The following is a 61,325-nucleotide window of genomic DNA, read 5'->3' as shown; positions in this document are numbered from 1 at the left end:
TCACTTGGCCCAAATCCAATTCGTCATCATTCTCAACATTAATTTAAATCAATGATCTACATAAATTGTACATGATACCTAATATGTAGCTTCTATCCCTCTATTGGTTTTTTAGCCTTTTTTGGTAAAGAGTTTTTTGTTGTCTTTTTTTTTTTTTTTTTTTTTTTTTTTTTTTTTTTTTTTTTATATAATTTTTTTTATAATTATAATTTTTATTTATTTTAGTGCTTGGCTTTTACTATTTCATTTGGTCAAACAATCAAAAAGTTTGTTTGGAAAATCTCCTCGTCAACCAGCTAAAAAAACCTATTTAGTGTACCTTTGGTTTTTGACTTCTGGGTAGGGATGTCAATGGGGCGGGGCGGGGCGGATGTTGGCATTCCCATCCCCATCCCCACCTAATATTTTCATCCCCATCCCCATCCCCATCCCCGCGGAGGGTCCAATTTTCATCCCCATCCCCGCCCCACCGGGTACAACTCCAAATCCATCCCCGCCCCACCCCCCACTTGGATATCCATCCCCGCCTAATCCCCACCCAAGACCCGTCTAATATCCACCCAAGATCCACCTAATCTTCGTATCTCAAATACACAATCCTACATAATTAATACAAATTATGAAATAAAACATTCTACACACATTTTTGTATTATAATATAAGTGTCGTACAAAGTATCATAATTAATATTGCATTTCACGTAATTATTTTATAAATAGTATAAAAGTATGTAATTTTGCTTTAAAAGATATATAGATGTGGGTATGAGATGAGGATGGAGCAGGTACGAAGTGGGGCAAGTGGGGCGGGGCGGGGATGGGGCGGGTACAACTTAAAATCCACCCCCGCCCCATCACCCATGGCAGGTATGGTTTTTATCCCCATCCCCGCCCCACCACCCGCCAAACCGAGACCCATCCCGGGGATGGGGCGAGTCTCCTACTTGACCCGCCCCACTGACATCCCTACTTATGGGTAATATGTTACTAATAACATTCAGTGGTAATTTTCACTTTACCAAACAAGTTTATACCTAAATAAATAAAAGGTCAAACAACCAATACAAATAGTGAACCAGTCTTTTAATCAAGCCAATGAAAAGTCAACAACCAACGATTAATTGCCAAACAATACATTACTTAGTTTATGCGGGAAAAATAATTTTGAAATATTACTTCGCCAATACACTTATTTATGATCAAATTCCATCTACTACTTCCGGTTCAATTTACTCGCAACAAAAGGGTATTATTTGTAAGACATAAAATATTCATTTGTTGTGAGTAAATTGAACCGGAGGTAGTATATCACGATTCACGACTTCAAGTCTTCAACCCCCCAGAATGTTAAACGCCAAAAGATAGCTTAAAAAATAAATTGAGCGCCATAATATCCTCATTCTTTCATCTTCAAAAACAATGAAAATTCCAGTAATAATTCACCTCCCAACAACAACATTAGCAGCAGCAACAATTCATAAACCCTCATTTTCTCTCTCTTCTTCCCGCCATTTTTTCTCTCTCCAATTTCTCAACAACACCATTTTCATGGCACCTTCATCTTCCTCCTCCAAAACCCTAATTGATTTCTTCCCCCAATCCAACCCTAAACGCCGTAAAACCACCGATAATCTCAGCTTGCAGTCATCAGTTACTTCCCTTCCTGTTTCCTCTTCTTCGCTTTCGGTCACCGATAATGGCGGTTCCTGTGACGGAAACCCTAGCGATGATTCTGGGGTGCTGAGTGCTGAGCAGAAATTCAGAATGGAGTTTAATAAATCCCTAGCTTTGTCTAAGAGGAATCTTCGAATTTGTTCTGAAAAAGTTCTGAATTCTAAAGGTTTGTCTTTCGATTTTCTTTTTGTTCTTAATTAGTAGATCAATTTAATTTTTGTAATTATAAAGACACTATTTTTGGTTAAAATTTTGTATGATCATTGTCATGTTGTTAAATTAATTGCTGAAGCTGATGAAATTTGACACAAATGTGAAACGTGATTTATTGTTTTATATGATCTTTATGAAGCAAGATAATTAAAGAATTGAATGCGTTGTTGATGTAGCTTGTGATTAATGTAGTGCTTAAAAGTAAAGTACTTTAAGTTTTTTAGCTCTTTTTGTTGAAGAAGAATTATTCCGAGTAGGATTTATGTGCCTGTTTACTTGGAAAGTTGAGAATGTCAAAATTGCAAAGTTGGCTTGTAGTAGAAAGATATTGTTTGTTTTGTTGTGATTTTGATGTATAGAAGTTTGTCAAAAAAAAAAAAAAAAGTTTGTAATTTTATTTCTAGGTTTTCCTGTGATGAGATTAAAAGGTAAGAAACTGTAAAGTTGTATACTTTGCATCAAATGTTGCAATTTTGAGGAAATAATGTATGTAGTAGTATAGACGTATAGTACACTTTAGTCATTGGATACATGCATAGGTTCAAACATATATGGTATATGTATGTCTATGTCTGCCAATGTAATTGGTTAAAGTGTAGAGTTATTACCTAAGATTTTAGATTGAATCCCATCTACTCTATTGCTCTCTGTGTCCGAGTAATACCATTTTTTGAGCATTGTCTGATTGTTTGAAATTGTATACATAAACATATCAGCTGAAGGGGGTAATGGCTATGTGAAGCTAAAGGAGCTCCTTGTGGAGGATTCATGGTTGGTGGCTCTCTCCGAGGAGTTTGAAAAGCCTTATGCTAAGAGTCTATGCAAATTTGTTGAGACAGAAATTTGTGGTGGCAAAGTTCCCATTTATCCTCCTCCAAACTTGATTTTCAATGCTCTCAACTCAACACCGCTTGATAAAGTTAAAGCTGTCATCCTTGGGCAGGTACTCTTTGATTGTTGCTTGCTTCTCTCACTTTATTGCTTAATTGGAGTTTATTCCTTTCAAGATTTTGTATTAGCCCCTGCATAATAATTGATAAGACTATTTAAGTTGTCAACTCTCCATCTTCTGACTTATGATGGATTTCTGCTTAGCATGTCTTGGTTTAAAGAGTTGACCTGAATCAGTTTGAGTGCTATCCATTTATTGTTGTATTCCTCTCAGCTTCTAACAAAGAGGTTAATGCTGTAAATTAATATGTGCTTAGATACAAATGAGATATAGTGGCCAGAATGTTAAGTCTACCATCTTTGAACTTTTTGAAACCCTAATTCTTCAAGGTTTGAGCTTCTTCTGTCCCAGGAAGTTTTTCTCTCCTGGATGAATCTATCTCTCCAATTATATTTCTTCTTTGAACCATTTGACTTTATGATCTGGGTAACTTTCTTGTAAAATGACATTAAAAGAATAAAAGATGAGCCTCTGAGATTTTTAAATTTTTGTCAGGATCCATATCATGGACCCGGACAGGCAATGGGTCTATCTTTCTCAGTACCTGAGGGTATCAAAATTCCTTCAAGTCTTGGAAACATATTCAAGGAGCTCAAACAGGATCTTGGATGCTCTATTCCATCTCATGGGAATTTGGAGAAATGGACTGTTCAGGTGCTAGTTCTGGCAGTGTAATGGTTTATGTTCTTCCTTGCATTTCATCTTTATATTTCCCTTTTTTCTTCTAACTCATGTAAACTCCATGCATTCTCCTGCTTTTTAGAATTGAATTTATTAGCCTTTGCTTACTCTCTCTATACACAAGAGTACTTCTCATACCAGTTATTATTTCTCTTTAAAATTGATTTTCATCTGCAACTGATCTGTCTCAAATTTCATGTTTATTCTTTTGTACTGCTAAGACTGATAACTTGTTAATCAGTCGTTCATAATTTTGTTTATTAAGTTGCAAATTCTTGAATATAGTTGTAAGATGTTCAGCTCTTTTGAAAAACATGGTTTTGAAGAAAGTAATTTTGAATCCTGCAGGGTATTTTGCTGCTCAACACGGTCCTCACGGGTAAGTTGCCTAGTTTCTTTAAAATACTGTCATTTGGTTTTTGTACTAGCTTCTCCACTTATTTAAAGTATCAGATTTGCATCTTGCTTTAGCCCTTTGTGATAAAAACTTCTCCTAGTAGTCTTGATCAATTTTTGTAAGGATTTATTTCAGATTGTCTATAGTATTGATTACATTTGAATCAAATAGTTCTAAATTTCTACTTCTACTTGCTCATATTCTCATCCTCAACATGTAGAATAGGGACACTTCATCACTTCATCACAAAAGGAAAAAAAAAGGCAGAAATTGTTAATCTTGCAGATATTTGGCAAGATGCTGATTATTGAGATTTTGATGAATAGCTACATAGTAGATGTAGAATGATACATAGGAATAGACACAGTAAAACTCTCCCACACTGTTGCTGGCTATTAAACATCATGTGCCGCCGTGCCAGGCACAATACCACCATTCAAGTTGATGGTAGAGCAGTAAATCAAATTGACTAGTTGACAAACACATGATAATTTTGTATCTCCTGCACTTTTTTAGTTCCTAAAATGATACAACTGAGAAACATGACAAGAAGAGAGCAAAGTACATAGGTTCTATAATTCCATCAGTTTTAGGATTCCATGATCCTTATTTTAAACATTCTGATAGAAATTAATTAGAACTTTAGAAGAGATATTCAACAATGTATAAATATGGACTTATGGTTGAACCTGATATCTGCAAATAAATCGATGGGATTTATGTTTGGGTCTCAGCAGTTGATGCTCAAAGCCTTCACACCCAGTTGTTGCTTGTACTTGTACTTGAGCCAGTGACAATTGAACCTTTCTGTTAGGCTCTTATGCTAAGTAAATGTTTTTTTTTTTTTTTTTCATTATCTGCTGTCTTGATGCATTCAATTAAATGTTTTTTCTAAAAACCCGCTTGTGACTCTAATAAAAAATTTTGATAGAAATGAATCCAGAATAATGTAGTTACAAATCACTAATTGATGATACCAAGTGGCAAGTGATAACGTGGTAGATTTCTGTAGCAACTTTGGAAAACCTCCTACGATGGGGTAATCTTCCCTGTATTATATTTATTTTATTCTAAATATTCTACGAAGCTTTAATGTCGGGCTCTTTTCATTATAATTGAACCTACTTGCATACCAGACATTTTAAAAACATCACTGTTCTGAGCATATCCAAATTTTGGTCACCGGGCCATTCATGTATTTCTGACTTGTTTCTTACGTACTTTCCACTCTATTTAGTTAGGAATCATCAAGCTAACTCTCATGCTAAGAAAGGTTGGGAGCAGTTGACTGATGCAGTAATACGAACAATCTCTGAAAAGAGGAGAGGTGTTGTATTTATCCTTTGGGGAAATTGTGCTCAGGAGAAAGTCAGGTTTGTTTCCTAGCTCTACACTATCTGGAATAAATCTTTGTGCAAGTCATATGTTACTAAGTCTACATGATTTCAAATTTTAAGTGCAGTTGTGTTGACCTTGATAGTCAACTGTGATTTTTATTTGGTGTATTACTCCATTAAATTTTGATTTGATTCTTCTCTGTACTATATTTGTAGTTATCTGAGCTTCTTCTGTGAATAGTTTCGTGATGATGTCTGTCTTCATTGGCAATCTCTGCTTTTGTCTGTTGCCTCATCATCTTTTTTTCTCATTATAAGTTTGCCTACCTCAAATTTTCTTATAGCAGATAATTAGTTCTTTATGATTATGTTAGAGAAACCTGAAAAATTAAATGTAATGGGTATTGAGCTGTTTTTCGGTTTGATACAACATTGATGATGGTATTGTACAGGTTGATTGATGAGTCTAAGCACCATATTCTCAAATCAGCTCATCCTTCTGGTCTTTCTGCTCATAGGGGTTTCTTTGGATGCAGGTATATATTTCTGTTTATAATGATAGGAGCATCTAATATTAATATTTTGTTTAATCACTACTGTTTACATGAACTTCTTATGGCTTACAGTTGCCAAGGAAGCTAGATGTATCTATGTTAATTACTATTGATTCCACAGTCCAAAAAAAAAAAAAAAAAAAACTATTGATTCCACAGTTTCCAGATCTCTTTGCTAGCTGCTTGCTACTAAGTTGCATTATTATAAGTTTTCCTACGCTCTTTAACCAGATGAAGCAAATGTTAGTGTGCTGGATTGTGGCGAGTAAGAGAAGAAAAGTATGGACTAATGACTTGCTATATTCCAATACTTGTGCAGGCACTTTTCGCGTACAAACCAGATTCTGGAGAAGAATCGGGAATTGCCTATCGACTGGCAGTTGTGAGCAGATTATAAATCACATTTTGAGTAGGCTTGCCCCTTGCCTTAATTATGGTCCCAAGGTCTAGATTTTTGTTGCCTTAGCCGGTTAGCCCCCCTCGTGTAGCAAAATGTCTTTCGGCTTTCAGGGCAGACCTGGGTTTTTTTATGCTGTAGATGGCAATCTGGTATGTTCACGGAACAGTGACTAATGTATGTGAGGTGTCTTTTGGAGCAAACCAGGGAAGTTTTGTATGATATAGATGGCAATGTGGTATGTAAATGGAACAATGATTTATGTATGCCTGAAGCTGAAGGAATGCAAACCCTCGATGTCATTGCAGACTGTGAGCAAATACTAGGCAGTGATGCATGTTAGTTTTGAAATCAAAATGGATGACATAACTGTAGTAACACTCTGGCGAAGGCTCTCACCAAATTTGTAGTCTGCAACCCAAGGAAGACTATAGAAAACTAGTACTAGCATGAACGAAAAGGGAAGGGAACAAATATTTAGACAGTTTTCTGAAGTTGATCTTAGCATTATTGGCTTATAAGTTTTATGGATTTTCATGCTGAGCTTGTTACAAACATGTGCTGTGTTAAAATGATTAACATAGAAATCCCAAATCTCTTGTCATCATACTATCATAAATCTGGACAAATTCAATTTATTACAATTTTACGCGGTGATTTTTGCATAAGAAATATACTTGTATAGTTGTATCACCTATAAGATGTATTGCAGTATTGTTAGTTTGATATTAATCCTTAGACAAGTAGTAGCCTCAAGATTTCTTTTATAAATAAAAAAAACACGTTTTTTTTGTATCTAACAACACCTTGAAAATACGACAACTTCAAATTTTCATGTTAATCATAGAAAAAAAAAAGAAAAAGCTTTATAAGATCATTTCAAAGTCTTAAAATTTTTTTTTTTAAAAAATCAATAAAAATACTTTCAAAAAAATAGTGAAATATGTTGGTTTGATAGAGTCCACATAAGCAAGTTATGCAATTGTCCCACGGACCAAAATTTCTCTCACACCCTCCTCTCCAAAATCATAATCAACGGTCGAAAACTGTCTTACTGAAAATTCTTTTATTCAGAAAATTAAAAAAGAAAATAAAAAAAAAAAGCTAAAAAATATGAGGTTCTCTCTCTTTCTCCCTTTCTTCTTCTTTTCTCTCTTCCTCAAACTCTTTGTTAACTTCCTCTAGTAAGGTACGCAGCTTTAATCTTTTTCTTGCAATTAATTTTATTCCTTATTAAGTAATGTTATTACTCTATAATTTGCAGTTATTTGTAATCTATTTATTTTTTTATTTTATGATTTTTTTTTTTTTATGATTTTGTATATGTTATGAGGAATTTGTTTGGTAGGTAAGCTTGATTATTAAGTATTTAAGTTTATAAGTAGTGTAATAATTATGGTTTGTGATAAAAGTTATAATCTTTAAGAATGGTTTTAGTGAGAGTGTTACATAGTAATACACTAATACCTTGTTAATTTATACATGTTTTGATTGTTATTTGTCTACTTTTTTGCTTTGAATGGAAGCTGTTATTAATTACGCTACACATAGATGCCATTTTGAATTTCGAGACATCATCGTCTCAAGACTTTTACCAACTAAGCTTGCTGTCGCACTTATAATTGGCACAATTTTAATCAGTAAAATAAGTTTCCATTAGTAAAAGTCGTTTTTAATCAGGAAAAATTAATGACTTGATTGAACACTGAATAAGTTTTAATTAGTAAAAATCAATTTGATAAGCGAATATCGATTGAAGAGAAAAGGCCTTTTAAGGGCAACATGTCTTTTATGCTTTGATTTTGTCATCAAGTGTAGTGTAGTGGCTGTGAATTATGTGAAATGTGAAGTTTTGTATGTTTAGGAGCCAATTTAATGTGGTGGTAGAACCCTAGAAAGCTAAGATTATAGAAATTACCAGCTTTCACATGTTTGTTTTTAATGTGGAAGGTATTGAAAGGAATTAGATTTACATGGATATTATAGTTTGATTTGCATAAAGATTAAAATTAAGGGGAGAACACAAGGTATGTTGTTGTCCTTATGAACTTTGCTTTTAACATGCTATATCTTTCATCTTTTATATGAGCTATGGCTTGTGCATAAGTACCTTTGCATACTTTATGTATCACATATGTTAGTATGTACCTATGTTCCTGGGACTCGGGTGCGTGTTCAAGTGGCTAACATTAGGATCATTTCTCCTAAAACTGTTATCTTTTGAAGCTACCCTGAAATCCTGGACCTAGCCAAATATAGGATATTGCTTATACACAATAAAGAGTTAGGCATGCTTATTGTTGGAGTGTTAGAATGAATTCTCAATTGTGATATTTAGGAGGCATTTTTTGACAAGTGTAAGATTTTGCTTGTAGAGGCATGACGAGCATTGCAACAACCCATTCCAGTATATTGTCATCTGGGACTCAACAATGTTTTACTGGAAGGTTCAGTGAAGGAAGAGGACAGAGATATAAAGGGTCATTTCTTCCTTATAAATCAAGCTTTTGTCAAAGCCGTGATCTTGTCTACAATAATCACTGTCATAAATCTGGAAAACATCATGCTGTTTGCTCCAGCTCAGTAAATATGAATGATCCAGTTGAGCCAGAAGATGAAAACTCAGAGAAGGAATCATCAAAGCCTGAAGGCCAACCGGTATATCTTTACATCCTATGATGGGGCAAAAGGATAACTAATGATGGTTTTGGAACAAAAGATGTGATTATATGGGGTTAAAAAGATCACTTAATCATTTTTTCTCTACAAAATAATACGTCACCTTCATAGCCAGGCTGCTTTACTCTATGATTTCAAACCCAAATAGTTGATCATGTCTAAATATACTTAGTGGCCTTTCTTGATCTGTACTGTTAAGATGGCTAGATTATATGTCCTTGTTTACTTCACTTTTCAGGCAAGTAGTGAGAGTTATAGGGACAATCTGGAAAGAATTATCGGAGTAGATGACTCTACATTCAGTGGGGCGGACCTTGCAGCTATTATAAGAAACAAATATGGAAGGTCCTATGATGTACAACTCATAAAGAAGGTATCTTTTTCCTTTTACTAATTTGACTTATTCTTTTGCAATTTTATAAAAATCCATTTCAATTATATGTATTGAAATACTTTGCTTTCCTAAGCAGATCCCTTTTTGTTCATTTTCATATAAGGGTCTGTTCATTTCTCGTAAATTTATCTTGTCTAATTTAAACTACTTGTTATGCCCTCTCCAAAGTTGATCATGTATTTTTAAGTGTCCTGTCTCAAATTGGTCACTAGAATCTTGTTTTCAGATTATATATGATTAGCACAATAATTTTCCATATCACCATTCTTTCGTTTATTGAATTATTTAATTGTCCACTGATCAGTATCAATATTTCCTAGGTGTTAAAATAAATGAGCTGATGAGCACCTTTTGTATCACATTCACCCATATATTTTAGTTTATAGTTTCCCCAATTCTTCGCCTTTTAAGCTGAGTGATCAGCTTATCTCTACTTGTTGAACTAATCACCCTGGGTTGACTCATTGCATTCTCCTCTTGAGTTTATATAAACTGTTTGTTTTAGATTCTATTGTTGTATTTCTCACTGTGCAGGAGTTCATGGGGAGAAACCTTCTTGCAATGAATGTCATGTGGAAGTACAGGGAGCAGGTATGTGGAAATTTCTTTACTTGCAGCAGTTTTTCGTTTATCTATCATAATGTAAATTCTTACAAATATAAAGTCATAGCTTGCTGAGTGATGTGATCCTATAGTTGCATATATGGTTGAGTTCATCCCTTTAAATTATATCGTGATGCAGATTGTAGTGTATGCTGTATTAATTCTCTCTTGCCTGTAATTTTAGTTCAATCTACTTACTTTGTATATTGTTATTCATACTATCATAAGTTTAGTTTCTTGATGGTTGACATTGAATTAGATGAGTTCTGACAACGCGTAAATGTTAAGTTGGAGCTTTGGAGGGTATGTTACTGTCAAATGCCATAGCTACCGCTGCAGTAAGAAGAGATGAGGAGCGTAACTCATGGTTTCAAAGAGTTTTCCATTGATAGGGCATAGAATAAAGTAGGCCTTTAGGGTGTATATATGGAGAACATGAAAAGAAGATGGAAGTGATGATAATTTAGAATGGGAAGCAAAAAAATTTCCACAGGAATTTTTGACAAGAAGGTTATAGTTTAAATAGTTTTATTGACCAGAATATCTTAAATGTTTATGAGTTTATCAAAGTTAGATGGAAGGAAAGGTTGAAGCTCATTAGGGGTTCTCACCATTTTCATAAGATAAAAGTTGCAGAAATGAGATTTTCATGTATGCATAGTTGTATTGTGAGACAGTTTATGCATTGGAATTGAGGTTTTGTTGGAGAAGTGCAAGATAGGTTTGAGTAATTGGATCGGTTTTTATGGAAGATTATCTACTGTGCCCTGGCAAGTGATTAAGGATGCGAAATGCTGTTTTTGAGGTGAAATGTCTATTCTGACAATATAACTGCTGATAGATATATAAAAATGACGTGATTTTCATGGAGTTAGAGTGACATCTCTAAAGGCTCTGTTGGCCCCCTATCCCCTTCCCTCCCAGTGAGGGGCATGAAGGTTAGGAGGATATACATTATTAGATAGATGACTAGAAGTCAGAGAGAATGCGGATGGAAATATCGAAGATTTACATCTTTTTATCAAGTCCTTTCAGGCGTCATAATTAACAGGAAACAGTAAAACTTGTACAGAAAATTATATGTATTCAATTCATTCCACGGCATTATTATGATCATTTCAATCATGCTATGTTTTTCAGTCATTTCTACATACTAGAGCTTTTCTTTTTCTATGCCCGAGTGAGAACACTGGAATCATGTTGCAGGAAATATCCGACGTTTTACCTTTGACTTAAGAGTTGGTTGGCATGACACTAGTTTGCATGAAGCTTGGAGTATCATTTTATTAATTCATAGTCTTACATTGTTGCCTTTTCTTGTTTATAAACTTTTAATGTCATCTAAATGCTGTATAATTATTGTTATCTGCGTAACTACTATATCAGAGATCATTCCCGTTAACTGAAGAAGAGTACATATTGAGGCTTGATGATGTGGCAAACAATTTGAGATGTTGGGGTGCTGTCTCACATATCCGAAGCAGCCTTGCAAAGTCAAAGGAGCGGCCACGAATTGGAAAGGTAACAACATAAACTCAAGGACAATCTCTATGAATGCATCAATGTATGAATATACGAACATTAATGCTGTAAAATTTAAGGTTGTGGACAGAAAGTGCTTGGTTTCATGTTCAAAGAATTAGCTGACAAGAGCATGGTTTTGTTATCTTATGAATTTTTGCTTGTTTTGATGCAGGCTGTAAGCATATTCATAGACATGGATGAATCTGGCGCTCGTTCAAATGAATGGATCTACAAATGAGTTTTTGTCAGAATTGTAACTTACAGGTCAGGCATTGGAGTGACCCTTTTTTGTTGAAAGAAGTAGCCTTCAGATGAAACGAGGTCGAGATGATGAAGTTACATGTTCATGACCTTGTTTAGCTGCAAAATCTTTGATCTAATAGTGTGTTCTACTATATTGCATATACATGTATATAGGATTTGTAATGCCAATTGAACTATGTTCAAAAACTGTTGGATTACAGCATTCCATGTTAATCATTATGGCACTCAATTTTCACCCTCATTTGGGAACCAAATCTTGAACCTTTATACAATCAATCTTTTGGAAAGATGGTAATCAATTAATCATAGTATGAAAAGAAGGTTTAAATTGAAAATTGAATATCATGGTGCTCAAGTTATTACTTGTATTTTTCATTCGGACTTAATAATCTTGTGTTCACGAATACTATTTTTGGTTGCACCAAAATAATGTATACTATTTTGAGATGTGTGGAATACATTGTACATTTTCTAAAAGTATAAATACCTTTAATATTGAGGGGTTGAAATTAAAAATATGAATATAAAAGTATACATTGATCCGCTTGTCTTAGAATATAATATATTGAATTATCTTTCTTTATTTTTCTCAAAAAGTTTTGTTTAGTTCTCAACCCCCTAATTTCATACCATTATTACCATCCACTTTCATAATAAGGGGATATCAAGGTTTGCTTTTTACACTTATGAATAATGTGAGGACAATTATATTCGGCCTTAAAAATGTTTGTTATCCTATATCCCCTTATTAATATGATGTTAGTTGCCTTTACACCTTTTTCTATTTAATAATTAAACTCTTATGAATAGTGTCTAGAAAATTATACCCTCTTAAATATTATTTACGTATTTGTCCTCATTAAAGTTTTTTTTTTTTCCATTAAAAAAAATCATAAAAACAGTGTTTGGACATTTATACCTCTAAAATATTTGTTTATATATATTGCCAACAACTAAAAGAGTTTCCCAAAAATTACTAGCTACAATTAGGGCCTAGGGGTGTGCAAAAAGGACCAAAACCGAAACAGGACCGACCATTAGATTTTAGGTTGGTCTTCGGTCATCACAAATTGGTGATCCCGGGTTTCCGGTCCGGTCCGTAAAAAACCAGAATGGTGCCAAATAAGCCCTAAAAGTTCTGTTTTCAAACTACTTAAAAGCAATTTCTGAAAGAAGTTATTGAGGGCTTGTAATTTGATCTCAACAAGGCATTTTACAACATTATGAGGAGCAAATCCGCCATTTTTGCTGGAGCTTTTCTTCGTCTTCACGGATGTAACCTTCTCCATCTCTCTCCTCTTCTTCCCAATTTCCATTCTCAGTTTCCATTTTTCCGCAATTACGCTACTAATTATAATTATGTTGATAATTATTACGATGATCCCAAATTGTTTCTAAAATTTGTTAGACAACAATCCAAATTAGGGTTTACTAATGTTGAAATCCCCCTTTCCCTCTTTGATCATATGAAATTGATTCACCCTCTTCCTTGTATCATTGATTTCTGTATATTATTTAGTGCTATGTTGAAGATTAAACCACACCCACCTTTCTCCATTGTCATTTCTCTCTCTAAGCAGCTCCATTTGTTGGGTGTTCGTCAAGATGATTATTCCCTTTCGATACTCGCTAATTGTTACTGTCGTTTGAATTTTGCTGATTTGGGGTTTTCTATTCTTGCCAACATTATTAAACTTGGTTATCAACTTAATATTGTCACCTTTACTACTCTGATTGATGGTTTTATCCATTCTAATCAACTGGATAAAGCTGTTCGATTGTTGTATAAGGTTGTCAATCTTGGGTACCAACCCACATTAGTCACGTATGGTTCTATGTTCAAAGGTCTGTGTAGGTCCGGTGATAATGCTGGTGCTCTCGAATTCCTTCGAAATATGGAGTCTTATGGACATTGTATGCCAGATGTTGTCATTTATAACACCATCATTGATAGCCTATGTAAAGACCGGTTATTACCTCAGGCTCTCCGCCTTTTCAAGGAGATGAATGTCAAGGGAATTTCCCCTAATGTTGTCACTTATACTACCATAGTTCGAGGTTTGTGCACTTTGGGGCGACAGAGAGAAGCTCAAGAAATGCTGACTGAGATGTTGGGGAACAACATAACTCCTGACATTGAGACCTACAGCATGTTGATTGACATGTATTGTAAAGATGGCCAGGTTGGTGAAGCGCAGGACATTTTTGTTCACATGATTGAGAGAGGATTGGTTCCCGATATCATCACTTACAGCGCTCTGTTAGATGGATTTTGTTTACGTGGGGAGATGGATGAGGCAGAAAATCTTATGGATTTGATGGTTAACAATGGTTGCGTACCTAATGTTGTTACTTACAGCAGCTTAATTAATGGATATTGCAAGTCTAAAATGATTGACAGAGCTCTTGGTCTTTTCCAGGAGATGATATATAATGGATTAACCCCTAATGTTATCACGTACAACACTCTTATAGATGCCTTGTGCAAAGTCAATCAGCTCAAGCTTGCACACCAATTTTTCAAGGAAATGGAAGCTCACGGACTTAAGCCAAATGTAATCACTTGGAATTCATTGCTTGATGGCATGTGTAAGAATGGACTAATAGATGAGGCAATCGTAACAATGAAGCAAATGAAGATTACTGGAGTCGTCCCTGATATTGTTACATACTGTATCCTGATGGATGGTTTGTGTGACGCTGAGCGCCTTAGAGAAGCAGTGGACATCTTCTCCTTTCTCACAACTAAAGGGCTGCATAATGTGCATGCTTATACCATAATGATAAAAGGGTTTTGTAAAGAAGGGTTCCTAGCTAAAGCTGATGAATTATTGAAGAATATGGAGGACAATAAATGCTTTCCAGATGAATGCACCTTTAATATAATTGTTAGAGGATTTATAGATGGAAAGGATTATAGGAGAGCATTAGAGCTTGTCAGGTTGATGAGAATCAAAGAGTTTGCTGCTGATAATGTCACTGTATCATCATTTGTGGGCTTACTCTCTGATCCAAATATTGGTGATGCAGACAAGGATTTGCTGAAAACGTTTTTGAGAACTGAGTAAGCGATGACTAAATCGTATGTGATCAGCTGTGAGCCTGTGACAGAGCTGAGAAAACAAACATCGTGAGTGAATGTTGTGAATTGGCTATTTATAAGTCTATATATAATGTGTTTTAATTGATTGTAGGCAAAATAACCTTATTGCCTGGGATTTGGAACATATGAAACAAAGTAGATTAACTGTACGTTTTGTATGCAATTGTTGTGCTTGCTTGCTGTCTGCCTGTCTGTGAGTTTCATTTGTTTTTTTTTTGAACTGCCTTTGAATATTAACTGAACTAGAGCTCAAGTTTAGCTAAATCTAAGCCACAGTACAGGTACAACAGGACAGGATATTTAAGATCGATAACACCAGTCTTGTTTACTTTGCTAAGGGGTCTATGTTACCATTTTAGGTAATTACACATGGATCTACTGAGTTTTGATCCATTCACTGGAGATGCATTAATTGAATTTACTGAGGCATATTTTAGCTTTCGTGTAGAAGTTTTAGGGGAATCTAGCTGTTCCAGATTAGCCGAGAAGTTACCATGTAAGTTGATTATCCAAACTCAAAGCTCTTTCTCCTAAACCCTCAAAGCTCTTCTGCATTTTTTATTTTATTTTATTTTATTTTTGGAAAAGGAGCACCTAAATTAGATTATCATAAGGAAGTAGTAAATCATACAGACCAAGTATAAGACAAAAGAGAAGTGAAGCATCACCATAGATGGTTCCTCATTGGGCATACATACTCCCAGATTTTAGCAAGCATGTTAATAGCTGTGCTCTATCCCTCTCCTAGCTGATTACTGAACACAAAATTTGCATTTGCATTGCCATGTAGAATTTGGAAGGAATGATGGTGATTTTTTTGGGTGAATTTTGTTGGGCCAGCAAAGAGTATTGGGGATGAAGGGATAGCCATCAGGACTATAAAGTGTGTGCACTAAGGCAGCGTTTGTTTTGTCTCTACAAAATAAATGTTACCTATGTAGGCTGCTCTGTTCTCTATGATCTCAACCATATAGACGATCATGTCTAAATATACTTTTAGTGGCCTTTCTTGATCCATACTGTAAAAATGGCTAAATTATATGTCCTTTTGTGCTTCACTTTTCAGGCAAGTAGTGACAGTTATAGGGACAATCCGGAAAGAATTGTTCGAGTGGATGATTCTACGTTCAGAGGGGCAGACCTTGCAGCTATTATAAGAAACAAATATGGAAGGTCTTATGATGTACAACTCATAAAGAAGGTATCTTTTTCCTTTTGCTAATTTGACTGTTTCTTTTTAAATTTTTTAACAATCCATTTCATTTTTATGTATGGAAACCTTGCTTTCATTAGCAGATCCCTTTTTGTTCATTTTCATAAGAAGGCTTTGTTCTTGTGTCTTGTATTTATCTTGTCTACTTTGAACTACATATTATGCTCTTCCCAAAGGTGTTCATGTATCTTTAAGTATCCTGCCTCAAATCAGTCATTAGAATCTTGCTTTTAGTATACATATGATTAGCACAATAAATTTTATATCACCATTCTTTCATTCATCAAATTATTCAATTGTCCACTGATGAAAATACTATTTCCTAGGTGTAACATTAATCAAGCTGATGAACTCCTTTTGTATCACATTCATCTGTACATGGTTTAGTTTACAGTTTCCCCAGCTCCTCGCCATTTAGACTGAGTGATCAGCTTGTCTCTACTTGTTGAACTAGGTACCCTGGGTTGACCCATTGCATTCTTCTCTCGAGTTTATATAAACTGGTTTGTTTTAGATTCTATTGTTATATTTCTGTATCACTGTGCGGGAGTTCACGGGGAGAGACCTGCTTGCAATGAATGTCATGTGGAAGTACAGGGAGCAGGTATGTGGAGAATATCTTCAACTTTTAAATGCAGCAGCTTTTTTTGTTAATCTTTCATAATGTAGCTTTTTACCATTATAGAGTCATAGTTTGCGGGGTGATGTCTTGTAGCAGCATATATGGTTGAGTTCATCACTTGAAATTATATTGTGATGCAAACTGTATAGTGTATATTGTATTAATTCTCTCTTGCCTCTAATTTTAGTTTTATCCACCTGCTCTGTATATAGTTATATAGACTTATTTAAGTTTATTTTCTTAATGGTTGACATTGCGTTAGATGAGTTCTGACAAGGTGTACATATTAAGCTGGAGCTTTGGAGAATATATATGCTACTGTCAAGTGTTAAATGCATATAGAATAAGTAGGCCTTGAGGGTTAGAAAACATGAAAAGAAGATGAAGGTGATGTCGATTTAGAATAAGACCAAGGTGAAATATCGAAGCTTAACATCTTTTTATCAGGTCCATTCAGTTGAGGGGTTAAATTGAGGTTCAAGACTCAAGATTAACTACAAATCATGTACAGAAAAAACTATAGATTTAACACACTCCTACATTGTGATCATTCCCAATTAATCATTATGCTATGTTCTGAAGTCTTTTCTACAGGTATAGGCGTAAAGCCATATCTTGCCTATAGGGGTTGAATTAGTTTTATTATAATGCTTGAATTGGATAAACATACTAAAGCTTCTCTCTTTCTACGCCCAAGTAAGAACACTGGAACCAAGTTACAGGAAATATCCAGCGGTTTCACCTTTGATTTAAGTGCTGGTTGGCATGGCACTAGTTTGTGTAAAGCTTAGAGTATCTTTTTATAAATCTATAGTCATATATAATTGAGAGTCATCTAAATGCTTTCTAATTTTTTTTATCTGTGCACTACCGTTTCAGAGATCATTCCCATTAACCGAAGAAGAGTACATATTGAGGCTTGACGATGTGGCAAAAAAATTGAGATGTTGGGGTGCTGTCTCACATATCCGAAGCAGCCTTGCAAAGTCAAAGGAGCGACAACGGATTGGAAAGGTAACGACATAAACTCAAGGACAATCTCTATGAATGATTGAATGCATCAATGTATGAATATACATTTGAACATTAATGCTGTAGGTTGTGGACAGAAAGAGCTTAGCTTTATGTTCAACAAATTAGCTGACATGAGCATGGTTTAGTCATCTTAAGAATGAATCTGCGAAGCTCACTTGATATACGGAGTAGTATTCAAAGAAAACTAAGGCAGAATCTGTTGCTTGTTATGATGCAGGCTGTAAGCATATTCATAGACATGGATGAATCTGGCGCTCGTTCAAATGAATGGATCTACAAATGAGTTTTTGTAAGAATTGTAACTTACAGGTCAGGCATTGGAGTGACCCTTTTTTGTGGAAAGAATCAGCCTTCAGAGGAAACGAGGTCGAGATGATGAAGTTACATGTTCTCCTTGTTTAGCTGCAAAATCTTTGATCTAATAGTGTGTTTGATATAGCATATACATGTATATAGGATTTGTAATGTCAATTGAACTATGTTTAAAAACTGTTGGATTACAGCATTCCATGCTGATCATTATTGCACTCAATTTTCACCCTCATTTGGGAACCAAATCTTGAACCTTTATACAATCAATCTTTTAGACAGATTATAATCATAGTACGAAAATAAGCGTTAACTTAAAATTTAGTACGGAGTAATGATGAATATTCACTAACAAAGACATTATAAAAGTTGGGTGGTATGATATTAGGGTGTTGAGAACTAAACAAAACTTTTTGAGAAAAAAATAAAGTAAAATGATTTACATAGCTTTAAGCTAATAAGAACTAAATAGTGAAAAATTGAAAATGCCAAAATATTAAGAACATTGATCATTACAAGATTTTGTCATAAATTTCTACCCTAATACAAAGAGTTACAAAACAATTTTAGGGTATATATCTAACACTTATCATCTCTTAAGATTGGATACATCAAAAATAAAATTGAACTATTTATAGTATAATATAGGCCAAAGAATATCAAATCTTTTAAATTATCTCCTAATTGATGCATATTCTTTACTCATGGTGCTCGCCTTTTAAAGAATTCATATAGATAAAAATGTTATTTTTCTTTAGGAAATAAAAATGTAATCTTGAACATTTGATTTGCTATGTAACATGGTTTATCTCAATTCTAAGCCATCTATACATGTTAACTTTGGTTTTGCAACTTTTAACCACAACTCTTCAAAATACTAAATCCTCAAACACGGTAAACATTTTGTATAAAGATTTTGACTATGAATTTAATGTACAGTGAATCTTTATAGAAAATGTTTACAATTTCAAAATTATGAGATTTTGACTATTATTAACAAAGCAACACAAAGTCACAAACACTTGAATCTTGAAAACAACTTTATGATGCTTTAAACATTCAGACTTTCTGACAAATAAAACCAAAAAAATTGCTCCTATTTTCCACACTTTCTTTCTCTCTCCTCTTGTATTCTACACCAGTTCCTTGCTTCCTCGTATATTGAGCAACAACAAACCATTCTTTCTTAATTTGTCAAAAACCCTCTTAAATTACTGAAATCCCCTTTAAATTTTGAACAATTTCCTGCTTCAAAGTAGCTAATTTAAATCAAAATTAAATACCTTTTTTACAAAACAATCCCACAAAATTGCAAAATTTGATTATTCAATGGTTCAATTTTGAACCCCATTTGTAATTTCCCCCATTTTGTTTATGTACGGAATCATTGCTGTAAAACCCTAAAATAATGAGAGTGAACTGTAAATGTTGTTCACAGATTATTCGTTTCGTTGTTGTTGTTGCTGTTGTTGTTAATGGTGATGATGATGATGTCTCAGTCACTCTCTCAAAACAATAACAACAACAATAATAGTACAAACAACAACAGCAACAACAACAACAACCCACAAATTCATCATCATCATCACCATAGTCAGCAACCTCCTCCGCCGCTGACTCTATCGCCTCGTACCTCGTTACCTCCACCCCCTCCTTCTTCCTCCCACCGGGCTGACCATGCGGTTCCCATTGCTTCCTTCCAACCGGATGTTTTTCTGGCGAGGGTTCGGGTTTCGGATATTGCCCCCTATGATGGGGCGCCTTGTGGGAGTTATTTGAAGGCTGTGGAGGCCCTTTCTGGGTCTCTAATGAGGTACAATGCCGCGGTTCTTGAGCTTGGAAGCAACGATGCCGCGATCATGAGGTGTGGGTTGGAGTCAGCAAGGTTGTATTTCAGGAATAGGGCTGGAACTGTTGGGAAAGGAAGTAGAGGTGTTTACATGTATAGGGCTGGAAGGTATTCTTGCTTTTGCTCTTAAAAAATATTTTCTTTATTTTTGTTTTCTCTAATTTAGTTTGAATTAATACTTCATTTTATTTATTGGATTATTAGATTGATGTATGTATGTGTTTTTATTCTATTTATGTTGGTGCTGTTATTCGATTTATAGTGGACTTAGGTGGGAAAATTTGAGCTTAATTGAGAAAAGGGCAGGATGAATGGATGATTCTAAGAACTAGGAGCTTTTTGGACTATTAAGAAATTAGAGGTGAAACAGTGTACATCTGGACGTCAATTGAATTGTTGTGGTTGATGGGATTTAATACGTCTTCTCGACGGTGTTGTTGAAGATTAGGGTAGAACAGAATGGTTTGAGACCTCAAATGAACTTCCTACCTTTTATGCATACTTTGCGTGTTAGATTGTATTTTTAGTGCTTGTTTGGCTTACATGGGAAGTAAACTCCTCTGGGATGTTGTATTTCATGGAAAATTAATTCCCTCGTGCAACTAGGAAATTTTTCTTGTTTGGTTGGCATCAAATGAAATTGAAATTCTTATGAATTTTGATTGACCTAAGGGCAAATTGTTGATTTATTTCCCATTTTTTTTTGGGAATTTTTAATTCCCATGAAAAATATCTACTTTCCCCGATTTCACTTTTTGTTGTCAATCAAACAACCACCCCATTTGCAAATGCCCTTCAATTTTTATTTTCCACCCTTTAATAATGTTGTGGGTTTTGCTTAGGGTAAGTTGGTCTCTTCATTCCGACACAATGTTCATAGTCCAGTTTGTGAGGATGAGAATGCAATATGACCTTTTGATGCATGAATTAGACTCAAATGACACTGTCATATCTACATTCTTCAGCTGTCATTTTCCCAATCTAGTATAGATTATAGGTTTAGTAGGAGTAATTTTCAAGCTGCTGGAAATGATATATTGCAGCAGTTTTCCATCATATGTATGGAAATTTGGAGAGCCACTATGCTAATTTGGTGCAACAGAGCTGCTTTTGGGTGCAACATACAACTGTAAGCTGGCAACAGGAAGTTACAATAGCTGTGTTGTGAAAAGTTACAAATGTTTGGCAACTTGGCATCCTAAGTTCTAAACCATCTATGCTTTCAAGCTCAAAGGTGTGATGTTGTGGTTGCCTGAAGTATCTGATAATCCTTATAATCTAAGAACCAAGTGCAAGGGAATAATGCAAAGATTACAAACAAATGAATTAAGATGATGGATATTCAAACTTTTGCAAAGTATTCCTGACAGATTTGTGGGGTTTGGGGTTTGTTTTTGAACTTTCTTGGGAGAATAAATCTCCTAGAGGCATGCTCACAAGTTCTTGGTAAATGTGTCTTCTTGTGTTATCCTATTGTAGAGCTGATCAATGTTTATGGTAGAGACTTAAATTGTCTGAATCAAGCTGTCAGCAGTCTCATGACAGTGGGTGAGAGAATGACAAAGCTTTGGATGACCTTTTCATATTCAACTTTTAAATGATTACCTTTATTAATCGTGTTGGATGCGCCTATTTTAATGTATTTGTGCATATTTATCCTAAGTTATCTATTGAGAATTGACACTCCATCAGCTTTTGTTTGAAGGGCTTTGGAAGATAGTGATTCATCTCCTCCATGTATGGCTGAAATTTTTAGATGCCTGGGTAAAGCTGCGCGTGCTGTCTTGTGTGCTATTGCTAGGCACCTCCGTCTGCGCAACGAGTATGTTACTGATAATATTCTTTGGCTCTTCTATTCACTGTTCTTTTAACTCTTAATCTTATGGCTCCTCTGCTCTTGCTTAATAGCTGATAGTCTGTTTTGAACAGCGTTTTTAGCCAACTTCTTGATGATAACCCACTACCTGCTAATGAGGCATCCTCCTCAGTTCTTGTAGCAACCTATTTCCATTCTCCTATGCAAAATGGAAAAGGGGCTATTGGAGGAGGTAAGCCATCTATCAATGGTGAATATGAGAAGGGTTTGTTAACTCTGATATCTTCTGATACTCCTGGCCTGCAGGTATGGGCACCCAGATCTTTTGACTTCAGCATGTTGTCCTTCAATTATTACATATTTACAATTGCTTGTGCAGCTTATTTGTTTTCTTAATTTAGCTTAAGATTTCCCGCCATGTTGATGGGTTGATTTTGTTGCTTCCCTGCTCTATAAGTTGTGGTCTTTAAATGATTTCCGTCAGCTATTTGTCTTCATAGGTCTGTGATCCAAATGGTCGATGGTACCTGGCAGATAGTGGGATAGGTTCTGGTTCTGTTTTATTACTGACAGGAAAGGCACTTAGTCATGCAACGGCAGGCTTGCGTCCTGCTGCCACCTATCGTGCAGCATTTGATACCTCCTCAAATACTGGTTGTGTTGGAAGGTACTCATACGGATTTTGCATTAGTATTTTAATGTAGGATATGGTTATCCTCTGTCAACCCCTTTTTTTCAAGAAACAGAAGACAGGGGGAAGGGTGGGGTATGAATTCTGTATAGAATAGAAGAAGGCTTACTTCTCTACCATTACAGGACTTCATTAGCCTTTAGGCTTATGCCGCAGAGCAATGCCATTCTAGACTGTTCGCCCATTACTGCTGCTGGTCATGTCATTCCTCACAGTTATGCTCCCATATCTGTAAGCCAATTCATGGATGATCTCTCTGCAGAAGAAGATACTTTGTGCAAATACCCTGACAGTACATATGTAAGTCATCTCTACGACCAGCTTAAGACTTAAGCTTTGTAATAAGATCTATCCGTGACTAAATTAGAGGATATTGAAGGAAAAACCATGTAATTTGCTGACCAACAAATGTATGGAGGAGCTAGTTTGCAATGTTAATGAGAAGTATGTTATTTCATTTAGAAGAGAATTGGAGTTAAAGCTGGTATTACTGATATATGTTCTGGTTGTTAACTATGAAACTAGAAATGGTTTAAATTTCAATAATTGGACAAATTGACCTTGCTATATTATCACTTTATCAGTCCCCTATCCGGATGTAAGGTCCAGATTATGCCTTCCCTGAAAGTGCAACCCAGCGATTATATTAATTACTTATATATGTCTTGCTCTCTGTTCCAACTTGGAATAGCAATCAGCTAAGTTTAGGAAACTAACCCAATTTGGAACCCAAAGGCTCCAAATTAAGCCTAACTAACTTAGTTAAACCAAAGAAGCCCAATTAACTAACACAAATTGCAACCCAAAGACCCATAAAACACGTTATTAACTAATCAAAATCTACTAAAGCAATAAATATAAACAACAAGTTTATTTTGTTCCCTCCCATAAGATACTAGAAAACATCAAATTTAAGCAAAATGACTTTTCCATTAGGATCGAAGCCAAAACCCCATAGGCTCATAGGATGGTACAATATCAACCACCATACTCTGTAGTCTTGTAAGGAAATTCATCACTATGTCCATTAACTTGTTTGTAATCTTATATTGTGAGTTGCTATTGCAGGTGGAGCAAAGCAATATTAACAAGGAGCCTTCTTTAAGAAGTGTACTTTCAGATCCTTTATCGTAAGTTCTATTCTACTTGTTCTCTGTTTCATTATTAAAAAAAAAAAATCTTTATCTTTATATTCATTGTTACTTTTTTGCAGTGTTTCTAGCTCTGTACTTGGTGTACTCCGATGCTATAACTTTGACTTAGGGTCCGGGCGTTTGGTGCTTTAATATTTTTGTTAAAACTTTGATTTGGTCAAGCTTTCGGTCTGTTTTTTGAGCAAGAGTCGAACTTTTTATAGATTTGATGTTTATCAATTCCTAGCATACATAAACTATAAAATCAATGACAACAGCAGCAAAATCCCAAATAAATACAGTTTGCACTGAATTTGCAATCTGGAGCCTTAATCCTATTGTTATACTTGCATGTTGGATCTTTAATAATTTGTAAAAAGAAGAATTGCAATATACTCCAGAGTGCAGAGTTAAATAACAATGCAAGAATAACTATGTTAGATGTTAATTAGAAGGGAACAAACTGCTACATTAGTGATAAATTGAACTGCAGCTTACAGTGTCTTGGATATGGTGATGTTTTACAATATTATTAAAGCTCTGAAGCTGCTTACTGGCAATGAGTAATTTATTTTCCCTCTACATTTTTTTTACGTAATCTTTTCTGAACCTAGATTTTAAAATTTGCTTATGAATATAATTTGTCTTTTAATGGTCTACTTGGTTGATTATGAAAATAATTTGTTTTTACTGGTCTACTTGGTTGATTATGAATATAATTTGTCTTTTACTGGTCTACTTTGTTGATATGCAGTGGTGTATTTCTTGAAGATGCCATGGTTGTCTCTTGCGGACACTCATTTGGGGGTCTTATGCTGAGAAAGGTTATTGAAGCGGTAGGATAACCTATTCTTGATTCTGATCATAATTTTCTACAGTTCCTCACAGCTTCTTGGTAAAATATTTTGCTCATTATTTCTGCAGCCATGATTATTGAGAAAATTCATTGGTCACTTCCTTGGATCTAGTTGTGGTTATCTGCATCTTTTTTATCTTTACTTTCTATAGTTGTTGGCTTGCTGCACCTATTTCCAATTATCTAAGAATCATTTTATTTGTGGAGCTTGCGACATGAAACTTTTCTGTAACCCTTGATCTTGTTTTGGTATTGACCTCACCTTTATCTATGCTTAAGCTGTTATACTGTTTTAAATCAGTGTCCTTGTGTTTTGCATGCGAAGAATTAATTTTGTACTGTTTGTGCTTTAATACCTCTTGTATATCATCTGAAGAAAACCTTTTCCATCTGTAAAGTTTTAACATTTATTAGAAGTGATTTTGAGGAAAAAAAAGAGGCCCTCATTGCCATATAAAATTAAGTGAAAGCCGGCGAGAGGCAATAGATTTTTTTAAAAAATACTTTTTTTTAATTGTTTTAAGAGGAAAAAGGAAAAAATTTGACCTGTCACTTTTTTACACTTACAATCTTGGTTTTTGGCAAAATCCAGAAAATATCTTTTTGGGGTTTTGAAGCTTTGTGCAAAGTCTGATAGAAATTGAACCCCTCAACCTCTTTATTGGGATGTTACTTAGTTATAACCTTTGGTGCATTGCTGGATTCATATGTTCCTGCAGATATGTGAAGCTTTCACCATCTAAATTTATGCCTGGATTTCGAAAGGGAAGATGATTAAGAGGAATTATGATTTATGAACAAACACTGAATTAGTCTGACACTCTGACTGACCTAGATTTTCTATCTGTAAGAGGAGTTGAAGATTTAGAGCAAAGAATGAGAATCACTGGAATTGCTGTAAATTACTCTCCAAATTGATGTTATTGTGTGTTATTGCTATTTTTAGTTGCTTTTGAGGATATGGATAATTTGATGGTAGAAAGGAAGATATTCTACCAGAGATTTACATGAAATTTTTATTAAATTTATTTATTGAGGCAGACAAGAACTTTTGACATGCTATTTAATGGAATTCATGACTGCTGATTGTTTGCCTGACAGTCCAGGTGCATGCTGTGTCATGCAGAAATCGAGACCCAGTCATTGATTCCGAACCTTGGTAATTTTTTTTAATTGATTATTAATCTTTACTTGCAGCTTCTCTTCCATTCTTAATTTTGTAAAATTGGAACTACACAACCATTCTCTTTTATTCAGAACTTTTTGTCCTATGCAATGAGGATCTAACTGCCTTTTTGTTTTCCTTATTATCTTTTTTTTTATTTTTATTTTTACCTTTTATTTTTATGGTTCCCATACAGCTCTAAGAGCTGCAGCTGCAACTGTGAAGCAAGAGGATGATCGGCGACTCTTCCATAATTCTACGCTTCGAAAGCGACGGAAAGAAATTGGTGATCAGATAGATTCGGGAAGAAGGATCAACAAGGTACTTGTATATTGTGTACTCCTGTTACTACTCGCTTATGAAGAATGTTTTTTTTAACAATTTATTGTAAACACTATAACTGTTCTTCTTGGGAAGGCTGTGTAAATTTTACCTTACTAATAAGGTACTTGTGTACGTTGTGTAAATTTTACCTTACTAATAAGGTACTTGTGTACGTGAGCGTGTGGGTGTGTAATGTATTAAGTCACCAGTGTAGTTTAATTGCCTGAAGTGATACATATAGGAGGATTATTTAACGAGATACTTTGTACAACTTATGATCAACTGAAGGTTCCTGGCAACATTTTTTTTTTGACTCATGGTTCCTGGCAACATAAATGAGTAATAAGATTGTTTCAAAAAAAAAAAGTTAAAAGAAAGAATGAGTAGTAGGATTATCTTTTTTGCTAAATTTCTCTTTCACAGGAGTTAAATGATGTTTCTCCAAATCATTTTGGGACTAAAGCTTTGTTGTTGTATCTATTATTTCTCCTATATTGTATTATGTACAGAGTATATTACAATGAGATGGCTGCTCCATCACTCCATGTACTCAGCTTTAAAAGACATACTATCTTGTTAAGCTTGTTGAGTATTGCTACCTTTGAAATGCTTATTTCCTGTTACCTTTGTATCATGGTTGTTGAGGTGTGCTTGGATAGTTGGTTCAGCTATGACCTGTGGACCTTAGCAGCAGGGTTGGTTATTTGTTTTTTTTTTTTTTTTTTTTTTTTTTCTTTTTTTTTCTCCCTCTGTTGTGGGTCTTGTTACCTTAATTATTGGATCCGTTTCACTAATTTACATGCAATATTTTTTAGGAAGAAGGCGATAATACTCCCGATAGTGGGTTGCAAAGGGTTCATTATCCATTTTCAGTAAATGAGAAAGTGATGATAAAGGTGAATTGTTTAACGGATTCCATTTTCTCCAAGATTGACATGAATATGCTGACTGTTTGTTTAAATGGTGCAGGGAAACAGGAGAACACCAGATAAATTTGTTGGAAAAGAAGCTGTGATAACATCTCAGTGTCTTAATGGATGGTGAGTTGACTCAATTTTGGGGATTGATAATTTTCTCTGGGATCAAAAAATATTTTGGGCCTGAGGCTCTGTTGTTGTTCCGTAATTTTCTTTGGGAGAATTATCTCCTTTTACTCGATAACCTAAAGTATAATATCTACTTCAACGTGAATACATAATTCGGAACATCAAACGTCTTGTCTTTAACATGCCAGCCTCTGGAAGAAAAGGTTGAGATGCAATATCCTAGTTACCTTATAATGTAGTTCCTAAGTTTAGCTAATTAGTGGGTCGTTGGCTCCACCTCTTATCTCCTTCTATGACTTCGTTAGGGCTTTGATAATTTTTAACTCCATTTAGATAGGGAACATGTATTGAAGCTGGAAATAGGACCATGGTCCTACTGAAAAATACATCTGTTTCTTTTTTTTTTTTTTTTTAATTATTTATTTATTAATTTTTTTAATATAATAAAACCATGAATTTTGTTAATTTCTTACATGCTGGGGAGTTTTTAGCCATCATGCCATCCATTTTATGTTATTTTGTTCTGGTATGTCACTCAGGTATTTGCTCAAAATTGTTGGAAGTGGAGAAAGTGTTCGCTTGCAATATAGGTCTCTACGAAAGCTCACTGCTTCTCAGACAAGTGAGGATAGATGTGCATCTGACCCTGTTCAAAGTAGTAGCCAAGAACAAAAATCTTGATTGCTCCTCCCTGCCAACTCTCCCCTAAAGTCCTAGCTTCGATCACCATTTGTTTCAGGTGTGATCTTCATGTAAATTGATCTCAAAGAAAATTAGTTTGTTTTACGTCTTGCCTGATTGGCATATTTTTCGTTAGCTTGCGAGTGAGATTTTGATTTAGGTGGATTTTTTACCGCAGCTTGTAATTTGCTGTCTAGAGTTGTGTACAGATCTGTAGGAAGCCTTAGGGCATTTTACCGATACGGCTGCTGTTCTTGCCAACTTTGTACTATGAATGAATCACTACAAAATTAGAGTATCATTTGACCTAGCATACTGTGTACATTTATTTTATATCATACCTGAGTAATTAAATCTCGTTTTCTCCCCTTCCCTTTCTCTCCGGTGATCATTAAGCGTCAATCATTTAGAAAAGATCAATTATTGTTACTCCGAATCAGCTTTAAGGTAGTGACAACGCACTAAAAACGAATGCCTTGCTATATAAATTTAATATCACCAAGGGATAGACTAATTCTTAAGTTTCAAATCATCGACAAGCAATCATATATAAGATGTTACTCCGTACCATTTCGAGGCTTGAGCAAGGTGCGGTGCAGTCTGGTCAATGCATCTAATTTGAATTTTTGAGGAAAGAGTGCTTTATTTGAAGCATTTTTGAAAACTTATTTTGAGCTAATCGTGTATTCAAAGTACAGATATTACGTATTGTACATTGTATACGATTACCATTGCTCATACTTTATAACGCCTCCTAGAGTTGGCAAAAAGTCATTTGTGGCATGTTCATGATTGGTCTCGTGTTCAGCGTCATTCACAAAATCTATCTTAACAATATGAAGTATAAAGTATAGGATAATTGCATAATTTGGCCAATTTACCAAAACGGATCGTGTTCAAGTTGGCTTCATGTTATTTCGAATTTACGTTTACTCTCAATAATTTTGTGTTCGTGTCGTATCAATTCCGATAAATGTTTTCCTATCTGTAATTTTTTTTTTAATTGGAAAAGGTACACAATGATAATAGTCACCTTCCCAAAAAAAATAGTCTCCCATGCATAGGGATGGCAATTCAATCCGGATCCGACCCTACTCCGCCCCGATCCGAGGCAAAAAATCCGCTCCGAGTCCGAGAAAAAATTAATCCGAGTTCGACTCCGATAAAATAATCCGAATCCGAATCGGAGGAGGGTCGGAGTCGGATCCTAAAAAAAATCCGAGAAAAAAATCCGACTCCGGCGGATGTCCGACTCCGACTCCGACTCCGAGATAATCCGACCCGTAATCCGACTCCGACTCCGACTTATATACAATTTTTTTTGGGATTTGTGTAATTGTGTACTCTAACTTATATATATATATATATATATACATATATATATATATATATATATATTTTGAAGGGATATAATTAATTTATTGTAATACCTCTTTATTGTTACGAATCAACAGTATAAACACAATTTAGTTGCGTCACATACTCACATTATATGATTCATCAATCATCAATCGATAGTATACTAAAAGTCTAAAAGACACACCAACAATGACACAATTTAGTTGCGTCAAGCCGTCAAACAGTATAAACACAATTTAGTTGCGTCACATTATATACTAAAAGACACACCAACAATGACACGTGTCATTTCCCGCCTTCCTGGTGTGTCCCTTATATTTTAATTTTTTTATAAAAAAAATCAATATTTAAAACTTTAAGTTTTTACTAATTCACAAAAACATAAACATAAACATAAACATATATGTGATATATCTTTAAGTTATTAATTCAACTTTATATCTATAAAGTCAATCACTAATTCACAAAAACATAAACATAAACATATATGTGATATATCTTTAAAGTTATTAATTCAGCTTTATATCTATAAAGTCAATCATGTGCTCAATCAACAGAGACCAATCAATACTCAATAGTTAATTCTTGAATATCTTGATCAAAAGTTTTAAACATTTACTAATTCATAGTAACACAAACTATTTATAATTATTAATTGTACTTTATATCTATAAAGTCAATCACTCCATCAATGGAATATAATGTTAATCGATTCATAGTTTAGTCTTGATCAAATGTTTAAACTTTTTTTAGTAATTCATAGTAAGTCAATAGCACACTCAATCGGTCTAAATTCTAAACTTTTTACTAATTCATAGTTACACAAACATAGTTAAAGCTATTAATTCACTATTATATTTATAAAGTCAATCACTCAATCAGCGAAGTATAATGTTAATTGATCTTTATTCCAAACAATTAACTACGCAGTATATTACAATAACACAAACATTGTTAATCGGTCAAAATTATAAACTTTTTACTAATTCACGGTTACTAATTCTATTTTATATCTATAAAGTCGATCACTCAATCAACGAAGTATAATGTTGATCGATCAATAGTTGATTAGGATAGTTTTCAACAATGTGGACTACCTTGATTCACGAGATCTATTCTTAAACCTTACCTCTAAATCTCTAATGACTATTACTCCATACTTTATTAGACCAATTTTTTTTTTTTTGAATATTAGACCAATTTGATATATAATGACATAATAATTTAGTTACACAATTTTAAAATTATGTTCTTGTTACACAATTAATATTTGTAATGTGTAAAGTATAAGACATTCTTTTTTATGTAAAAGTTAGATTTAAATGAACAAATTATGTATTTTTTTCAAATTAAAATATCTAATTCTAATTTTGTAGTCTAAGTGGTCTTTTGTCTAAAAACCCTAGATCACTCCTCACACTTTCTTTCACAATTTCACGCAGCCACAACCCACTCCATTACTCCACATTCTCAATTTCTCACTCTCACTTCAGTCTTTCACGCAGCCACTCAGCCAGCCACAGCCCACTCCAATACTCCACATAGCTCTTCACGGCGGCGCGTCTCCACGTCAACCACCTACTCGTCACCGCTCCGGCGCTCCCGCAGACCGATGCAACGCAGCACCGTCAACAAGTCAAGTATATTTTCATTTTTTTTAATTTTTTTTATATTCTGAAACCGAATTATTTGCTCGATTAAATGTGTTGTTTGCTTGATGATTTGCTCGATTATGTGTATTGTTTGCTCGAATATTTAGTTACACCGAATAGTTTGCTTGATTTTTTTTTGATTTTTAATTTATTTTGCTCGATTTTTGGTTGTGTATTATGCTCGAATTTTTTTGAATTCTTTTTTTATTCTGCTCGATTTTTGGTTGTGTATTGTGCTCGATTTTTTTGATTTTTTTTTATTCTGCTTGAATTTTTGGTTGTGTTACTTGTGTATTCTGCTCGAATTTCGGATTGTGTATTCTGCTTGAATTTTGGTTTGTTTTTCTGCTCGAATTTTGAATTTTGGATTCTGTACTAGTATACACTCTTAATTGCTCTGAATGCTATTGCAAATGCTGAGGCCCGAGGGGGATGTATGGGGTATGAGATGGATGGTATCTGAATTGAAGCTGAGCATGGCAAAGGATAAACTTTTGGCTTGTGAACTAGCTGCAAATGGACAAGTTGGGAGAGGTGAACAATTGGGAACCATCTTTAAAAAATGAGAGAAGGCCAATAATTAAATTTCTTAAAAAGGGCATGTTTTGGACGTGCCAGAATGGCGATGAAGAATCTTTTAGACTAGCCTGTTTTGGATTTCATTTTATTTTCCCTATTCTTTCTAATCCTCTTCAGTTTAGTGTTTGTCTCTATGCAATTTTTAAAAAGGATATTTTTTGTTTGTTCTTCTACTTGTGGATTTTCAATTCTTTTGTTTGTTAAATTTTTGGTTGTGTGTTAAATTATTGATTTTTATCCCCAATTTAATTTTGCATTTAGGTATGGAAGAAGTTTCATCTACTCCTACTAATGGATATGATGATGATGAGGGGTTTGTTGATCCATCCTCTTATGTAAAAGAACCTACTAATGTGACTACAAAACAATCAACAAAGGTTAATGATGAAGAAATGACTCAAGATGATGACGAAATTATAGGTGTTAAGGGAAGGAAGCTAACTTCAATTGTTTGGAAACACTTTGACCAAATTAAGGTGAATGGAGAAGACAAGGCAAAGTGTAAAGGTTGTAAGAAACTTTTTGTTGGTGGAAACTTACTTGTTAGAGGAGAGGCTTGTAGTTGACGAGAGTAAGTTTAGTCTTTTGGCTTGGTGGAATGCGGAGTCACATAGGTTTCCCACCCTTGCTAAGATTGCTAGAGATATTCTTGCGATACCCATTTCCACCGTTGCTTCCGAAAGTTCATTTAGCACAAGTGGGAGGGTCATTGGACCCCATCGTAGTAGACTTCTACCGGAAACCGTTGAAGCTTTGATGTGTCTTCAAAGTTGGAGGCGTTCACTATTGAAAGGTATTTCATTAATTAAAGTTTTTTTTGGTCAATTTATAATACTAATGTATCTTTTTATATGATTTTTAGATACTACAAAGATTGAGCTAGAATTAGCTTTAATTTATGAAGATGAAGATGTGGAAGTTGATGAGGAATAATGAACAAAGGTGAATTTTATATGTTTTTGATTGGTTAATTAATTAAAAATAATATATTATGTAATTATGTTACTAATTCATTTTTTTTTATCTTGGTTAGTTTCACAGTGAACTTGATGTTAAAGAATTGAAGTCTTCAAGAGTTGCATGGAGCCATGGAGGAATGAACTTGGTTGTTTTGTATAATTGTATTGCACTTGTAATTTATTATGAATTTTTATGATATTATTGTTCTAATGTAGACAATTTCACAAGTACTGACAATGTACTGTGTAATATTTTCTTTGTTGTACTTTGAATTTTCATTAATACTGTTTTTTAGTGGAATTTGGAAATTGTTGATTTAGTATTTTTTTTTAAAAAAAACCTAAAAATCAAAAAATAAAAGAAACTCGGATTCGGGTCGGATCGGAGTCGGATGTCGAATTTTTAAGTCGGATCGGATTCGGAGTCTCGGAGTCGGATGTCGGAGTCGGAGTCGGATGTCGGATTTAGCCTCCGACTCACTGTCGGATCGGAGTCGGATTTAGCATAATCCGCTCCGAATCCGACCCGTTGCCATCCCTACCCATGCACAAACAATTTCCCCAATTCTAATTTTAATACTGTAAAAATCAAATCTTTCTCATTACACAAATCTCAATCTTGGAAATTCAACCATTGACAAAAATATATAGAACTTCACTTTACGATCTCCATTGAAGCAGCTTCTCAGGTAAGATGTTGTTTTACATTCTAGGGTTTATCGTTCATTTTATTCTCAGTATACTCATTGCTTACTAATTACGAATTTGTTGCTAGAGAAGAAAATCATGAGCTTAATTTGATATTTGAATCAAATTTACCTATATTGTTAGGATTGAACTATGACATTGGCTAAAATTATGAGTTTAATTAGATATTTGAATCGAATTTGGTTGCTATTGTGTTGCTTAACCCTTTGATGTTAGGAATGAGCTTTGAAATTGGAATAGTTGAATTAAATTTGGTTGTTAATGTGTTGCAGAACCCTTTAATGTTAGGACGGAGCTATGAAATTTGACCGTTTCTGTCAGTTGTCAAAGGCGGTAGGACGAGGCCTACTGGGGCTTCTTGCAGGTGAGAGATTTGCCAATTTTCTCCAATTTCGATTTCTTCCAGTTACTTTTGCTTGGGTAATCTATCGTCGTTAAATATAGTTTGAGAATGTGTTTTGATTAGACTATTTTATGCTTTATTAGCCGCTATGGTTCTTTAGTCCAGAGGAAGGCTCATTTGTTTTGCATTTAGGATAATATTTGAACCTCCATCTCCATATCGGGTTAAACGAGGGAGAGAGTGACCGAAAATGACTTGGTTGAAAGGAGTTAGGAAGGATACGAATTATATGGATTTGCATGAGAATGAGACATTTGATCGTAAGGGATGTAGGAGGAAATTTTTTTGTCAATGAGACGATGACTACACGGAATAATCACTTTTGGTTCATGTAGCCGACCTCACTTATGAGATTAAGGCTTTGATTGATTGAATAGTGCTCGTGTTTCTGTGCTCTTTTTACCATGTTGATGTCATCTGCGACTTGTTTCTTTTACCATACTGCCCATCTCTTGTTTTAAGTCAGTAATGCCTATATCTTGTTTGCTGCAGGGGCCTTGTTGTTTGCTCTTGGAGCTATTAGCTTGGGTGCTCCAGTTGGATCAAAGTATGTGTTGCAAGGGTTTCTTAATGTTGTCTATAGAATTGTGCTGTGAATGATTGCAGATTTTGACCCCACACTAAGTGTTGACCTTGACTTCCACAGTGAAAGAAAGATACCTTATACTGGTTTTAAAGGTCATCGGCGCTCAGTTTTCAGGCTTAAATTTTCAGTACAATGATAAATAATGATCCAAGTATGTCATAATTTATAGTGTGTTGTGAGGTTGAAAAAAAGTACCCATGAATTTTAAATTTTTGCATTTTGGGGGTCAGTATTACTGCTGTATGAAAACAAGAGCAAGTGCATTCACAGCAAATGAGCAAAGTTTTTGTGACAAGTTTAGCATTCTTTTCATTTCTCATACAATATGAGGTGGACATGTTGGAATGTATGAGGATCAATGAATAATGTTGTATCTTTTTTTTGTGGGCCAGGTATATGCTGAGCACAATTAAATGGTCTCTGTTGATGTCATCACTTACGGTAAGTGAATGCTGTCTATCTCTTTGCACTCACTTGAATAGACACACTTGCTCATTTTTGTAGTGTTCATTCCTATTTCTTGCGGTTTATGTGCTCTCACCTTTGCTTTCATTTTCTTTCCACTACAATTTTAACATATGAAGAATGAATGAATTTTCCTTATGTTTGGTATGTAGAAAGTTATACAAGAAAATACTCCTTACGAGTTAAGACTATAAGAGTTAGCTGGTGAAATGAAGTGATAATCAAGAAGAAAAAGGAAAAAAGAAAAAAAAAAGTTGGAACTCACTACTTATGTATCTTGAAGGTTCCTTGTAATATGAGAACACCGAGGAGTCAGACTATCATTGTCCATGATTGAGGGAGTGTTTACTTCACCTCCTTTGACTTATCTGAACATATACCATTTGATTGTGCAGAGTTGTTGTGAACTGAACTTGGGTAGCCCTTTTGGAACTTTCATTTGTGTGGGTGTGTGTGAGAGAGAGAGAGAGTTATGATGAACTACCAAACTACATGATTGTGCTTGAAAGGATAACAATGGCTTCCTGTAACATCTACTCGTAGTATGTACTTTTTATTTATTTTATTTTATTTATTACTATTTTTTTAATCTTAAGAAGTATATTTAAGAAACGTTGTTGCATCCCTGAAATACCCTGAGTAATGAACCTAGAAATGGATTTGTTCCAAGACAGGAAAGCAATAGGATGTGTATTAAATCAAATCACTTATACTTTGCCTATGTTTTATAGTTCTTGAAGTTCGTAATAGTACTAAATTGAAATACTCTGGCAGTTCTTACCGGCTGCTGCTATCTTCGGTGCATCATGGGTAGACTGGCAACGCATATTTGTTAAAACTAGGCAAGTGTTCAGATATTCTTCTCTTTTTATGTTTCCATGGTACTATTGTTGCTTCTATTTTTATGCTGCCCATCTCTTGTTACTCAGATTATCTGCTCTGTTATGAATTGGCTGTGTGAAATTTTGTATATTCATGTTTGTAAGGCCTCATTAGTCATCAGGTCCTACAGTGTCATCTGGAATAGCTGCGGAGTGCGGACTTTTAACTTATCTAAAAAGAAACAAGGAGAGAGACATCTCTTATCCTCATTTTGTCAACTTTTGACCCAGTGCTGTAGTTTGGGGGTGGGGGATGGGTGGTGTGGACATAGGTGTGTAGCAGTACAAGGGAAAGGCTAGCAGATCCTATCATCTGGAACGAACTGTAAAATTTTTGGCTTTTATGTTGGAAAGGGCAATGCACCACCCCAGCCCACTGCTTTTCTTTTGCATGCCTAAAGAAGAAGGGTTTTTTCAAATAACACCACATTAGAAATTGATCAATTCAATTAGAATGCTTTTTCTTTACAGAAGCAGAGAGCAAGAAGGAAATTTTTGTTAAAAAAGTTAGTTACAAGAGTGAGAGAACAAAACTAGAGTAAATGATAGATAGGGAAGAAGAAAGAGAAGGAATAACCAGAAATATGTATTTACTCTATGAGAGAGCCAGCCTGTAGAATGCTTTGAGTCTGTATTTCCAGTTAGTCAATCAAATATAATTCTCTCTCTCTATAATTCTTATCCTTCACTCCGATCACTTTTTCTCTTCTAATCTCTCTCTCTATTAATCCAGTCCTTGGCAAGTTTGAACCTGTCTGATACCAACTTGCTAAGAACCATGCCCTTGTCACCTTCTAATATAATCTTTTGGTCTTCTTTCACCCAAGCTAATACTTAAGTTTTCTGCAGGATCTTGATTATTTTAATACGAATTCTGTCACAGATTCTAGAATTTGCAATCTTCCAAGTACTGCACATAACTTTTCTTATTATTTTGCACTTTCAGGCCAGCAGGATTTGTTGAGTATATGGTTTGTCTTCCAGCGCATGGTGCTGTCATTGGCTCCTGGTTTGGGGCCTGGCCAATGCCACTTGATTGGGAAAGGCCATGGCAGGTAATTATGTACATTATCTGCTTTTTAAATTGTACTATATTGACTTGGCATGTTTGCCAACACATAGGTTGACCAATAATAGCTTTAATTTAAAGTAAAAAATTAGAAAAGTTGAAATTTTAATAATACATATTGAGATGTATCTAATAAGATCCCACATGGCTATGGATTTTTTAAAATTTTTTTTTTTTACAAATAACCAAATATTGTTAAGTGGAGGATGTGAATAGTGCTACAAGTCGATATGGTACATCAGGAAGAAAAAAATAAAGGACAGGGGGAGTATTTGTGTGGTACTTTTCTATATTTTCCATGTTCTTTGATTGAAGGTTATCAAATTGGCACAGTTTGCTATAAATTATAAATTATTCCTTAGTCACAGTTTGCTAAACTTGGCCTGTTTTGCTGGTTACGATGGTGTTAGAACTCACTAACCAGCCTACATGCTCACATGTAGTATAAAGCCATGATGATAACAATGTTAGCAACAACATATTTTTATTATACAAGAATCACACAGATTTTCACTGCATGACAGTCCTCAGGAAGTTTATCCCATTGAGGTTGCAGCCCTGTGGATTTATTATACTAAGAACCTGAATCATGTTAGATTTGTGCTTGACTATGCTCTCATTATTAATAGGTCTATTATATATCAATCAAAATAGTCTATTGTTTTTGTTGATTTAGGCTTTAGATGTATGAGGCAGCTTAATTTTTAAAAGACAGCTTATGATCATGGGATTAGAAGGCATCTAGTGATGTTAGAGCTTACACGATCACTGCTTAATGATACTCCGTATGCTTTTGACATTGACGTTTTGGAGAAAGATTCTTTGTAAAAGAGGCATGTTGATTTAGGAGTTTAAGAGAATAGAGTGCTCTCTAGTACTTAGAGAGACTTAATCTTGAAGAAGAGGATCATGTCTTAGAAATCTTTTGTGATGGAAATTTTTTTAAACCTTTGATTGGAGCAGATACAGGAAATCTACTACACTAATGAGACTATGAGAGTCCAAGTTGATCTCTCTTCTGGATTATTGTGATAACTGTGAATGTTGAAAGTGTGCGTCGAGGTTTTGTAGTGATATTATATATGATTGTATAACTATCTCCGTCTCATTTTGCTTGCTCCATTTCCTTTTTAGGGTGTCCCCATTTACGTGCCATATATTCTTTAAAAAAATGTCAATCTACTTTTCTCATGAGTTGGGTCTCACATTCATCCACCCAAATTTCTGTCTAATTTTACTTGCATGAAATCCTTTGCAATGGGGTAAGTAATTTGGGATGGAGGAGTAGTTCAAGTTGTTTTTGGTGTATGAATGAGGTGTGGTGCATGTTCAGGGTGAGTAAAGCTTTTGTAGACAGGAACAGAAAGCTCTACTGCAAAGAACCTTTCATATTTGTGTTTTGCAGTTGAAAACCAATTATGCTGAATGAAACTACTGATACTTCGTATTAATTTTAAAGGATGCATGACACAATTTTTTTTTTTTTCTCTCTTTAATTTGGGGGTTTTTTTTAGCACCATTTCAGTTTCTACTTGTCCTGTTATGGAGTAGTTGTTAATCATCTTTATTGTACGAAGTACTTATTAAATATTTTCAAGCACATTATTTAATAGGACATATTTTACACTTTTTTCGGGAGAGAAAAAAATGATTGCAGAAGTGATTACCACTGTATGTGGTTAGGAACCTGGAATTTTGCTGCTATTTTGGTATTTTATGGATGCTGAAGAAAGTTATTGGACATTTTACTTTGATTACTTCTAAATTTTTGTTTCTTATTCAATTGAATTGCAGGAATGGCCCATATGTGTGACGTATGGAGCGCTCCTTGGCTATGTGATTGGCGTGGTGGCATCTTTTGTGTTATATTTCCATAGTCGTCGGAGACAATGCGTCAAAGTAGACTAGGTTATGTAGTTCTCTTCTATCTCATTGTATTTCTAACCTTACAAAGTTTTCTATTGATATTTGTGAAGATCAGAGTCAAAAGAACAACAGAAAGTAGATGACATTTAACTGGTTTCATGTAATTGATCTGGTGAGGCTTAGATAAGAACACTAAACCCTACATCTAGAATATTCTAGAGAATACAGGAATATTATGGGCGTCCACAAATAGTTTGTAACAATTTATTGTTTATATGGAAATAATTATAATAAAATATCATGCAAATTCATTTGGGCTAATTATAAAACCCCTTTAAAAAAAACTAGCCATAGGACGCCAGAATCCCTCGCATAAGAAAAGGGTCAGAGTCGGGAATATAGTTTCAAGCCCAAAAATTAAAGGGCTTTAAAATAACACATGGGTTGGGGATTGGGGGACGGGGGTCGGGGGGTTAGGGCACACCGCACACGAGTATATTTACTAGTATCCAACTCTTCGGCCCTGTTCTTTAGAGCTGCTATGTCCTGCTCTGCTTTGCCTAGAAACTCAAAAGAACGGTGCCTTAGAACGATAGGTTTCTATTTGAATCAATTCAAAGAATTTAGGGATGTTGAACTACGAGAGTTGGTTTCCTTCTCCTTATCTTTTTTCATTGGGTATTACTAATAAACCACGTTTGAAATTTAAATTAGAATTGAAGTGTGAATCTGATTCTTCTGATTTTGAATTTGATTCTGAGTCTGATTCATCTTGTTTCGATGAATCTGATGTAAAATCAAACAGAAGCATGTTTGAAATCAAAAAAATCCGAAGCATGTGATGATTGTGTCCTTCCAGCAAAACGAGGTCGATTCTCTGATAAATCTGATGAAAGTGGTTCAGCAAAACAGGGTCGATGTTCATATGAAGAGAAAGTGGACATAGTGTCGTTGCTGACGAGCAGCAAGCGTGATTACTTGGTTGATTACAAAGGTAATCAGGTAAAGGTATCTAGTCTTAAAGGCAAATACATCTGGATTGGTGGTTTGTGTTGAGATGTTTATGAATTGTGATTCTAAGTTTGGGTCACAGTTGTTTGAATCGTTCTTGTCTGGCTTCGATCGCTGCCTTGGAATTCCCTTATCGGATTCCAACTCTTATCAACGCATTTCCAATTTTATAAGCCGTCGTTTCGATCTTTTATTAAGTCCCGATGGTCTTGTTTTAAATCAGCTTGCCAGATGCTATTTATTGGAGTTTGGAGCTTATGCTTTCCCTTTCACTCATCATCGCATGTCTTTGCTCGAGTTTGAGTTTTATGAGTTGCAAACCGAAAGGCCAGTCTGCCTTGAAAAGCTCTTAAACTGTAAACTCTCTGATTCGCTCTATAACTTTTTTGCTTATGACCACACCATTTGTGTTTCAGACCTCAAAGATAAGCTTGTGGGATTCTATCTCTACTGTCGCGGGAATATCATGGATACTGTGATTCAGGCGTGGATTATAGCCTTCAATTTTGTAATTTTTTTTATCTTTTTTCGCCCGGAAATAAAAATTGCTGAAATTTTTACCATGGTCCCTAATACCCTCCAAGAGTCCAATTGGGTCGGTGAAACCATCCAATATGGTCTTAAACGGTCATTTTACCCGTTCACAACTTGTAGTGATTTCGTAAACTCAAGCCCACCACGGACATTTATGACAACATATAATGACCATATATGGTTTCAAACGGCATTATATGATCCCGAGATGTATCCCTTAGGGTTTAAAGGCTTTTCGCCACTGTGCCCTAAAATCTCAAAATTTCCTCAAAAAGCGTGGATTATAGCCTTCAATTTTGTAATTTTTTGACCTTTTTTCGCCCAAAAATAAAAATTGCCGAGATGTTTACCATGGTCCCTAATACCCTCCAAGAGTCCAATTGGGTCGGTACAACCATCCAATATGCCCTTAAACGATAATTTTACCTGTTCACAACTTGAAGTGATTTCGTAAAATCAAGCCTACCACAGACGTTTATGACAACATATAATGATCATATGTGGTTTTAAACGGAATTATTTGACCCCGAGATGTATCCCTTAGAGTCTCAAGGCTTTTCGCCACCGGGCCCGAAACCTCAAAATTTTCTCAAAAGGCGTGGATTTAAGTTTTCAATTTTGTAATTTTTTGACCTTTTTTCGCCCGGAAATAAAAATTGCCGAAATTTTTACTATGGTCCCTAATACCCTCCAAGAGTCCAATTGGGTCGGTGAAACCATCCAATATGGTCTTAAACGGTCATTTTACCTGTTCACAATTTGAAGTGATTTCGTAAAATCAAGCCTACCACGGAGATTTATGACAACATATAATGATCATATATGGTTTCAACGACATTATATGACCCCGAGATGTATCCCTTAGGGTTTGAAGGCTTTTCGCCACTATGCCCAAAAATCTCAAAATTTCGTCAAGAAGCGTGGATTATAGCCTTCAATTTTGTAATTTTTTGACCTTTTTTCGCCCAAAAAATAAAAATTGCCGAGATGTTTACCATGGTCCCTAATGCCCTCTAAGAGTCCAATTGGGTCGGTACAACCATCCAATATGCCCTTAAACGGTAATTCTACCTGTTCACAACTTGAAGTGATTTCGTAAAATCAAGCCTACCACAGACGTTTATGACAACATATAATGATCATATATGGTTTTAAACGGAATTATATGACCCCGAGATGTATCCCTTAGAGTCTCAAGGCTTTTCGCCACCGGGCCTGAAACCTCAAAATTTCCTCAAAAGGCGTGGATTATAGTCTTCAATTTTGTATTTTTTGATCTTTTTTCGCCCGGAAATAAAAATTGCCGAAATTTTTACCATGGTCCCTAATACCCTCCAAGAGTCCAATTGGGTCGGTGAAACCATCCAATATGGCCTTAAACGGTCATTTTACCCGTTCACAACTTGTAGTGATTTCGTAGACTCTAGCCTACCACGGACATTTATGATAACATATAATGATTATATATGGTTTCAAACGACATTATATGACTCTGAGATGTATCCGTTAGGGTTTAAAGGCTTTTCGCCACTTGATGGGCGTTAGAACGGTCGCTCATTCCACACTCAATCAAACACATTTATTAACAAACACCTTACAAACCAAGCATAATGACAAGTAAGAGTTCGGTCCACAAGGAACGGGATATGGTTGCTAAAGATCTTGACACTTAAGCTAATTCGAAGTCAATGGTGAATTGGGTTTCGTCAAGTAGACAAACAAACTATGGTTCTAAATCAATGGATTAAAGACACTAGGGAATGGGATCCACTCAACCAAGGCAATTAGGCAAACAGGGAGTAAAATAGACAACATATAGCAAGGACTATATGTAAAATCAACCTCATGCAATAAGAAAACAACTCACACCACTAAACTTAGATTCCTCATTAGTCTAGCAATAGATGATACATAATCAAATTGCAATAAGTAATGACATACTCAATTTACACTTCCATGTCAAATTAGGCATATCATGCTATCAAGCTCCTAAGTCAAGGGTAGCTAATCCTATCATGAAGAACTAACAAGCAATCTCATATAATCAATTTAATTGCAATACAAACATCAATGTTTCTCCCACATTTGCATAACTAACCCAAAAGGTTGAGCTTCACCCAACCCCTAGCAAGAAAACTACTCACAACTCATGTTCATCAACATGCAATCAACAATTAGGGTTCTAACTACTTCAATAATTTGGGAAAAGTGGTTAACAATTGAAATAACTATCATCCAATAACAAATTACCAAGAACTAAGAAGATTTAAATAACATGCAAATACCAAATAAAACCTGAAATTAAGTAGAAAAAGGTTGGAGAAATTACTAATTGAAGCTTCAAATGTTGAATACAAATTGCCAAACTTTGAGAATAATTCTTGAATTTCACTAATACAATGATTTGATTTGATGAAAACTAAGCTAAATGAATTAAGAGGAATGTTCAAACTAAGAGAGGTTTCTGAAAACTAGGCTACTGTTCTTGTTTTCTAAAAGACCTAAAGGGAAAGTATTTATACTCCCCGAAACACATAGGGAAATCCGTCAAAAGAAAACGGATTCCCAGCGAGGAGCGCCCGCTCCTTTAGGCTGCACGCCCGCTCCCCTGTTCCAGCATCTTGAGCAGATTGAGCTTCAAAGGGAGGAGCGCCTGCTCCATGAGAGGTGCACGCCCGCTCCTAACAGCACCTGATTTTGGGCAGAATGTAGCTAAGGCCGAGGAGCGCCCGCTCCATGAGAGGTGCACGCCCGCTCCTCTGGAGCGCCCTCTCCAAACATCAATCCTCATGTCTTAAACACGATTCATGCACCCAAAGCTTGCCATATCGAGTCCATATACCTGCAAAACATGGACAAACACAAACCAAGAGGGGGAAAACCGAGACAAAACATTTTCATTCAAAATTGGGTTCGAAAGAGGGGAAATGATCGCAAAATCGGGTTTAAAATTACACAAAAAGTGGTCAAACAAACCACTTATCAAATCCCCCCAAGCTAGCCAAATGCTTGTCCTCAAGCAATTCACATTGCCCAAAAACAAACCCAAAGATCAATTTGCTCAAAGAAAAGCACATGCATAGATATGAGAATCCTTAAGCAATAAAACTCGAGCATGAGGTATATGCCTAAGATCAACCACGGTCATGACTAGCCAAGGCCTAGCTAACCTTCCCGAATGTACTCAACTTTGGTCCATTCAACCAACACTACAAGAAAAAGGGTAATTAGCGACGGCCAAAATAGTTGCAAATCCGTCGCAAAAATGGATTTGCGACGGATTTGCAACTACTTTGGTTAGTTGCCAAAGACCTCGTCGCAAATCCATTTTTGCAACTAATTTTTGAACAGTCGCAAATTTAGCGACGGATTTGCAACGCCTTTGCTACTGCCATTTAGCGACTAACTTTCAAATTTTAGCAACTAAACCATTGTTCGTCGTAAAATATTTGCGACGGATTAGCAACTACGGAGACCAATGTTTTATAACTACTTTTGCGACGGATTAGCGACTACAAGACCAACTTTTGCGACTACGCAAACTAGATTTATTGCGACAAATTTGCTACAACTGGGACTAATTTTTTTCGCGACGAATTAGCAACTACATACAAGACTAAACTTTTGCGACTACAAAACTAATTATTTGCGACAGATTAGTGACTATTGAAACTAATTATTTTGCAACTAAACTAACCAGTCTCTAAACAAAATCTTCAGTCGCTAAATTTTTGCGATTGACTATCAATATTTGGAGACCATAATTTAGCGACGATTAATATCAATCCCAAAAAAAAACGTACCCACACATTAATTCAAATAACCAAATGTTAATTTTATTCAAATATCCAAAATATCATCAATTTTATATCATTGTATTAAAAAACAATATTCAACCCATATGACTAATTGTTTAAAAAAAACACTTAATTGCATCAGTAGAGTGGGTGACTACGACGCAGGAGGCAAGGGATGCCATCTCCTACAATGTTTTGTGCATAGCTAATTTTTCCTTCTTCCAAGTAGCTTTTTCGATCTCATGATTTTCGACAAATTCCTTAGCATATTTTAAGCTTTATGTCGCTATTTTTTGGCTTTCTTCTACCTTGTTATGGTTTTCTTCCGCCATCTTCTTTAATTCTTCAACTTAAGAGCTTAGTTGAGAAATCATGGAAGGAGTGGAAGATGATGCACGAGGGTGAGAAGTAGGATTGCTCTTGTAAAACATTTGTGAAGTACTCCCTAAACCGTAGACTTTTCTTTCTTTTTCCCACCTACAAGCTCCAAGTAGACTTTGTCGGGGTTTATCTCAATTCCTTTGGTCTTATGTTCCTCAAGTTTTTCCCTGCATTAAGATATGTATTAGAAAACTATGGTCTCAATTGTTATATAAAAAAAAATAAAAAAAAAGAAACTGCAACACTTGTAGTAAAATAATTATTGAAAGTAATTATTAGTAAATATTTTGGCAATTCTCCTTTGTAAATTGAACAATTCCCTCCAATAGGGTATGGCTTCAAAATAAACCTGTTTCAATTCACATTGTGCCATACCACATTAATCATTTGATTAACGCCGGCCAATTATTTTCATTCTCCAACTCAATCAGACAAACAAACAAATAATCTATAATATTTCCAAACATTAACTACCATATATATTTTTTATAATCTTAGCAAAATATATAAGTATACTCATACCATGACTTGTTGAGATATAATATGGTTCATTTTCCTTCTCTTCTCTAATGTCATCGTCTACCAAGTCATATACATCTTTGGGTTTTATCTTTATATACATTTTATGCTTATCTACAAAAATAACATTATATATCCTCAAACTAAACTAATGTATAAAATTCTCTCTACTTGAGATAACAAGAAGCTCAAATTAAAAGATGATGATATATGAAGAAATAATCATAATTATCTTTTCCCATTCACAACAGAAAGTCAATGGAAAAAATAAGAGTAACAACTTCTTACTTATAAATATATTATGTCAAGTATTTGTGTCCCTCATGAACTCTTTTAATTCCTATTCTTCCGGGCTTTTCCCTAGTCAACAATATGTTTCATGTAAGCTTTTTTTTTTTCTAACCCTTTTATTCTCTACATCTAATTTGGTTAGGTTATAATCACAGGACTTGTATACCAGGAATTGGGTTAGCAACAAATTTTGTAGAACCGTCGCAAAAGTAAAATTTCCTAGAGGATCTTTAACTCCTCAATTCATCATGTAATCAGAATGAGAATAATTATTAAAATGGCTACCAACTCTAAAGTCTTTAGGGGGTCGAAGTACAATGTAGTTACTAATGAATTAAAATGGACATTGTAGCACTTACTCTGCATTCTTAGTCACCTTTTTAGATTATCTTGCTTAATCCCTAGGGGTATTTTAGTTTGTGTGTCGTTGAAGGAGTTATGTCTTCGATAAGTGCAATTACTAGATATATCAAGGATCACTATTATGGAGATAATAAGTTCATTCTATTGGGGCGTCATCCTCTGTTGCTAGACTATGAGAGATGATCTTTGGGCTAGTCAAATAGCCCAAAGCCCTTTAGAATGGATCCTATATTGGTCACACAACAAGGGTATTGGGTTAAGAAAGTAAGAGGCCCATTAATGGGCCTCATGAGCAATTAACTAATCATGAATTGGATTGGGCTAGCATAGTTAGATTGGAATTAGGTTTTGGGCTTTTGACATGGGCTCTTATTTAGAGATGAGATCTATAAATAAGATCCATGCCTAGGGTTTGTAAGAAGTAGTCATAATTCACACACTGTGAATTTTGACATCAATGCAACCAATCCCAAAACCTTAATCCTCTCTCCAACTCACGGCCCTCATCCTCCCCTCACGTCCGTACGGCCGGCCACCCCTTGGTGGCGCGTGTGGTGGTTATCGTGGTGGTTGTTGGTTAGTATGTCTCTCCTCTCTGTTGAAGGTTGATTGAAGCGTTCAGTCACGACTAACTAGCATTAGTGGAGGTCTTAATCTGTGCCCGTGGACCAAGTAGAGGAATCACGCTTGGGGTTCTTTATCTCCCTTTGTTCTTGCTCGATCGCACGTGGAATCACGCTTCAAAGGTACAATTATTTGTGCTTTATGTGTTATGCATTAGATCCTTGGATTAGGTACTATATGAATATGATTCATGTTTATTTCCGCTGCGTAGTACCTATAAAACCCTACAGTGGTATCAGTTAGCCTATTGCATTTACGCATATTGCCAATAATTCTTTGATAATCCACAATTTTAATTCAATTAGGAGGGAGAATATTTAATTATGGTTCAATTATTATATTTAATGTGATTAAACTTTTAGAATCGATTAAATGCGATTTAATTATGCTCAAATAGCCATGAAGAGGACCGAATTATGCCCTAATATTGTTCAAAAAAATTTCGAACCCTAACCCTAATTTATTCGAAAATTCGAACCTTATTAGCCTTAAAATTATGAATTTTGATGCTTATTTTGGTTGATTACGTTTTAAATTTGTTTCATAATTTTAATTGAATTGATTTATGCATAAAAATGTTCTATGTATGATCATAGATTTAATTTTAAAAGTTAGAATTAAATTGGGATTAATTTTATGATGAACCCTAATTTTAAAGTTGAATGTGATTTAATTTTAATCTTATGGACTGATTTAATTTAATTAGGATAAATGTTATTTTAATTAAATTAAAACACAAGAAAAATTTTAATTTGGCCGGCAACCGCGGCTGGGTGGCGCAGCCACGGCGGCTGCCGACCAGGTGGTGGTCCAAGAGGGAGGGGAAGGGAGGGCGGCGGTCTTGGTGGCTGGGGCAGCAGCTGTGCAAGCGTTGCACGCTGCTGCCGTGGCTGCCTCTGCTGCTGGTTGCTGCTGCCTTGCGGCAGTGGCTGCTGTAAAGCGGCCAGCCACCGTGGCTAGCTCCGGCTAGCCAACCACGGTGGCCAGCAACCGTGCAGTCACGGTTTTTTCAAAAAAAAAAAAAAAAAAAAATCAGTTTTTGAAAATTTATTTCAAGATAATTATGAATTATTTTGGGATAAAATCAGTTTTATTTTGGATAAGTTAAAATATTTTGAAAATATGATCTTTTATTTTAAAAGATAAAATTGGTTTTATTTGGATAAAATCTTTTATTTTAGGATAAAATCAAATATTCAAAAGTTGTTATATTTGATATTATCCATATTTAAGTTGTTAAATTGGTAATTATCCTAAATTAAAGTGGTTAATTATGGATAAGAATGATTAGGATATTCTGAGCATATTCCAAAAGGATAATAATTGATTTAAATAATGTGATTATCCCATAATTATTTTGGATATAATTGATTTAAAATATTGTGATTGGCTAGTAATTAGGATAGAATTTCCTAACATTGTTAGGATAATCTTTGAGGATAAATATGATTTATCTTTTTAAGATTAAAATAAGATTTGATTCTATCTCATGACTAATTTAGAATAGGAAAATTTGTTAGAAACAACCTTTTAAAGTGTTCACTTTATTTAAAACAACCTTTTAAATATTTTTTTACAAATTCAGACCACATTATAATTTTTTTTTATCAAAGACAACCTAATGCTAGTTTTCGGCGTTGACTCTATTTTTCCGATGTTGACAACGAGTGTATGAGACATGTGACCTCATATATTGCTAATTACACCCCTTTCCCTCCAATTCACTCGTACTAAATCCCCTCCTCTCTCAAAGTAATTTGTCACTTTGAAGGGTTTTAATAGGAGTTAATTGGAGGGGAAAGGGGTATAATTAGCAATATATGAAGTCACGTGCCTCACACACTCGTGGTCAACATCGGAAAAATAGAGTCAACGCCGAAAACTAGCATTAGGTTGTCTTTGGTAAAAAAATTTTATAATGTGGTCTGAAGTTGCAAAAAAAAATTTAAAAGGTTGTTTTTAATAAAATAGACACTTTAAAAGGTTGTTTTTGACAAATTTTCCTTTAGAATATATGATATTTTATTGATGATCATGAATAATATATGATATTATCTAATTACTCTAATTAAAATATGAGATATTTAGATGCCATGTTTCCTTAATTGTGAACATTCGATGTTGTAGTTTAGGAAAGCATGATGAGTGATTTATTATGTGGCAATTTTATAATATATGATGTTGTTTTATTGCTATATAATGACTAGTATGGCCCAGTAGATTGCTAAATACGATCTGCGCATCGTGATGTATTTTTTGTAATCTTAGTACGGTCTACGTACCGATAAAGTATTTTGTAATTTTATTTTATTTTATTTAAGTAGTAGATAGAATAGAGTAGAATTACGGGTTGCAGTTAATCCAAGAAGCCCATAAAGTGAAGGCCCAAAGGAGCAAGGTGGATGCGATCCATGATGGTTCAAGTGGGAGCATTTACTTTATTAGTTTTCTTAGGATTAGGGGCCATGCTATGTCTTATTTATGCATTCAGTATTTTATGCATGTTAGATTTTATTGATGTTTTGTGATGATGCGCTAGAGTTCACTATTTAATCACAACATAATAAATCTAGATCCCAGTAATATTGATGCAGCTTTTCCAATTAAAAACCCGACGAAAACCTTGATCGTTTGTGATGGGTCGGCCTCAGCAGAGCATCATAATATATCTTGGGGAAGTGGGGGTAGATCACGTTCTACACTTTTAATTGGTTATATTCAACAAGGTTACCTAAAGATCAGTTTAGAACCTTGAAGCTAAGGGTAATAATTAAACATGTGATGGTTAATTATTCAACCAAGAGTTACAAGAGTTGTAATCAGTAAAGAGTTTACTCACCTTGAAAATGTAATGGTTGATGGCAGGGCCTCAGGCCGGTTAATTATTGCACGAATAAAGGATCTTGGAATCACTTAATTCAAGTTGGGATCACTTAAATTGAATAGAGTGTTTTAAAGTTACCAATTTAATTCGCTTATGGTACTTTAAATTTTAATAAACATAATTGAATTTTGCGTTTACTTATTAGTAACATGACGTTCTAATTTTATTATTATATATAATCTCCTCGATTGAAAAATAAAGTTGAGAAACGTTCTCAAAAAGTTTAAAAGATAATCCATAAACCTATATTCCAATTTTGCTAAGGTGATTCTAAAAGGCAAGTTTTAGAAATTCATGTTACATGTCTAAGGTTGGTTTCATTCAAAATGTTTGAGTAAAATGCCAACACATCTTCATTTTGAAAAATGTTTCAAGGGATATAATGAGATGAGAGGTACAAACCCTCCAAAAGACAAGTGTACAAATCCAATAAAATCTCTTATCTTCAATATGATTGAATATGAGAAAGCGATTGGAAATCTCTATGATCAAAATTTGATCAAATGATAGTATTCTTCATCTATTTTATATAGAGTTTAATACTTGATTAAACTCAAATATAAATAATGATAGAATAGACTTAGCAAAATCATGAAAAATGATTAAAGTTGTTAAGCAAAGTATCATTTTGAACCTAAGAGAAATGTTCTAAGTGGCTCAAAGGGAAAGGTTTAGGAATATATGAGGATTGCATTAAGATGTTATAGGCCAAGAAATGCAAACAAGTTGCTACTTCTCAAACCTAGAACTACTTACATGCTAAAAGTTGTTATGAACAACAAATGTTTAAAATTAAATGGATGAATTCCAATTGATTAGAAACTACCTCATATAGTTGGAAGGTAAAAGAATGGAAATGTTCCAATTTAAGAATTATATTATAGAAATTGATTTAGCATATTGCTACTTCTTGGACATATGATGTCTTGTTTAGATCACTCATTGCACAATTTGGTCGAACTAAAGGAAGAAATTAGCTAAAGGAGGAATAAATCTACAAGTTTAGAAGCAAATGTTGAAACTTCACAAGTAGAATCTACAAGTCTGGAAGCAAAAGTTGCAACTTTACAAGTAGAACCAGTATTTCACCACTAATAATTGGCTAGAATTTAATAAATGTTATTCATTCTTGCCATTATCAAAACACCATTCAATGTTAGTAATGACTAAACATCGAAGATTCAAAAAACGTAGAATAAATGTTATTCTATGCTTCTTTGAGTCATAATGTGTTTTGAATTGCTAAATAGGTTTAAAAATTCTATATGATAGAAATAATTAAACCATTTCTATATATATATAAAATTTATCTCTAAACATGTCAATTAATTCGAATGAAAATGAAAATTGCATGCGGAAGATCCAAAGGGATGGACTTTCAATATCATTGGATTATGAATCCATTGATATATGTAATTATCATTCTAATTTGAAATTTTGACTAAGTCACCATTTAGAGAAATGATGATGAGAACTCAAGGTCGAATACATATCGATGTAAGAAAACCAAAGGTTCAAAGACTAGAGATGGACAATGAAACTTCATTTGTGATACGATCACTATTTATGCTTAGTTGAAGCATGGAAGCGAAAATTTTGAAAGAGTACAAAATGTTCAGTATGAAGTTCAGTATCAACTTGACAAGAAAATGATTACATTACAATATGATTGTAATTGTGAAAATTTAAAGTCAAGACATGTACTTGGCAACACATTCAAAATATTGCAATATGATCGTAATAATGAGAATTTAAGCCAAGACCTTGATAAACATCCAAGAGTTGAGAAATCGTTTTACAACAAACTCCGAAAGAAAACCTTGTGAAGTGTTTATGAAGGGAGCTATCAACCTATATGAGATATATTTTGATAATGGATGTAAATTACCTATCTTCCAACCATTGTTCAAGGGATATACTTTTAAGAAAAGCTACCAAATTAAACAAACTACATACGTCAAATCAAATGTAGCAAAGGCTTCATATATGATATGGATAAGAAAGGTTCTTATTAAGTCTTTCTACAAAGCAAGGAATAAAACATGTATTAAACCGTTTGATGCACGTTCGATTCCTACATAGAGCACGGGGTACTACTATACAACCATACTTAGCACAAAATGTTTGTTGCTCAAGTAGGTGCCCTTATGGAAATTGTTCCAAAAGGTCAAGTGGGAGTAGTGTAAATCTCAAAAGAGTTCGAGAAAAGCAACAAACAAACATGGTTCAAAACCTTGGTTGGTTCACCCTATGCTAAATATGCCTCCTCAAAAGGCAAGTGGGAGTATAAGAATCTTGAAAAGTTCGAAAGCCTTGAAAGAGTTCAAGAAAAGTGATTTCGAAAATCTCGAAGAAATTTGAGAAGTTATCGAATACCAGCAACAATATGAGCATGATTCACCTCATGTTACAAATGACAACGCGTGGTCTCATTAAGTGTAATGGGATTAATAACCATGTGTTGAAGGTAGTACATTCCAAGTACAAATCCTCTATTGTCGTTTCTCATTGAAAACTAAACAAAGTTGTTGTATGAGTTTCAATTGTTGCATCAAACCCACAATGATGACTAGCATATGTAAAACTTAGCCAAAGAAATATGATTTCATAATGACTAAGAGTTCTAAAATATTTATTTTGGAACATCATGATTATGCAAGTAATAAAGATGATTTGACAAGTTATGACTCCAAGTGGTTTAAAACCATGAAATCTGAAATAGATTCTAAGTCTGTAAGCAAGTGTATGACACTTGAATAATTTGCTTATATTGGGTGAAACCCATTGTAAGCAAAGCAGACAAGAAAGAAAAATGTTTTCTAACTAAAGCAAAAACTTGTTAAAGGATTCAACTAATTCATAGTATGACTATGATTACGATGAAACCTTTACATGTTGCAAAGATCTATTAAAGATATTTTAGTGATTTCTACCTTATGAGATTTGGTAGATGGATTTCAAAACACTTTCTTGAAATTGTTCATGAAATAAGATTTGTATATGATACAATCAAAAGTTTGGAGATCCAATAATCCTAGGGATGCCTAAAAGATCCATAATGGATTGAAGTTAGCATCAGGGAGTTAATGTTCTTAATTTTGTGAGTTAATCAAATCGTTTGATGTTCTTGTAAAATAAAGAAAAGGTCTTGTGTGTACAAGATGTTTAGTGGGAGCTATGAAGTCTTCCTGGTCTAGTACAAAGAGCGATTATTTGTTGTTGAATAGTCAAGTAATGGTTAATGCATTTTGTATGAAAATCTTGAAGAAGTAGATGAGTACATTTGGGATTCAAGATCTATATAGATAGGTCTCGAAGGATGTTTGAGTTTTGGTTAAGAAGCTTATATTGATAAGATTCTTATAAGGTTCAACATTATATTGAAAAGAGTTTCAATCCCTTGTGACATGGCACGTTGCTTAATGATTCAATACCTTGAGAAAGGATTGATGAAACTAAGACTTTGAGTGATGATCCTTATGCAATTTGCGAAGGATGCATCATGCATACCATGGACTATACTCGTCTATTTGATTCACGTGTTTTAAGAACAAGTGATGATAGATTTCAATCGAAATCCAATGTAACGTTGGAATACAAATTAGAAATTCCAAAGTTCCTTGCGAAAGGGCGAAGGAAAATTCTTAGTGTATGGAGATGAAAATGATTATAAGATTTAGAAATTGCAAAATTCATGTTTATGAGAATGTCTCATGAACTTTACTTTCTAAACCCCTTCCATGACCAAGGTATGAGAGTCATACTAATAAGGTTTTTGGATTGAAGCAAGTTATGTAATTTTAGTTGTGTATGTTTTGAGAAAGCATATTACAAATGTAAATACATTAGCTTGCAGAATTATGTTTATCAATTGAAACAAAGTTTCAATCTTATTTAATCGTGGTTTCAAGATTAAATAAAATGTCCAAAATAATTATGAATTGATGGGCTCACTAGGTTGATGACCTTTTGAATGAAACCCCACAGGTGAACTAAATTCATATATTATTTAAGTTCCTAGTTCGGAATCATTAAAGTGGACATAGATGATTTCCAATAATGGACTAGCATGTTAAGATTGATTGGATAGCGCAGTTTCATGGGCTATAGGAGCGTAGTGATGCTCGGTCAATCACATGGATATGCATGAATGATGCATGATCGAACTATAGACCTACTTTGAAGTTCAAGTATAGAACTTCCGGATATATTAGTGGATTCCTTTGAAATGAGTGGAACACTGATTCTATTCAATGATTGTTTTGACTGTGGTACATTCAAACGTCTTGCCGTAAATGGGGATTATAAAGGATGTTTCCCGGTCACTTCATGAATTGAGTGGGAGCTTTGGTTGCCATAAGATTGGATTGAGTCTACCTATTTAATTAGGAATGTGTCTTGGCCCCTTGAAGAGGGAGAATTCAGAAAATGCATGGCCGTGCTCAAATGGATTACATTGTAACCATTTGTTTTGTAATTCTAACTCAGATTTCAAGAAAAGATTTGTAGATTAATATGATCACGACATAAGATGCAATCATATTATCAAATCGACACACATTGACTTAAGGAATTTGAATATTGCGCACTTGTCTCAGACAAGCGGGAGATTGAAGGAGTTATGTCTTCGATAAGTGCAATTACTAGATATATCAAGGATCACTATTATGGAGATAATAAGTTCATTCTATTGGGGCGTCATCCTCTGTTGCTAGACTATGAGAGATGATCTTTGGGCTAGTCAAATAGCCCAAAGCCCTTTATAATGGATCCTATATTGGTCACACAACAAGGGTCTTGGGTTAAGCAAGCAAGAGGCCCATTAATGGGCCTCATGAGCAATTAACTAATCATGAATTGGATTGGGCTAGCATAGTTAGATTGGAATTAGGTTTTGGGCTTTTGACATGGGCTCTTATTTAGAGATGAGATCTATAAATAAGATCCATGCCTAGGGTTTGTAAGAAGTAGTCATAATTCACACACTGTGAATTTTGACATCAATGCAACCAATCCCAAAACCTTAATCCTCTCTCCAACTCACGGCCCTCATCCTCCCCTCACGTCCGTACGGCCGGCCACCCCTTGGTGGCGCGTGTGGTGGTTATCGTGGTGGTTGTTGGTTAGTATGTCTCTCCTCTCTGTTGAAGGTTGATTGAAGCGTTCAGTCACGACTAACTAGCATTAGTGGAGGTCTTAATCTGTGCCCGTGGACCAAGTAGAGGAATCACGCTTGGGGTTCTTTATCTCCCTTTGTTCTTGCTCGATCGCACGTGGAATCACGCTTCAAAGGTACAATTATTTGTGCTTTATGTGTTATGCATTAGATCCTTGGATTAGGTACTATATGAATATGATTCATGTTTATTTCCGCTGCGTAGTACCTATAAAACCCTACAGTCGTTACTATTTCCTTAACTGGCTGGACCTTGTTGGATATCATATATTCAACACCACTCTGCCAAACTCTGTTGTATGAACTATTTAAAATTGAATAAATCTACTAACCTTTGGTTAAAAAAAAGTGCAGTATCCTATAACTTGAGCCTACAACTAAAAGATTCAAGAACAAATTCTAAAGCATGTAGCAAGCAGGGGACATACTAATGGATTAAAGATCTAATCGTAAAGATGCAATAAACATACCAAATTAAATCTCTATTTTTGCAATCTCTTTCTTTTTCACATGAAGTACTTCAAACGCTGCTTACAACTACACAACAAATAACGAAATTATAGGTTATATACAACAAAACCCCCCCAAAAAACGACTAAAAGCTCTTCAACTAGATGAAATTGAAGGGGAAAACAAAAAAACAAATCAGGTTGGTACTCAACTTTCTGGAAAAGGGTTCTAATTATTCCAATAAACATAGCGAAATTCAATATATAAGGTTGAATAAATCGATTGGCAAATAGAATGACTCATTGAGTTATTAGGCAAATTGAAAGGTTAAATCTAACAAAAACTAAAATAATCATGCGAAAAATCTTACCAGATGAATCTTTATTCCAGTAAATCATATGGGTTGACAGGATTGATTGAAAGTCACGAATTGAACTGCTGAACGAAGTAATTAATCATAAAAATTCAGGAAAAAGAGTAATGATTTAAATAATCAGGGTTCTTTAAGCAAAGAGTATGAGTTTAATTAGATTGATATGTGGATGGATTGAAACTCACAAATTGAATTGAAGATTGAAGAATCGAGCGCAAAAATTGGGGTAATTTGATTATGCTCAATAGTGAGAGGTTAGGGGTTGAGGAAGACTCCAATAGTGGGATATTGGGAATAGTGAGAGTTTTGAAATGATTCACTTCATGAAAATTTAACACAGCATATGACTATTTCAGCAATTTCATAGTGTGTGTCTACCTAAGCGCTTAATAGACTGTATTTGTGGTAGTGTGAGACATCAAATATAATACATAAATGATTATAACTCACCATAACCCATCTAGTGAGAGCTCAATCTTTCCTTGTTCCACTCCATTCAAATTTTGTAGTGCCATATCATCCTCAACAGCAACATTGGCTAATTTAAATGGAGGGATTTCCAATCATGTATACATAATATTTGTGTCACCATATGTCAACAAAAATAATCAAACAGCATAGTAAAATACAGTAAGAGAAACAACATTACAATTTAAATCTCATCAATAGTAGATGCAAAAAACTACAGTAATTACCAACATTGCCTAATTTGCAACGTTTAAAAGCAAAGTATATAGTAAATCATACAGAAATTGAAAAAAATTAGGGCTTTTTGCATATTAAATCATGTTTGAATGGTTTTACATTAATTTAGTTCAAAAATAAACCCAAAATTCGCAATTGGCAACCAGATTAAAATCAGTTCAATCCATTCGCAATAAACCAGATTAATATCAATTCAATCAATTCGCAACTCATTCAATTCGCAATTCAATCAATAATCAGACTAAAATCAGTTTGCAATTCGCAAACGAAACTTGTTAAAGTAAAAAATTGGACGAAAACTCAATGATAACCCTAAATCGCCATTAGCAAATTGCAATATGAGAAAGATGGAATGGACGGTAGGAAGGGGAAGCATGCGTAACTAACCTGGGAGGAGATATGGTGGCATGGCGGCGACAGATGAATATAACGACGACGGTTAGATTTTTTCTGAATTGAACTTGGCCTTCGGTTTTTTTTTTTTTTAGGAAGAAGAGTATGTCTGCAGGTTTCTTCGTGAATAAGGATTAAGGAGTGATAATTGGGTTTTTTACGGCAACATCTAAGGGTTTTTAATTTTAGTAAAAAAAATAAAATAAAAAACTAACTCATTATACTAAGGGTTTATATTTCCTTGTTTAATAAAAGGGGGTTTTTATTTTTTATTAACAATGGTAGCAACTACCATGTTAGTTGCAATAGTAGTAGCAAATTTTATTAAAAAAATTGTTTCAAAATTATTTACCGTAGCAACTAATCTTTAGTCGCAAAAAATTATAAGAGCGTCGCAGATTAGCGACCACATAGCAACTACTACAAAATTAGTTGCAAAAATTTGCGACTACTCGTTTTTTGCAGTCGCAAAATAACTTTTGCGACTAATTATTATAGTAGTCGCAAAAATTAGTTGCTAATTAGCGACCGCATAGCAACTACTGCAAAATCAGTTGCAAATTTTGTGACTGTTCGTCTTTTTCAGTCGCAAAAATTATTTTTGCGACTAATTATTATGGTAGTCGCAAAAATCAGTTGCTAATCCCCCTTTTTCTTGTAGTGCAATCTTACCGCGTCCCCAACACAAAGTTCAAGTTCCCCCTAATGGTAGTGTCTCATGACTCCTCGAAGGAGCCGGAAGAAAAATAGACAAAAGAAGGTTTAGAACACTCGACATATCAATGATAAGTACCCTCTCCATATGCTTGTGAACCAACTCCCTCCACCGTCTATGGCTTCAACTACTCTACTAACATTACAAGACTCAAGGATTACGGCACAAAGTTAAGGCATAGAGAAAACTAGAAGTGCTTTGCAATTAAAGTCAAGCTAAGATATATAGCACTAAGAGCAAACCTAAAGAGGTTTCTAACTTTGACCCAAATTACAAACTATGAATAAACTTGAAACAAAAACGCACCCCCAAGCTTGTTTAATCGCTAGGGTGGTGGCTATTCATCACTTCTTTTCTTTCTCATCATTTTTTTTTTTTTTGCCCAAATTTTTGTAAAATTGTGGTTTTTGGAGAGAGAATTTGATGTAGATTAGGAACTTGTGAATTTTGATAGAAGAAAGTTGAGATTTGATGATGAAAATGAAGAGAGAAGTTGGAGAATATGAGGTTTTTAGAGAGAGAATTAGATAGGAAGGAGGAGAGAGAGTATGAATGTTTGAATGAATGGTGAGGAATGAGGGGTAAAGTGATAAAAAGAGAGGAAAGATCCCCCCCCCTTTTTTTTTACCCGGACAGGTAGGAGCGGGCGTGCAGAGAGGTAGGAGCGCCCGCTCCTAAGCGAGATAAACTTCCTGCCCGATTTAAACCAGTTTGGAGCGGGCGTGCAGATAGGTAGGAGCGCCCGCTCCAAATCGAAATGGAGTTCCTGCCATATTCTGACCCAGCTAGGAGCGGGCGTGCAGGTGAGTTGGAGCGCCCGCTCCAAACTGAAGGTGACTTCCTGCCAAATTTGCTCGACATTTGGAGCGGGCGTGCATGTGAGTTGGAGCGCCCGCTCCTTATCGAAGTGGAGTTCCTGATATCTTTTACCCAGTTTGGAGCGGGCGTGCAGATAGGTAGGAGCGCCCGCTCCAAATCGAAATGGAGTTCCTGCATGTTTTGACCAAACTTGGAGCGGGCGTGCAGAGAGGTAGGAGCGCCCGCTCCTAGCTGAATTTGAGTTCCTGCTTGTTTTGCTTGACATTTGGAGCGGGCGTGCAGGGAGTATGGAGTGCCCGCTCCTACCAGTCTTGAAGCCTCCTATATAGATCATTGAGCTTGGAGCGGGCGTGCAGTTGTTTTGGAGCGCCCGCTCCTAGCTGTTGACAGCTTCCTGCTTTGTTTTCTTCGGCTCTTTTTGCTTCAAGTACCTATATCAAAACCACAAGAACAAAATTCAACAATATTGGCCAAAATCTGATATTCCCAACACTCATATTCTTTTCTTCTCTCATTCATTGTTTTATTTTTCACTCCTTTCATTTTCTTGACTCTCTTCTCTCTCTCTTTTTTTTTTTCTTTTTCTTTTTTTTTACTCGGGTTGCCTCCCGGAAGCGCTTCTTTAACGTCAATAGCTTGACGACCTCCACACTCAGGAGGTAAGATTACATTGAGTTGATTCTAAAACACCCACATGAGCACCCTCGTAGTAAAGCTTGAGGCGGCGATGCCCATTCACCTTGAAAGATCTCTTGCCGTCCATATCCCAAACTTCCACGGCTCCATGAGGAAACACTTCCTTGACGACAAAAGGTCCACTCCACCTTGATAAAAGTTTCCCGGGAAACAATTTCATCCTAGAGTTGTAGAGGAGTACCTTATCGCCCTTTTGAAATGCTTTCTTTTCAATGTTCCGGTCGTGGCAATCCTTAGTGCGATTCTTATAGTTGCTAGCACACTCATAGGCTTCCAACCTTAGCTCTTCAAGCTCATGCAAATCAAGCCATCTTTGCTCTCCCGCGCTAGCCTAGTCGAAATTAATCTTCTTGATCGCCCATTGGGTTCGGTGCTCAAGCTCCACCGGTAGATGACAAGATTTTCCATACACTAGCCGGTATGGAGTTGTGCCTATTGGGGTCTTGTACGCCGTTCTATAAGCCCATAGAGCGTCATCAAGCTTTTCCGACCAATCCTTCCTATTCTTAGCAACCGTCTTCTCGAGGATTAGCTTTATTTGACGGTTGGACACTTCCGCTTGTCCACTTGTTTGTGGATGATAGGTAAGGCCGAATCTTTGGTGGACCCCGTGCTTTCTTAGCATCTTTTGAAAAGCACTATGAAAAAAATGTGAACCATTGTCACTCACCACTGCCCTTGGAATACCGAATCTTGGAAATATGACTTTTTTGAACATCTTCATGACAACCTTGTGGTCATTAGTTGGGGAGGCAATGGCTTCCACCCATTTTGATACATAGTCAACCGCCACAAGGATGTATTGATTTCCATGAGAATTTGGGAATGGCCCCATGAAATCCATACCCCATACATCAAATACCTCAAGCTCAAGAATCGGTTGTTGGGGCATCTCATTGCGCTTGGATATGTTGCCGGTTCGTTGACACCGGTCACAAGTCTTTACAAATCCCCAAGCATCCTTGAAAATGTGAGGCCACCACAAACCGCTATGCAAGATTTTCAATGCAGTTTTGTTGGCTCCCATATGCCCTCCACATGGATCGGAATGGCACATCTTGAGCACTTCTTGCACTTGTTCATCCGGGACACACCTACGGAGCAAACCATCTACTCCTCGTTTGTAGAGAATGAGATCATCCCATACATAATGTCTTGCTTCTCTTTTTAGCTTCTTCTTTTGATTCTTGGAGAAATCGGGTGGACATTCTCCACAAGCCAAGTAGTTCACCAAGTCGGCGAACCAAGGAAGCTCCTTTTCATTCAAAATGTAAAGCACATCATCTCTCAATTCATCACATATAGGGATTTCATCATCGTTAGCTTGCACATTCTCTAGTCGGGAAAGATGGTCCGCAACCACATTCTCGGCCCCCTTTTTATCACGGATTTCAACATCAAATTTTTGGAGAGATAAGACCCACCGAAGAAGACGTGGCTTTGATTCTTTCTTTGCAATAAGGTACCTAATGGCTGCGTGATCGGTATAAACAATAGTTTTGGAACCAATAAGGTAGTTCCAAAACTTCTCAAAAGCATGAACCACGGCAAGAAACTCTTTCTCCGTTGTGGTGTAGTTCCGTTGAGCTTCATTCAAGGTCTTAGACATGTAGTAAATCACGTGAAGCTTCTTCTCTACCCTTTGCCCCAATACTCCTCCAATCGCAACATCACTTGCATCGCACATAAGTTCAAATGGCAAATCACATCTTGGCCCTTGCACAATTGGAGTTGAGATTAAAGCCTCCTTTAATTTGTTGAAAGCTTGGAGACACTTTTCATCAAAAATAAAGACGACATCCTTTTGAAGAAGAGCATTTAGGGGTCTAGCAATTTGTGAGAAATCCTTGATGAATCTTCTATAGAACCCGGCATGCCCCAAAAATGACCTTACTCCTCTCACATTGATTGGTGGCGGTAGCTTCTCTATCACTTCGACTTTGGCCTTGTCGACCTCAATCCCCTTGCTTGAAATCTTGTGACCAAGGACAATTCCCTCTTCCACCATAAAGTGGCATTTTTCCCAATTCAAAACCAAATTGACCTTCTCACATCTTGCCAAGCACTTGCCCAAGTTGGACAAACAATCCTCGAATGAAAGGCCCCCTACCGAGAAGTCATCCATGAAAACTTCCATTTCGGCTTCAAGCATGTCCCCAAAAATACTCATCATGCATCTTTGGAAGGTTGCCGGTGCGTTGCAAAGCCCAAAGGGCATTCTCCTATATGCAAAAGTTCCATAGGGACAAGTAAAAGTTGTTTTCTCTTGGTCATCCGGGTTTATAGGGATTTGAAAGAAACCCGAATAACCATCAAGAAAGCAATAATACTTGTGCTTGGTTAGTCTTTCAAGCATTTGGTCGATAAAAGGGAGAGGAAAATGATCCTTGTTGGTGGATGCATTTAGACGTCTATAGTCTATGCACATCCTCCAACCGGTCACCGTTCTAGTTGAAATGAGATCACCATTCTCATTTTCAACTACGGTCATTCCTCCCTTTTTAGGGACCACATGAACGGGGGAAACCCATCTAGAACTCGAAATGGGGAAGATGATGCCGGCATCAAGGAGTTTGGTGATTTCTTTCTTCACCACCTCCCCCATTTGAGGATTGAGTTTCCTTTGCCTCTCAATGGAAGGCTTAGCACCCTCCTCAAGTGTTATGTGGTGCATACATAAAGCGGGACTAATACCTTTGAGGTTATCTATGGTATAGCCTAAAGCACCTTGGTGGTCTCTCAAAACACCACATAACATTTGAGTTTGGCACTCATTCAAAGAAGAATTCACAATAACCGGAAAAGTTGAATTGGGGCCCAAAAACTCATACCTTAGGTGTGATGGTAGAGGTTTCAACTCTACCATTGGAACACCCTTACCTTCTCTTGAGGTAGCTACTTCTAATGCATCATGTGTTGTGATTCCCATGCACATTTGCTCATCGCTTGATTCCGTACTTCCTTCAAGCATCTCCTCATACAATGCCATCTCTTTGCTTTGGTCACTTATCTTTTCCTTATTCAAAAGGACATTCTCAAGGGCATCATTAGTAGTGAGCAAGTGCTCATGCATGGAAGTTACAATAGAATCAATAGTATCAATCATCATGCAATTATCAAGATTAGAGCTTGGATATTTCATGCTCTCATTCAAGTCAAATTCTATTACCTCATCTCCTACTTTTAGTGAAATTTTAGCACTTTTAACATCTATTAAAGCACCCGAAGTAGCAAGAAAAGGTCTTCCTAGAATTATTGGAATGTTAACATCTTCGTCCATCTCTAATACAACAAAATCCACCGGGATTAAAAACTTTCCTACCCTTAGAGGAACATCCTCTACCTTACCCTTTGGGAATTTAATAGAGCGATCGGCCAATTGTAGGGTGATGTTGGTGGGTAGAAGTTCACCTATCCCAAGTCTTTGGTATACCGAGTATGGCATTAGGTTAACACTAGCCCCTAGGTCACACAAAGCATTATCAATTTGCATCTTGTATATTGCACATGGGATAGAAAAGTTACCGGGGTCTTTCAACTTGGGTGGCATCTTGTT

The 61,325-nt window shown here is 35.3% G+C and overlaps 6 protein-coding genes and 1 long non-coding RNA gene across 8 annotated transcripts; all 7 read left to right on the top strand.

Moving 5' to 3' along the window:
- The first annotated feature begins 1,399 nt into the window (after nt 1-1,399).
- On the top strand, nt 1,400-6,869 carry LOC145620850 (uracil-DNA glycosylase, mitochondrial-like). The gene is made up of 7 exons (XM_081675571.1): nt 1,400-1,839; nt 2,603-2,829; nt 3,334-3,492; nt 3,868-3,898; nt 5,154-5,289; nt 5,706-5,789; nt 6,127-6,869. Exons 1-7 carry the CDS (start codon nt 1,419-1,421, stop codon nt 6,191-6,193), a joined length of 1,125 nt encoding a protein of 374 aa, XP_081531697.1. The 5' UTR covers nt 1,400-1,418; the 3' UTR covers nt 6,194-6,869.
- A 500-nt stretch (nt 6,870-7,369) lies between these two features.
- LOC145620851 (uncharacterized) lies at nt 7,370-11,922 on the top strand. Its single transcript, XM_081675573.1, has 6 exons — nt 7,370-7,393; nt 8,582-8,862; nt 9,122-9,256; nt 9,812-9,868; nt 11,267-11,401; nt 11,577-11,922. Exons 2-6 carry the CDS (start codon nt 8,584-8,586, stop codon nt 11,640-11,642), a joined length of 672 nt encoding a protein of 223 aa, XP_081531699.1. The 5' UTR covers nt 7,370-7,393; nt 8,582-8,583; the 3' UTR covers nt 11,643-11,922.
- Nucleotides 11,923-12,872: 950 nt separating this feature from the next.
- Nucleotides 12,873-17,621, top strand: LOC145620849 (uncharacterized). The gene is made up of 4 exons (XM_081675570.1): nt 12,873-14,798; nt 15,838-15,972; nt 16,311-16,588; nt 17,486-17,621. The coding sequence occupies exon 1, from the start codon at nt 12,892-12,894 to the stop codon at nt 14,734-14,736; it is 1,845 nt and encodes a 614-aa protein (XP_081531696.1). The 5' UTR covers nt 12,873-12,891; the 3' UTR covers nt 14,737-14,798; nt 15,838-15,972; nt 16,311-16,588; nt 17,486-17,621.
- Nucleotides 14,740-17,924, top strand: LOC145618966 (uncharacterized). Its single transcript, XM_081673573.1, has 6 exons — nt 14,740-14,798; nt 14,863-14,917; nt 15,838-15,972; nt 16,499-16,588; nt 17,486-17,620; nt 17,859-17,924. Exons 1-6 carry the CDS (start codon nt 14,740-14,742, stop codon nt 17,922-17,924), a joined length of 540 nt encoding a protein of 179 aa, XP_081529699.1.
- A 1,114-nt stretch (nt 17,925-19,038) lies between these two features.
- LOC145620194 (uncharacterized) lies at nt 19,039-27,833 on the top strand. Of its 2 annotated transcripts, none has more exons than XM_081674822.1 (12): nt 19,039-19,907; nt 21,505-21,621; nt 21,729-21,921; nt 22,116-22,282; nt 22,432-22,606; nt 23,375-23,436; nt 24,194-24,275; nt 25,397-25,454; nt 25,657-25,781; nt 26,600-26,680; nt 26,754-26,824; nt 27,370-27,833. In XM_081674822.1, the coding sequence occupies exons 1-12, from the start codon at nt 19,426-19,428 to the stop codon at nt 27,509-27,511; spliced, it is 1,755 nt and encodes a 584-aa protein (XP_081530948.1). In that variant the 5' UTR covers nt 19,039-19,425; the 3' UTR covers nt 27,512-27,833. The 2 variants fall into 2 exon arrangements, with proteins under 2 accessions (XP_081530948.1, XP_081530949.1); XM_081674823.1 differs by having other exon boundaries at nt 19,773-19,907; nt 21,492-21,621.
- A 3,802-nt stretch (nt 27,834-31,635) lies between these two features.
- On the top strand, nt 31,636-32,596 carry LOC145620298 (uncharacterized). Its single transcript, XR_014108209.1, has 3 exons — nt 31,636-31,894; nt 31,964-32,043; nt 32,135-32,596. It is a non-coding gene; the product is annotated as an uncharacterized LOC145620298 (long non-coding RNA).
- An 11-nt stretch (nt 32,597-32,607) lies between these two features.
- On the top strand, nt 32,608-38,183 carry LOC145620297 (uncharacterized). The gene is made up of 7 exons (XM_081674940.1): nt 32,608-32,749; nt 33,041-33,132; nt 33,664-33,718; nt 34,150-34,198; nt 34,997-35,064; nt 36,050-36,158; nt 37,967-38,183. The coding sequence occupies exons 2-7, from the start codon at nt 33,066-33,068 to the stop codon at nt 38,078-38,080; spliced, it is 462 nt and encodes a 153-aa protein (XP_081531066.1). The 5' UTR covers nt 32,608-32,749; nt 33,041-33,065; the 3' UTR covers nt 38,081-38,183.
- The last annotated feature ends 23,142 nt before the right edge of the window (nt 38,184-61,325 follow it).

The sequence above is a fragment of the Chenopodium album genome, chromosome 27, assembly GCF_948465745.1.
Source record: "Chenopodium album chromosome 27, dcCheAlbu1.1, whole genome shotgun sequence".
In the NCBI taxonomy this organism is placed as follows: Eukaryota; Viridiplantae; Streptophyta; class Magnoliopsida; order Caryophyllales; family Amaranthaceae; genus Chenopodium; species Chenopodium album.
This window is presented reverse-complemented; position numbering and strand designations above follow the sequence as displayed.

What these genes read in the sequence shown, in the direction of transcription:
- LOC145620851 (XM_081675573.1), top strand. Translation starts at nt 8,584, where the DNA reads ATGACGAGCATTGCAACAACCCATTCCAGTATATTGTCATCTGGGACT. An exon ending in ATGTACAACTCATAAAGAAG is followed by an intron (nt 9,257 to 9,811) that starts GTATCTTTTTCC and finishes CTCACTGTGCAG; the next exon opens with GAGTTCATGGGGAGAAACCT. An exon ending in TGTGGAAGTACAGGGAGCAG is followed by an intron (nt 9,869 to 11,266) that starts GTATGTGGAAAT and finishes CTACTATATCAG; the next exon opens with AGATCATTCCCGTTAACTGA.
- LOC145620849 (XM_081675570.1), top strand. Translation starts at nt 12,892, where the DNA reads ATGAGGAGCAAATCCGCCATTTTTGCTGGAGCTTTTCTTCGTCTTCAC.
- LOC145620297 (XM_081674940.1), top strand. Translation starts at nt 33,066, where the DNA reads ATGAAATTTGACCGTTTCTGTCAGTTGTCAAAGGCGGTAGGACGAGGC. An exon ending in CCTACTGGGGCTTCTTGCAG is followed by an intron (nt 33,133 to 33,663) that starts GTGAGAGATTTG and finishes TGTTTGCTGCAG; the next exon opens with GGGCCTTGTTGTTTGCTCTT. An exon ending in ATTGGGAAAGGCCATGGCAG is followed by an intron (nt 36,159 to 37,966) that starts GTAATTATGTAC and finishes ATTGAATTGCAG; the next exon opens with GAATGGCCCATATGTGTGAC.
- LOC145618966 (XM_081673573.1), top strand. Translation starts at nt 14,740, where the DNA reads ATGACTAAATCGTATGTGATCAGCTGTGAGCCTGTGACAGAGCTGAGA. An exon ending in GAGCTGAGAAAACAAACATC is followed by an intron (nt 14,799 to 14,862) that starts GTGAGTGAATGT and finishes AATTGATTGTAG; the next exon opens with GCAAAATAACCTTATTGCCT. An exon ending in TGTGGAAGTACAGGGAGCAG is followed by an intron (nt 16,589 to 17,485) that starts GTATGTGGAGAA and finishes CTACCGTTTCAG; the next exon opens with AGATCATTCCCATTAACCGA.
- LOC145620850 (XM_081675571.1), top strand. Translation starts at nt 1,419, where the DNA reads ATGAAAATTCCAGTAATAATTCACCTCCCAACAACAACATTAGCAGCA. An exon ending in AAAAGTTCTGAATTCTAAAG is followed by an intron (nt 1,840 to 2,602) that starts GTTTGTCTTTCG and finishes TAAACATATCAG; the next exon opens with CTGAAGGGGGTAATGGCTAT. An exon ending in GCTCAACACGGTCCTCACGG is followed by an intron (nt 3,899 to 5,153) that starts GTAAGTTGCCTA and finishes CACTCTATTTAG; the next exon opens with TTAGGAATCATCAAGCTAAC.
- LOC145620194 (XM_081674822.1), top strand. Translation starts at nt 19,426, where the DNA reads ATGGTGATGATGATGATGTCTCAGTCACTCTCTCAAAACAATAACAAC. An exon ending in CACCTCCGTCTGCGCAACGA is followed by an intron (nt 21,622 to 21,728) that starts GTATGTTACTGA and finishes TGTTTTGAACAG; the next exon opens with CGTTTTTAGCCAACTTCTTG. An exon ending in CGGGAAGAAGGATCAACAAG is followed by an intron (nt 25,782 to 26,599) that starts GTACTTGTATAT and finishes AATATTTTTTAG; the next exon opens with GAAGAAGGCGATAATACTCC.